Source organism: Myotis nattereri, assembly GCF_964212035.1.
Source record: "Myotis nattereri genome assembly, chromosome: 12".
In the NCBI taxonomy this organism is placed as follows: domain Eukaryota; kingdom Metazoa; phylum Chordata; class Mammalia; order Chiroptera; family Vespertilionidae; genus Myotis; species Myotis nattereri.
The window spans coordinates 55,391,299-55,453,519 of NC_138087.1; the positions used below are offsets into that span (position 1 = coordinate 55,391,299).

At 47.4% G+C, this 62,221-nt stretch overlaps 3 protein-coding genes across 4 annotated transcripts in view; 1 reads left to right on the forward strand and 2 right to left on the reverse strand.

Annotated features, from left to right (window-relative positions):
- Nucleotides 1–981: 981 nt before the first annotated feature.
- Nucleotides 982–16,515, forward strand: POLR1E (RNA polymerase I subunit E). Its single transcript, XM_081103434.1, has 12 exons — nt 982–1,124; nt 1,739–1,842; nt 3,310–3,386; nt 4,501–4,586; nt 5,468–5,526; nt 6,581–6,725; nt 8,426–8,533; nt 9,156–9,252; nt 9,681–9,814; nt 10,682–10,763; nt 11,500–11,631; nt 16,130–16,515. The coding sequence occupies exons 1-12, from the start codon at nt 1,049–1,051 to the stop codon at nt 16,287–16,289; spliced, it is 1,260 nt and encodes a 419-aa protein (XP_080959560.1). The 5' UTR covers nt 982–1,048; the 3' UTR covers nt 16,290–16,515.
- A 3,360-nt stretch (nt 16,516–19,875) lies between these two features.
- Nucleotides 19,876–36,240, reverse strand: FBXO10 (F-box protein 10; the record flags this gene model as incomplete). 2 transcript variants are annotated; one of them, XM_081103433.1, is made up of 11 exons in its annotated part: nt 19,876–21,782; nt 22,781–22,962; nt 24,221–24,534; nt 26,480–26,749; nt 27,743–27,895; nt 29,279–29,349; nt 30,459–30,595; nt 32,528–32,677; nt 33,659–34,535; nt 34,946–34,977; nt 35,650–36,240. In XM_081103433.1, 11 exons carry the CDS (start codon nt 36,232–36,234, stop codon nt 21,608–21,610), a joined length of 2,946 nt encoding a protein of 981 aa, XP_080959559.1. In that variant the 3' UTR covers nt 19,876–21,607. The 2 variants fall into 2 exon arrangements, with proteins under 2 accessions (XP_080959559.1, XP_080959558.1); XM_081103432.1 differs by lacking the exon at nt 34,946–34,977 and having other exon boundaries at nt 19,879–21,782; nt 33,659–34,492; nt 35,650–36,234.
- Nucleotides 36,241–60,795: 24,555 nt separating this feature from the next.
- Nucleotides 60,796–62,221, reverse strand: part of TOMM5 (translocase of outer mitochondrial membrane 5) — a 5,200-nt gene continuing 3,774 nt past the window's right edge. The window contains exon 2 of the mRNA XM_081103805.1: nt 60,796–61,743. Within this exon, the coding sequence (XP_080959931.1) occupies nt 61,709–61,743 (35 nt within the window). The 3' untranslated portion in view covers nt 60,796–61,708. The remainder of the gene's footprint in view (nt 61,744–62,221) is intronic.

A 62,221-nucleotide genomic window follows, 5' to 3' on the forward strand; every position in this document is an offset into this window, starting at 1 on the left:
GAGCATTGGCCTGCAGACCAAAGGATCCTAGGTTCGATTCCTGTCAAGGGCACGATATTTCCCTCACATTGATATTTCTCTCTGTCTTTCCCTCTCTCTTCCACTCTCTCTAAAAACTTTGAGCCTGCTAGGCCCCTCCCTGGGTCCATCCTTGAAGGGTTGATTGGGCCACAGATGTATGCATGCCTAGGCCTGAGGAATGACCTTGACTGGGAGCTGTTTGCACCGTTGTGGACGAAGCTTGGATTTAAGGACGGATGTCCACAGGTGTGCGTGGAGGCCCTAGAGCAGGGGTGGGCAAACTTTTTGACTCGAGGGCCACAATGGGTTCTTAAACTGAACCGGAGGGCCAGAACAAAAGCATGGATGGAGTGTTTGTGTGAACTAATATAAATTCAAAGTAAATATCATTACATAAAAGGGTACAGTCTTTTTTTTTTTTTAGTTTTATTCATTTCAAACGGGCCGGATCCGGCCCGCGGGCCGTAGTTTGCCCACGGCTGCCCCTGAGCAACTGCTGTCTGCCAGCTGCCACATTTAGTTGGGGCTCAAGGTGTGCCTGTCAGAGAATTCGAAATTTGAACTTGGCCTTTCAGGTTTTGGTAAGACATACTTGTCACCGTAGTAGAGGCAGATCATACCCTATCTAGTCCGTGCTGAGCAAGAAGAAACCCCACATGATTATTGGGTAGAAACTGCAAGACTTTAGGAGTGTCGGACCCTTGTCCCCCACAACTCTTAAAGGCGCAGGCGGATGTTGGGTCCATCAGGTGTAGCGCCTCGGAGAGGCAGGCCAAGGCTAGGGCGATGCACTAAGAGGACACCACGCCACTTCGCGCTGAGGGGCGGGGCGAGTGATGGGCGGGGCGGGATTGGCGCACCTCCCCGTTCAGAGCCGAGTGCGGAGGGGCGGGGCCTTGTGGGGGGCGGGGCCACGCGGCCGGCGACGTCCCGCCTCTTCCGGCCCACCGCGCTGCCTCCGCGTGTGACAGACGCGCTAGTGGCTGAGACTGTTTTAACTCCTGGGCTTGGTGACGGGAGAGGGGCCATGGCGGCGGAGGTGTTGCCGAGCGCGAAGTGGCTGTACTGTGGGGAGCCCGACGAAAGCCAGAGAGCTGTCCTGGGTAAAGACTGCGGAGCTGGAGCAGAGCCCCCATGACTCCCCTTTCCGTCTCGGTACCTTCAGAGCCCTCCCGCCGGCCCCTATCCCAGCTGGGCCAAGACTCTTCCCCCAAACCCCCATCTCCTACCCCCATCCCCTGCCCCCCGTCCCCTGCCTTAGTGCCCACCGCTACTTGGGTGTCGGCCAGAGCCCCTCCGTCATCCCACCATCTTTCTGTTTCCACCTTATACCTGGATGAGGACATCCCAGTCAACGCCCTCCCCAAGGGATTTACCCAGGATTTTGCCATGCCCTCATTCACCAGGTCTTAGAACTGCTCCATTTCCTCATCTCCACCGGGCAGGGATACCCCCCGTTTCTCTAGGCCTGGACGAGGCCGCCTCAGTCGGCCCCTTCCCCTAGTTATTCCCTCATGTCGCAGCCCCTCCACACTCCCCTCCCCTCCGCGTCCCCGCTCCCCCGTGGACCAGGGGCTCCTTCAGCCCCACTTCCGGTCGGGACCTTGCCATCCTCACCCTCCCATCACTCCTTCCCACTCCCAGCCCAGTTCCTCCTCCCCATTCTGCAGCGTGATTCTTTCTGATCGCATCTCATTCTTGGGCTGTGACCTTACAGTTCAGTTCTCCAATGGGAAGCTGCAGAATCCAGATAACATGCGCTTTAGCTTGTACAAGAACAAGGACTCCACCAATCCCAGGAAGAAGAGCCAGCGGATCCTGGTGAGTGCTGCAGTGCCCAATTGCCTCCACTCTGCAGGCCTCCTTAGGCCTCCTGGGTGTGGTGGATGTGGGAGTGAGTGAGAGGAGAAAGGGGGGAGATAGCAAAGGTGCCTTTAAAGAACTCTTCTGAGCCTCAGCAGGTTGGGGTGTGGGGCAGGCTCCATTCAGTTTCGTACTTTTGGTGAACTGATGGCCTTTCATTCATAAGTTCATTCAGCAGCATTTATTGAGCACCTTCTGTGGGCCTGTGCCCTAAGCTGCTAGGGAAACAGCTAAATCAGACCTGGCCCCACTCTGTGGGTTTCCCAACCCTGGTGATATTGACATGTTGACCCAGGTAATTCTTTTTTTTTTTTTTTTTTTTTAAATATATTTTATTGATTTTTTACAGAGAGGAAGGGAGAGAGATAGATAGTCAGAAACATCGATGAGAGAGAAACATCGATCAGCTGCCTCCTGCACATCTCCCACTGGGGATGTGCCCGCAACCCAGGTACATGCCCTTGACCGGAATCGAACCCGGGACCCTTCGGTCCGCAGGCCGACGCTCTATACACTGAGCCAAACCGGTTTCGGCCCAGGTAATTCTTTGTTGTGGGGGCAGCCCTGTGCATCATAGGATGTTTAGTAACTTCCCTGGCCTCTACCCACTGTATGTCAATAGCACCTCCTAGTTGTGACAACCAGAATGTCGGACATTCCCAGATGCCCCTGGAAGGGGGATTTCCTTGGGTTGAGAACCACTGCTCTAGAGAGTTCTTTGAGATTTTACTACGGATGGTATAGAGAACTCTAGAGAGGTGAGAACTGGATGCGAGGGGCACTCATGCAAGTAGACAAAGCTCAGGGCCCGAGGGAGGGAAGGTACAAGGCGAGTCTAAGTCTCTGCCTGCCAGAATGTCTTCCTGGGAGGGTCCATGGAGCTGAGCTCTGAAGGATGGAGGAGGGTTTGACAGCCGAGGCTTAGTATCCCAGGTGAAGCGGATAACAAGGACGAACATAGAGAAACAGCAAAGCTTGGCTGTATTTGAGGAGTGAATCGGCCATTGCCGTGGTCCTACTAGTAAGACCATAAAAGGAGCAATCGTGGGAGAGGTGGGCAAATAGGTGTAAGAAGGGCTTGGACTTCCAACCCTGGAGGTTGCCTGCAGGATCATTTGATTGCATGTCTGTGAGTGAGGGGAGCCCAAGGCCTCTCTCCCAAGTCCTGTGGTGCAGATTCCCCAAGAACTTTCCAGACCAACTGGAAACCAGCACTGTCTGGGGCTTCCTTTCCTAAAGTCCTCTTGTCTTTCCCGCACGGGCACCCAGATTTACTGAGCGATGGTGGGGCCCGATCGTCTCTCAGAGCGTCTCTAGTTCTAATCCACTGTTTGGACTCTAAAGCTTTTGGCAAATGTGGGAAAGAGGTAAGATGCTTAATACCTTTCAACATTGGTTGTAATGGAGCTTCTCTCTGCATTTTAGGCAGCTGAAACAGACAGACTTTCCTACGTGGGAACCAATTTTGGGACTGGAGCACTCAAATGCAACACTCTGTGCAGGTAGGGACAGGGGACGGGGCAGCTAGAAGGGGAGAGGAGGGGAGTGGCAGTGGCTCTGGCACTGTGGTTCTCAGCCTTTAAGGGCAGTGGGAGGCCTAGAGAGGTTTACCAAGTTTCTGTGTTCCCAGGCCCAGGAGCCCTCACACCAGCATGTAGATGTTCTTTACTTATTTATTTATTTTTATGTAGACGTTCTTGAAAAGAAAGTTGACTTGCATTTGTTGAATTTCCTAAAAACCTCATTTATTTGTAGTATTCTTAAATTTTTTTTTTAAAAAAAATTATGATATAATTGACATATTAGTTTCAGGTATACAACATAGTGATTAGATATATATATAATGAAATGGTCACTTAAATAAGTCTAGTTAACATCCATTCACCACACATAGTTACAATTTTTTTTTCTTGTGATGAGAACTTTTAAGATTTATTCTCTTAACTTTCAAATGTACAATACAGTATGAACTACAGTCACCATACTGTACATTACTTCCCCAGGACGTATTTATAATCTTGTTTCCAAAAGGCAGCTGTCTTAGCTAATATAAAATATATGATAATTATTGCCAAAAATTTGCTTTAGGACTAACTATGGGAAAAGGATTTGGTAGTGTCAAAGGCTCTGGGGTTTCTGTCTAGCACTGCCTGCTGCTGATTGGCTGCCTTTGGGCAAGTTTGCCCTTCATTGATTCCAATTCTCTCCCTTCCCCATGCCCCCCACTCCCCTACAATGACGATTGCCCAGCCTGAACATTCTATAACTGGCTGGGGCTGGCATAATGCAGACAGTGTCCCTGTGACGGTACACAGCAGTAAATCACAAACAAGGCCCTTTCAGAGCCCCATTGAACCACCCTGTAGAAGTCAGGTTAATGAGTATATGCTTAAAACTGTTAACACTGCATCATATCTTTACAAAGATTCTCCAGTTTAGACTGGCCTGCTTCCCACAATCACCAAGGCTTTACTTGTCTTTGCCTCCATAAAATTTATGTGTGCTGTAAATTCTAGTGCAATTCTGCATTCTTACGTCCCAAAAGGGCTTGCCACTGCAGCAGTGAGCCCAGATGTGATCAGCTACCAGAATCACCTGTCGCTTTCCCCCCCCCAGACACTTTGTGGGAATTTTGAACAAGACCTCTGGCCAAATGGAAGTATATGATGCTGAATTATTCAACATGCAGCCGCTGTTTTCAGGTAGGTCCCAGTCAGGGCTCAGAGAAATGCGGCATGCTTTAGGTTTGCTGGATGCATTGGTTTGAGTTTTTTATTTTAAAACACATTTTATAGTTATTTTTTAAAGGGTGCCTTTCTGTTCGTTTTGTTTTTTATTTGAACAAGTTTTTGGTTATCCTCACTGGAGGATATTTTTTCCATTGATTTTTAGAGAGAATGGAAGGGAAAGAGGGAAGGGAGCAAGGGGGAGGGAGGGAGACATTGATGTGAGAGAGATACATTGATTGGTTGCCAAACACACGTGCCCCAATTGGGGATTGAACCTGCAATCTAGGTATGTGTCCTGACCAGAATTGAGCTGGCAACTTTTTGGATGATGCTCTTGAGTTCCAAAGCCCATCTGTGAGTTTCCTAGGGGACCATAGTCTCTAGGTTAAGAATTCCTTGCTTTGCAAACAACTGTAACTATATTTAAAATATCCAAATGCTCTTCTTTTAAAGACACAAAGAAAGTTATTCATTAACTTGTTGATTAAACAAATCTTTATTTTGTAAGTAAGAAATTGTAAATATTGGTTTATTATATCCAGCATATTGACCTGGGGCAAGCCATTTAATTTGGAGGCCTAATTTTTCCTTCTTGAAGAGGCTGGACCAAATGGCCCCTTCATTTGACTCCTTAATTCTCCAGATTTCCTAAGTGTATACTGAAGCTATATACTAAATGTTCCGTATACACTCATGCTAAGCTCTGGGAAGTCCTGGAGTAAAGAAATCTGTTTTTCTTAGATGAACTGTTAAACAAATGAATACCAAGCACTATTGCTATCTGTAGGCCTTTCAGATAGCAAATCTTTCAGTTTGCTTTTCCCCCCGTTTTTGTTTGTTTTGTGTTTTGATAGATGAATCAGTGGAGAGTGAATTGACACCAGAGAGTGAGAGCAAAACTTTTAGAGATAAGGTAAGTGTGATGGAACTGAGACGTGGGACGTTAAGCAAGTTAGGCCCTGGGTAAGGATTTCTCCATCCGTAAAATGAGCTGGTTGAACACAGTGTTCCTCGCTGCTCCCAGCTCATTCATTCTGGGGTTGTCTGGACAATTTTATACCTGCACAAGCCTCATCAGCCTCAGAGGGAGCAGTCCACCCATATGGGGCAGCTATACATGGCTCTGTACCAATCAATGTTTTGAACTGGTTCTCTGAGCTGATAGAGGTGTAGCATAACACATGTTTAAAATTTAATACAAGTTTCAGAGAATATTGATTGTAGCCTGGATATTTTCATATTAAAACAAAGTAAACCTTAGGATTTTCAATGTAGAATGTTCTTAAAAGCTCATCTCACCTCAAGATGGCAAATTGATTGCATTTGCAGTGCTGCCTGGAGCACTGTATTACTGTATTGAGAAGGGGTGTGAGGCTATCTTCTGGCTCAGAGGGAAAGAGTGAGTGCTCTGTTAGCAATAGCTGTTATGGGTGTAGGATTGGGAAAATGTTAAACTGCGTGCCACAGATTTATCAACCCTAATTCTAGTCAAATCTTTACATTAAAATATATACATATATATATATATATATATATATATATTATTGAATTTTAGAGAGGAAAGGAGAGAAAGAAAGAGAAACATTGATGTGAAAGAGAAACATCAATTGGCTGCCTTCAGTATAAAGCCCAACTAGGAATAGAACCCACAACCTGAATATGTGCCCTGACTGGGCATCAAACCAGTGACCTTTCAGTGCATGGGGCGGTGCTCAACCAACTGAGCCACTCTGGCCAGGGCAAGTCTTTACATTTTACAGATGAAGGCTGTTGATTTGTATATGGCCCATTCCTATTTACTAGTACAAAGCAAGCTCTTCAGATCTGTTGCTATCATTTGATTCTTGTAACAGCTATAATTCAGCCTAATTTATAGGCTCAGAGAGGCTGACAGTTTCCGATAGTCACATAGCTAGGAGGAGCAGTGCCTAGCCTGACGCCAGTGATCAAATTTGTCTCTTGCACAGATGGACTCTTGCATTGAAGCCTTCGGTACCACCAAACAGAAGCGGGCTTTGAACTCCAGGAGAATGAACAGAGTTGGCAATGAATCTTTGAATCGTGCAGTAGCTAAAGCCGCAGAGAGTATTATTGATACAAAGGGTGTGACCGGTAAGCATCTGGAACTTGGGGTAAGAATCTGCTCATAGAGACTGTTTTCTCTTCTCTTGAGATCTTTTACCCGCCCCAGTAGATGGAAATGATGGGGGTTAGGGCTGGATTTCTTCCTGTCTCTCGCTGAGGGCCATTGCGGGAACCAACTCAGGAGGTACTAAGAAACATCTGATGTGGTCTGCTCTCAGTGAGCTCACAGTCCTGGAGAGGAGACAGGCCAGGGAATGGGCATGTGCACACTGTTCCTTGGTACCGGGGTTACAGCCTGCAGGGCACAGAGGAGAGAGAGGGCTTCAAGTCTGTATTGGTCAGTAAGGCTGGTGTGATGGTGAACTGAGCCTCTGGAGACAGTGTTTCACTTTGGGGTCAGTGGGTTTTTTTCTACTAAATTCCTTAGAAGCTTGAATATTTCATTGTATTATTTAAAATATATATTTATTGTTCAAATACATTATACGAACATAAGAGAAAGTTTACATAAGAACAGTTTTTCTATTAAAGTGGAATTTCAGTAATTTTTGGAAAATCTTTCCATACCCTATAATAATAGAAATATTTTCCATGTTTTTGTTCATACTTTCATAATTTTATTTTTGCGTCTAAAGCTTAATGAAGAATACTTTTTTGGGCATATGGTACAGACCTAATTTTATGTTTTCCAAATGATTAGCTAGTCCCCAACTCCATCCTTTCTTTGCAAAAGAGAATTTAAGGCTGTTCGCCTGCAACGCTCCCTGAGCTGTGGAAGCATCGAGCTCGCTGTTGCCAGCCTGCCGCCTGCCGCCACCATGCCCTAAATTAAAAGTCAAGTTTATCATTTGCCACATTTTGAGTTGTGTTTTGTCCCAGCATTCCAGTGGGCACTCGATTATAGTGGCCTCCTCATCAGTTTATTGTCTGACAGGGCAGATTCATCCTCCCCAACCTCCTTATTTTTCACAAACGTCTTAGTTGCTGGAGCAGGCTTTTTCTTCCAGGCAATCTTAAAGATTCTTTTGTCAAGTTCCTTCAAAATACAGTTGGGATTAATATGGGGAGAATCAACATCTTTACAATATTGTATTTTCTCATCCAGGAATACAGAAATATGTCCCTCTGTTCATTCAAAGACATATTTTAACGTCTAAGTAAATTTTTGAATATTTTTGTTCAGTTTACTTTCAGCTATTTAAGGACATTTAAAAAGAAAAATAATTCACCTATTTTCTCGTCATTCTACCAGAATAACTTACAATTTTCCTCTCTGTCTTTGTCTATATACATAATTTTTACATGGTTATTTCTGTGTGGTAGTTACCGTTTTAGAATTTGATTTTTTTTTCATAGTATGTAGAGAAATTTTCTGGAAGTTAAGCCATTAAAGGCTATTTTTTTTATTTTTTTACTATCCCTCACTTTTAGTTTCTCATGTTGTATTGTAAATATTAGCCCACCTCTCTCCTGACTGTCCTGCAAGTTACTTGAGGGGATACCACGTGGATGCACCTTCTCTAGGGCCCAGTTCAGTTTGTGTCATGAGTGGACATCGTGGTGCTGGAGCTGTCAGCCTGATGGGAGACCTGGCCTCATTGGCAGGAGCATTCAGATTAGAGGTTTCTGGGCTGGTTATGATCCTGTGTGCACAGGTTGCAGAGCGTGTTGGGGAATCTGATGCTTAACAGGGTGATACTCACAATGACTCTTCCTTTACTGAAAAGCTCTGGTCAATGATGCCCTCCACGATAACTTGCAAGACGACTCCCTCTGCCTTCCTCCCTGCCACGCGGATGCAGCCAAGCCTGAAGACGTGTACAAATTTGAAGACCGTATCCTTCTTCTGGTGGAAATGCTACCTTATTTCACAAGTTAGCGTGTGCGCATGTGATGGCACAGCCAGGCTCTCTGAGGGGTCAGTGGTCCCATGTCACTCACAGAAGCTACATCCTGACCTTTGCAGTTGCCCAGTGCTGTTGCTGGGAAGTCAGCTATGCTTCCTGACTAGCTGAGGGTCCTGCTCCAAGCCAACTTCTCAGCCCCTGGGATCCAGACCCATTCCTCAGCAAAATGCCGAACATCCACAGCTCAGCCCTGTGGGGATCACTCTGAATAGTCCAAATATGACTTTAAGTCAGCCAAGGCCCAAAGTCTAGGGCAGACTGGTTTTGTAAAAGGAAGGATTGAAATGTAAAATTCCCCTACTTGTGGGTCCAATGAGATGGAAAATGCTTACAGTGGCTTTGTGATGAGAAGGCAGGAAAGCCCAGACAGGGATTGAGGTCTGGGCTGGGAGCGTGGAGAGCTGAGTCCCTGAGCTCTGCCCTGAGTGCTGTATGATCTTCCCCTCTCTGAGCCTCAGCTTTCCCACCTCTAAAATGAGGCCTCTAGAAGATGATCTAGCTCGTCAGATGTTTCCATCTTGGTCAGATTGTGCTCTTGACCAGTAACTGGTTCTTTCCCCTGCGGAGTATGAAGCTCTTCGGAGCCCATCTGAAGCTTTCAGGAATGTCACATCAGAAGAAATACTGAAGATGATCGAAGAGAACAGGTACGCTGACTTGGGCGGATGGAGTGTCTGAGGGAGTAATGTTGGGACACAGCAGTAGTCAGACATGAAGCAGCCCTTTGGGTATCAGTCGTTGAGGATCACTGTGTGTTCAGCATTTGAACATGAACGAGCCAGTGTTTTCAAGAATGTTGGGGCTTCTAGACCGGTAGTCCCAAGGCTGTGGATGGCATTCAAGGGAGAGAGTTGCCTTCTGAGTGCATGGAACCTGTGGTTGCGCAGAGGGTGGCGAAGCCTTATCGTTGGGCTGGGAGCTCGAGATGGACTGTATCCCCCAATGTTATGCTTGGCATTGATTGCCTCTGGGGAGCCCAAGTGCTGGCCTGAGAGTATATGTGAGGGTACCAGGTGTGAGGGGTGACAGAGCCGGTCTTACAGCACACATTCTCCCCTCCCCTCCCTTGTTTTAGCCACTGCTCCTTTGTCATAGAAGCGTTGAAGTCCTTGCCATCAAGTGACGAGAGCCGAGACCGCCAGGCCCGGTGCATATGGTTTCTGGACACGCTCATCAAGTTCCGAGCACAGAAAGTGATTAAGCGGAAAAGTGAGTCCGCGTTAGACGTTTGGTTTTAGCTATTTCCAGTTTGTTATTTGCCTATAATTCTTAGGCCAGAAGAAAATGGGAATGTGGGTCGGGTGTTTATTTTTAACGGTGTCAGTGAGATTCCTATTGGTACGACTGACATGCTGAGAGGACTCTGCAGGCTCTTCATCTCCACATGGGGCAGGAGAGGTTATGTGATTGTTCAGAACTGACATTCACCTCTGTTCTGCATGAGGCAAAATATACTATAATATCAAGTGAAATTATAAGGGACTGTTAGACAAACATCAGTCAAAGAGGGTGAAATTGGCCTTGCTCATGAAGGCTTATGACTGGTTTGTGTTGTGTCAGCTTATTTCTGACTGGGAGAGGAGAGAAATGTACCTGTAACCCCAGGGTCCCCTACAGCTAGAGCCATGGCTGCCACATCCATCCATCCAGAGTAGGAAAGGCAGTGGGGTTTTAGGTACAAGGTGTGTGCAGTTTTATTTCTGTGATTGGGCATCGGAGAGTCTGTCTGTTTTTCGGTACTCGGTTAATTCTTATGTTCACATTCCAATTTCCCCTGCTTTCCCTCTCCCTGGGCTTTCCCTACCATCTACTTTGTTTACATTTTATGAATTCTGTGTCTTTAGGCTTCATTTTTCTTTCTTGTTGTTGCCCCTTCACAAAGGTCGCTCGGGCAGTTTCATTTGACAGGAGCATATTTTCATTGGAAAGTGGCCGTTTTGTTTTGGGGGCCCTGCTTCTCTTGCCACATGGCTTTGTTAATAACACTGGCGAATTGTTGGCTTCTTCTCCCAGCTCATGGAGGACATGTGGCCTGAAGGTCCTGACGGAAAATGATCCAACTTCTTTGTGTTGTAGGTGCCCTGGGACCTGGAATTCCACACATCATCACCACCAAACTGCTGAAGCACTTCACCTGCGTGACCTACAACAATGGCAGGTCAGGGTGGTGACCTATTTGGCTTCTGCCAGTAAAGGAGAGAGCGGATTAGGGGGTGGGGAGTAGGAGCTTGGGTGAAGGCCACATCCACAGAGCTACTTGCTGAGGAGAGCACTGCCATTTGGGGTGGTCCTGGGGTCAAGTAGGTTTAGTAAATACTATACAGCATGTGCCCTCCTCCCCTCGGAGAAGTTCACGTCCTCGGGGGATGCCCAGCAACAAAGACTGGCTTCACTTGACACACTCCTTTCAGGGAACCCTTCTTACTGTCCCAAGAACTGGTGTTCTTGGACAGGCAGTGTTGCAGGAGAGGATAGGCCTATGTGGTGATTTTGGGAAGAATCCCCAAGCAATGCACCTGGGTTTCCTCCCGGCAGTTTGCTTGGAACGTGTTTCCTGCTCTGAGTGTGCTTGGAAGAATCATCAGCAACTGAGTGTGGGTGACTACTTTCCTGGCAGCTCTGCCGAGCAGGCAGGCAGACGTGAGGGTCTCTCACTGTGCTTGGGGTGGTAGGTGTGGCCTTCTCTGTCCCCCTTGGAGGGAGCACTGGGATTGGCTCACTGTTCTCTTGGGCACCTTGAAGGACAAGGAGTCGCTTGAATTCACTTCTTCTCCCCAAGATGGGGAAGACATTAAGTACCTATGGGAACGGGTCTGGATGGTTTTATTTTTGCTTTTGGAGAAATCATCTTCGAGTTTAATTTTTGGTCTCTCTTATTATCACTGATTTTGCAGTTTACGCAACTTAATTTCCGATTCCATGAAGGCAAAGATCATTGCGTATGTGATCGTACTCGCCTTGCATATAAACGACTTCCAGATTGACCTGACGTTGTTACAGAGGGACCTGAAGCTCAGTGAGAAAAGGTGAGCACACAGAACAGAAAGCTCGTTAGGGTGCCTTGCTGTATTCCTAGTACTGCTGGAAAGCACGGGGCTCCAGCAGGAGAAGTGGAGACTTTAGTAGGGAAAAGACCTGGGACTAGAGTGCGGTGACCCGCACCTTGGAGAGGGTCCGACGGGTAGAGGCGGAGTGGGATGAAATACAAGAGTCCGGGGTTGGGAGGACTGGCACAAGGCACCAGCACCAGCACCAGTACCAGCAACTTTATTCTTTACACACACTGCTTTATATCTAAGTTGTGGCTGGTCATGCTTCATAGATCACTGCTAGGACTTGGCCCATTATAGGGAAGTAGCAGATTGTTACAGGCTGGGCAAGACTGGGCAAGCTTTGTCTAGATCCATCTATTGTTTGACAGTTACTATGACAATCAGGTTATGTTTTAGTAACTGCACTTTTAGCCACCGAGGTCGTGCCTCGGTCAAGCCTTGTCTAGTTCCACTTTGCTGCAAACTCTAATAAGGCCTAAAACCTTTCCTGAGCTTTGACCTTAAAACCTTCCAGGATTGACATAGGGTAGAGTCCAGGGCTTTGCCATGTCCTCTGGTCAGCTTAGACTTTGCCAGCAGCATGACGGTCCCCAACATCTCCCCCTTCTTTGTTTTTTAGTCGAAGCTCATGGATGGAGGTCTGGATAGCTCGTAAGCTGGCTCCGAGGATTCGGATGCCGACTGGCAAGAAACAAAGAATAATTAATATCACGCCAATTGTCATTGCAGCACTCCATAATATAGACAAACCATGAAAATGAGAAAACCACCCTTCGAGGGTGTCAAAGATTTGCTTGGCCACCTTTGAGGGTGGAAGCAAAGGAGACTCAGAATTAGATATAACCATAATTTTCTCATGTAATTTTAAAGTTATACAATCAATCATTGTTACTAAGTGCAGTTATTAAAACATGAGTGAATTATATAAAACTATAATTAATCAATAATGTTTCATTACCAAGGTACTTATTAATTAATTTTGCTTTGTTGCTCTAGCTATTAATATAAACTTGCCCCATTTCCTAGTTCAAATCCTGATGTTATAGCAGAAGAGATGATTACCATAGTAGACATAATAAAAGCTATTAAGGAATATACAGAGGAATAGTAGGTATATTCAAGGTGAGGGTCTGGTTAAACAATGCTTGAAAACGAGAGTCCCCCAAATGTCCATTGGGCCTCACCCAAGTCTCTTGAGTATAGTCCAAGTTGTTGGTAGTTAAAGGAGGATCAGGATTAGTCCAAGTTTGCAGAGTGAAGGTTGGTGGATCAATCATATGAGTCCACTGAACCTCAGCCAAAGTTACTGGCAAGAGTCCCGTCAAGGCGATCAAAGCCAAAATTAACTCCTAGGAAGAGTTCTGAGTGAATGCTTTGAGCTTCCATATCCAGCTTCTTCAAAGAGCCCCAGGTGAGGAGGGGCCATCTCCATCTGAAGGGTCTGCCAAGGACGCCTCCACTGGAGCGTGTTCTGCCTCTTCCTCAGAGATCCGATTGCAAACTCAGTCACTGGGGTCTGCATCTGGAACTTAAGCACAAGTATACCCTCTTCCCCAAGTTAGCAACTCCATACTGTTAGAATCTTTCTATGTTACTAAGGCAGCCCGATGGGCTCCCATGGTCCATTGTCGATCTGCAGCAGACAAACCCTGCGCATCCAGATTTAAAAAATTTAAAGTAAATAGTGAATGTTGTAATATTTGGTGAGTAGAGTACGGACCCCCTAGCTCCCCCTTCTTTGTTTTTTAGATCTGATTTTTCAGGGAACGATGTGCCCTTTTAACTATGCTTTGTCCTTGGGGATTATAGGGGGTTTTAGTAATATGAGTGAAGAATTTACTTTATTAGGATTTAATTGTTTATAAAGATACTGGCTTTTTATGGTAAGCATTTTTATTAATAAAGTTAGTAAATTTAGTAAAGTTTTATGTCTGATTTATGAGGTGTAAATACTGCCTATCTCTAGCCTAGTTTAAAATGTAGTAGCAAGGAGCTTTTGTTATTTTAAATTATATCTCAAAGTTTATTGCTGTATTTTAAGAAATTTTTAAATAAAATTACTTGTTTTGCCCTTTCTTAGGGGCAAAAACTTAAAATATATATTTATTAATTTTTATTTTAATAAAGCTTTTTATGTGATTTTAAGTATATTAAATTGGCTTTATTAAAAAATTCTTTAAGAGAATAGACTTTTGAAAACATTTCAGGGCCCTTGAAATGTCCCAAAGTCATTCCTTGGTTATAGTTTTTAAATCTAACTTGAAAGACTATTAAATATATATGTGTATATATGATTTAAAGATTATATATTTTTATAATTATTAAGAGATATTAATTATTACACTTGGCTTACTGGCCTGTACTATTTGATTAATTTTCTTTTAATATTTCTCTTCTTCTTCTTATAATTCCTTATTTTTAGAAACTTCAATCCTTTACAGCTAGTATTTCTTAGATTATTAAGAGTAGGTGCTTCCTTCCTTTTACCCTTTCGTAGTTTTCTCTGAATCTTATCCAACACTGTTTTCATCTGCTCAATACTATCTTCTGTTAAGGCTATGAGGGTCTCTTCCTCATCACCCTTCTCCGGGAAGTCATACAAATGATCTTCCTTAAGAGTGGGGGACTGCTCATTATCTTCCCTGGGCCGCTGAGGTCTCCTGTGAGAAGGCCCCATCAGTGAATTCAGCGACCGAGAAAGACACATGGACTCAGGCACAGACCCCAAGCTGTCCCTTACCAAACCCCAGATGGAAAATGCATCCAACGGAGTATGGGTCGGATTTCCAGCATGAAAGTCCTTAAGCCCTTGCCCTACTCGCTCCCAGGTCTCCGGGCTGACAGTACCCTCCTCAGGGAACCAGGGACACTGCTCATGAACAAATTTTAAAAACCTCTCTACTTGAGCAGCTGAGACTTTCACTCCTCTACTAACTAGCATAGACTTTAACATCTGAGCATAAAGCAGCCTTTCTCTGGACTCAGATTGCCCCATTTTTACTCCCAATGAATAAGAATCAAATTCCCCCAGGAAAACTCACTTAACACTGAGACTTCTGACTTTGCCGGCAACTCTGGGGTCCTCACGAAGCCAACCTTCAAGTCCCTGTTCAGGCGCCAATCTGCGGTGACCCGCACCTTGGAGAGGGTCCGACGGGTAGAGGCGGAGTGGGATGAAATACAAGAGTCCGGGGTTGGGAGGACTGGCACAAGGCACCAGCACCAGCACCAGTACCAGCAACTTTATTCTTTACACACACTGCTTTATATCTAAGTTGTGGCTGGTCATGCTTCATAGATCACTGCTAGGACTTGGCCCATTATAGGGAAGTAGCAGATTGTTACAGGCTGGGCAAGACTGGGCAAGCTTTGTCTAGATCCATCTATTGTTTGACAGTTACTATGACAATCAGGTTATGTTTTAGTAACTGCACTTTTAGCCACCGAGGTCGTGCCTCGGTCAAGCCTTGTCTAGTTCCACTTTGCTGCAAACTCTAATAAGGCCTAAAACCTTTCCTGAGCTTTGACCTTAAAACCTTCCAGGATTGACATAGGGTAGAGTCCAGGGCTTTGCCATGTCCTCTGGTCAGCTTAGACTTTGCCAGCAGCATGACGGTCCCCAACACTAGAGGACAGTTGTCAGTGAATGAGTGACTGTAATAGATGAGGTCACACAACCCGGAAGGGGAATTGTTGGGCTTCAGACCTGGGCCTACCCACGGCATTCTGTCCCTGTGTAACCAGGCAGCCTCCGGTCTCCAAATACCTTTCTCTGGAAGATTCTGTATGGTCCTGAGGGTGGAACCCAGGGGTGGAAGTTACAAGAACCCAATTTCATCTTAGCAAAAAGACCTTTCTCAGAGTCAGATGGAGGGGCTGCCAGGTGGTGGGGCTGCTGTTTGGCAGAATGTCACACTGGGGCTGCTCTTACTGGACTGGGAGAATTGGCAGAGATGACCTTTCAGAAGGGATTCAGACCGAGTAGGAGCAGAATTCCCAGGATTCCGAATGATGGAACCTGTAGGGGCATCTGACCCCCAAGGACCCTGATGTTCAGGAGAGCCTGTGAACACCTGCCTGGGCCTAGCAGTCCACAGGGGGATTATTCTGAGGGCTGTCCACTGGTGTTGCATTCTCACCCGCAGCGATGGTGCAAATCAGAAGGTACTTAGGGGCTGTTTCAGCACACTTCTAGCAAGTGTTCAATCCTGGTTGTAGGCAGTAAACCAAGTTTATTAACAGGAGCAAGGTAGAGAACCTGGGTTGTAATCACCTATAAGGTATTTTCTAAGGGCCACACATGAAAATGAAATTGTCCGTTTGAAGACTCTCAGGGGATCTCATCTGCCTCTCGTGGGGGTCACTTTGGGGATCTGTCTTCATAGCCTGGAGCACCAATCTGCCGCTCCCTGCCCGCCTCCCTGAGCAGTGACGTTGAGGAGACTCCATTTGTTTTGTGTGTGTTCCTCAGGATGCTCGAGATAGCAAAGGCCATGAGGCTGAAGATCTCTAAGCGAAAGGTGTCTCTGGCAGCCGGCGGGGAGGAGGAGCACAGACTGGGTACTCTGTGCATCCCGCTGCCTCCAGCGCAGACCTTGGACCGCCAGTCAAAGCGGAGGAGACTCACGTAGAGGTGTGCTTTCCAGACAGAAGCTTGGCCACACAACAGCCACTTCCTCTGTTCATTTCCATTTTCATTTTTTAAAAGGGGGAAAAGAAGCCTTGCTCTGGCATGGGTATGAAGCCACAAGCCAGCCTCTCAGTCATGCTTGTCTTAAGCAAAAACATAAAGTGACCACCATATTGGACTTTGTCTCCCTCCTTCAGTGCTGCTGTGATTATAAATGGCAGATGGTTCTTGTGTTGTTTCACATGTGGCGATGTGGGAGGTGGGGCTTGGGAAGCCAGAGCCAAAAGATCTCCCAGAAAACAAATTGTACCACATGATCTTAAGAAGAAAGGAGCTGAATACATGGGTAAGCTGTAAAGTTGTTAAAGGGGTGCAGGAGTGGGAATCAGGAGGTTGCCATCAGAAGTGCTCAGTTCAGAACACACTGCTGGGTTGCCATCCGGGCATCAAGAAACCACTCCACCCCACAACTGCTTGAATCCATGAAGCTGTGACTGGACACCGAGTTCAGCCACCCATGCTTTTAATACCCACATTCCCACCCCCTTGCTGGTCAGCACAAGTAACCAAAAGATCAAGAAGCTGCTTTCCATGTTGCTTCCTTCTGTGAGTGCTTATGTAGGAACCTAATTTGCATCCAGAATCCTAACAGCAAGGGAGTCTTGGAAATAGGTTTCAGCTCTCCAGCTTCTAGTTACAGAAAGGCATACTTGAAGGAGATGGGAATGGATTCTGACTGCCAACAGCCTGTGTGCCCCAGGGGAGATGGAGAAGTCAGTGTCCTGAGGGGTGCTGTGAGGAATGGGAATGTGATATGGAGGCTTGGGTACGTGGCTAACATGCAGACTCAGATCTTCAAGGCTTTTCTGGGAGCAGCTAAGGTTTGTGGTGCTCAGTGCTGGGGAGCGAGGAGCAGTGAAGGAAGGAAGACAGAATTCATCTCTGAAAATGAGAAAGGGGGAAGTCTATGCAGCAGCTGGGCCATCCATCAGGGAAGAGGGTGGAAATGAGTCCTAGATGACTCGCTTGACAGGCGGTCCTTGTATTTCTTCGAGCTCTGGGATGGCTATGAGAGCCTCTTCTGGAGCGAGGCCACGCCCTCAGTGTGTATTTTTCATGCTCTTCTCCGGTTTGTCTCACTCGTGTCTGATCCTAGGTAGTGGGCATTTGTAGCATATGTTGTCTCCTACAGAGGTGTGAGCAGGCAATCTAAATGCCTCTTGTGTTTCCTGATCTAACCTGTTGTGAAAATCAAGTATGTGACTGCATTCCTGATCTGCCTCTGAGAAAAGAACTGATGTGCTTATAGGGTAGAATGTGTTTTCATGCATGTTTTTTAGATTCTGAGGGGCTGTCACTTGGAATTTCCAGGAATGATTGGGTCACAGCATGTGACCAGGCAGGCCTCTGAACAACCTCTGTCCCAGAGGAAGCAGCCTGTCTTCAGTGACTCACAGAGCAGTGGTATTGATAGGGAAGAGTTTAGGATGGCAGGTACTCGTCCTGGGTGACAACAGGTGTAACCTCACTAAATGTAGCGGTGCATTCGCCGAGGCTGAAAAGCACATTTCTGTATATAAGGGGCTGGTGGGTTGAAAGGCTCAAGAGAGTCCTTGTTCCACTTGAACTAGTCTCCTGAAAGCAGCTAGCACAGTGCCTGACGCAGGCAGTGTATGTAGAATGAGTCATAGTTCATGAACTGCACCTTCTTTCCTTGGCAGGGCTATTCGGGGTAAACACTTGCAGAATAATGGAATCGTATTTATTTTTTTATAGTTCTAAAAAACCATTTGTTTACTAATACATTCACAGTGGATACCTTGATCTCACCAAGTGTCCTGCCATAAGGTCTCCTGCTGTCCTCTTTGAAGAAAGGGAGGCTGTGGGCTAGAATCGTACCCTTAATAAGACTTGCAGTTTGTGGCATAATCTTAACCTACGGGTGTTGGCTAACTGTAGACGTCCTGGAGGAAGGTCTCTGCCTGTGGCCCTGACTTATTGTACATTGTTAACAGGGATGAGATCAAAGAGGATATATATTCAACACACTGGCAGAGGACCCCTTTAGTGTCTTTTAAAAACTTTATTTTGATGTCATACTTAGAAAACAGTTGCAAGAGTAGTACAAAGATGCCCTAACCGGTTTGGCTCAGCCTGTGGACTGAAGGGTCCCAGGTTCGATTCCGGTCAAGGGCATGTACCTTGGTTATGGGCACATCCCCAGTAGGGAGTGTGCAGGAGGCAGCTGATCGATGTTTCTAACTCTCCTTCTCCCTTCCTCTCTGTAAAAAAAACAATAAAAAAAAAATATATATATATATATATTTAAAAAATAGTACAAAGAACTTCTATATATCTTTTACCCAGATTCTCTAGCTGTTACTTGTGGTGTCCAGCTGTGTGGGAGAGCAGGCCCTGCCCAATGAACCAATGAGGCTACTGCAGAGCATTCTCAACTTCCCCGTTATTCCCCAACCACAGAAGAGCTGGGATGGGTGCTCTGGTTCACTACTGCCTCCAGGTGACTTGGAGGACCTGGTGTGTCTCAGCTGCTCCTTTTTCTGCTACCAAAGCCCTAGGTAACACCTGTCCTACCTACAGGCTCTTAACCTTTGATGTAGTGAACTGTCACCGCCTGGGTCTTAACCAGCACCACCACTCAGGGCCTCAATCCCTTCTGTTAAAAAATGGGTCAATAACTTCCCCAAGTCGGTGTGTAATGTACTGCAGGTGGAACAGGAGGTGGTTTTAGTGGCACAGGGATATATCAAAACACAGGTTTACGCTGGTTAGACTAAAGGGCGGTAACAGATTCCCCCAAATGTCACGTTTCAACAAAAGGTTTACTTGCTTGGGGTATTGTGAATATCTTAATAGTCTGTTTTAGTATGAATTAGAAAACACTAGCTTTTCATTTATAAGTAGTGATGCAAACATTTCTTTTTAGTTCGGCAAAGTTAAGTGTCCTGGATAGGATCCTGGAATGGAGAAAGGACGTTAGGGAACAACTAAGAAAATCAGAGAAAACCATAGACTTTGGTAAATAATAATGTGTTCAGTATTGGTTAATTTGACAAATGTACCACACTAATGTAAGATGTTAGGAAACTTGGGGAGAAGGGTAATATGGGAACTCTGTACTACCTTATCTGCTCACTTTTTCTGTAAATTTAAAACTTCTTAAAAAAAGTCTTTAAAAAGAGGGTTTAAAGAAGAATATTAAGTATTAACTTTCTCCTCTGGTGACATGTGGATATAGCAAAAACTAAGATGCTGAGTAACTGAAGTTGGGAGAATGTGTTCCTGGGTCTGCCCACACCTGGGACTGCTACTGTTGATCTTCACAAAGCCCAAGGGCGGGAGGCAGGGCTGCAACACCCGCCCCCTACCCTCCGCCCCCCGCCCCCCCCCCCCCTGCCCCCAGCGATGCACCAGGAAACAGACCTTGAAACCTGGAAGGACAGGGTGGGCCTGGGATTCCATTCCATCCCCTTCAGAGGAAGCCTCAGGAAGGCGAGCGGTGCAGTCTGCATCCAGCTGCCTGGGAACTCCAGCATATATCCAACCAAGGAAAGTCCCCCAAAATTCCCTCTTTTAAAATATAGAACTTTATTTTAGTTGCTGAGATTTTCATAAGCGCTTGGTTCACAGAAAAGTCATTTCTTACAAAATAATAAAGGCAGCATTTTGTACAGCGACTCACATTGGGGCCACCAGAGAAGTGCAAAGGACAGTGGGGAGGGAAGAGGCCAGCGCTCTTGTGCCCAAAGTCCTCAAGGAGCCCACGCTCCTGGCTCCCTCCAGCCCCTCCCACCCTACCTGGGACCTGGGAGAGCAGCACCAGAGGGCCTGGCAGAAGTAGCCTGGGAAGCCACTGGTGAGGTGCACGACAGCGACCCCAACAGGCTGGTGAAGGCCTGGCAGGAAAGGCCGAGGGGGAGGGGATTGTTCAGGTACAGAGGCTCCTGCATCCAACCCTGTTTCTCAAGCAACCAGGGCAGGGTCTGAGCCCGCCTAGAACCTTGACACTCACAGTACAGCGCAGTGAAGGCCTTTGGGAACTGGCCTTCCTCTGCCCACTCGGGCTACAGACCCTACCCCAGACCTAGGCTGGGTCCTGGGAACAGAGACAGTGAGATGGGTCTATGCAGGTGAGTGGGACGGGGACGGGCCTGGAGACCAGACCACCAGGCGGAAAGTGCTCCGTATGGAGGGGCTGGGAAAGGAGGTGGCTCAGCAGGAAGTGCACTGCCACCTGGGGGAGGGAGCGCTCGGTGGAGATGGCAGTGTCTGAGCTCATGTGAATGGTGGGACCTGGACAGAGGGAGGGAAGGGCATGCTGGGAAGGGGAGAGCATGAGCCAAGGCACATAAGGGCCAGCAAAGGCAGTTGGTTGTCCGTGAGAACGCGGACACAGACGAGGGGCCCTAGGCAGCTGCACCTCTCCCAGGCTGGTGCCCAGGAGGGGGCGGCTGGTGTGGCTGTGCTTGTGGGATGGGAATCCTTGTGCAGCAGGCACCAAGCTAACGTCCTCCCGAGTTTGGGAGCTCCTGGCGGGTAGAGGGGAGTTGTGTGTCCCTGCACTGCCCAGCCTGGCACCTGAGCCACTGCAAGGAAGTCCCTCCTGTTCTCCACATGTCCCCTGTCATCCCTAGGTCAGCCTTTTAAGCGGGGCTCCCTGTCCTAAGCCCCTCCTCCATCACAGGCATCACATGTTTAAGTATAAAACAATATCCTTAAGGAAACCAAACTCAACTCCTCCAGCCCCTGCAGGCAGCTGGGAGGGGGTGTGGTGTCCTGGAGGGACAGAGGGAGTCAGGAAGGGGAAGTCCTGGGGCAGCTGTCTCCACCTCCCTAGAATTTCTCCCCTCACTCAGGAGTGAGCCTCTTCCCTGAGAGCCTGCTTGGTGTGTGTAAGATGCAGTTAGCTCCCTGTAACTCAAACAGAAAACCTGACCGCAGCTTCAGTACTGACTTTCCTCAACTCTTCATAATCTACAGGAGCTGGAGGGACTGGAAACCCAAGGTCTGTTCCTTTTTCCTTTGAGAAGCACTCAAATGTCTTCCTACTGAGGGTGGTGGAGCTGAAGGGTTTTGGAGGTACCTGGTCCTTAGTCCCCAGGAGGCCTAGGAGCCTGCTTCCCAGGGGCGTGGTGAAAGGGATCCGGAGCCTCCTCAGACTTGAAGGCTCTGCCATCCCGAAGGCCTCACCTCTTAGCTCAGCTGCACTGTCCGCCTGAGCCCGAGAATGGTGTGTGGTTGTTGCTCCCAGAGACTCTGGACAGTGCTCTAGTTGCCCCGCCCTGTGGCTCTCCATCCTCACAGGATAGTGCAGAAGATGCTGCGGTTGCTGTGGTACCCACCTTCCACACGGGCCGTGATCCTGGTCGCCATGGCCGTCACCTTCTGCCCACTGTGGGCTGCAGAAGGGCCTCGGAGAGAGTTTTCAAGGTGAGGGCGTGCTGGTGGGTTCATGAGCCGCCATGTATCAGACCTGGAGATGCAAAATGATACTGAATGCTTGAAATCTGACCTTTCGCTCAAGCTCACTGGATGCAGGTGTTTACATCTGGATGTAGTTTCTGTCTCCCAAGCTGGTGACGCTAAAGGGCAGAAGTCCTGCATTCTAGTTCCACGTGTGCCTTCAATTCTGCATGTGATCTTGGACAAGTTCCCTTTAGCAGCCCTAATCTCCCCTCTTTATAAGGATCTGGATAAGATCAGTGGCTTTTTTTCTTTTTCATTTTCCCTTCTCTCCACTCCAGCTGTATAACCATGAAAATTGACAGAATCTTTATTTACAATCACCACAAACTAGAAACTACAGCTGATGAATGGATAGCCAGTATGTGTTATACCCATACAATACATCACAACTGAGCAAGAAAAAGAAGGAACGACAGATGCGACACCATTGGCAAATCTCAGGACATTCGGCTGAGGAGACTCAAAAGGCTACATTCTGTATGATATCTATATCTGTTTTAAATCCTCATCCAAAGGTATGTTTTTATTGATTTTTACAGAGGAAGGGGGAGAGAGAAAAACACATTGATGTGAGAAAGAAACATCCATCCGTTACTGCTGTACACGCCCCAACCAGGGATCGAACCTGCAAGCTGGGTATATGCCCTGACCGAGAACCAAACCCACAACCTTTTTTTTTTTTGGGGGGGGTGTACAGGATGATGCTCCAACCAACTGAGCCACCTGGTCAGGGCTAACTAGATTTTACTAAGGCTCAGAGATATTGAGAACTTGCCCGAGGTCACATAGCCAGTAATTGGCAGAGCTGAGATTGGAAATTATATACCCCTTGCTCTGACAGCTTGTTTCCTCCCAGGCAGTCAAGTGCAGCTCCTCAGCCCAGGCCTTGATCTGGCCAGAGCCGAAAGCTGGCAGGACTGCAGGGAGCAAGGGCAGCCAGAATCACTGGGCCTGGCTTCTCTAGTGACCTCACTGGGGTTCTAGAAAATTGGTTTAGGCCCTTACTTTTTCTTGAAGACCAAGAACTTGTTGTTTTGCATGATGCATTCTCGATTGTTTGAGATCTGCTGAAAGATGGTCTTGTTGGTCTTTCCCTGGAAGAAAATGTTCTCCTGCACCAGAGCCTTGGTGCGGCCCCGCACTGCAATGCCGTAGGCCCGAAATGAATGGATTCGGTTCTTTATTACCTGGAAGAGGCAGACAGCTTGTTACACTGGTAGGAGAGCCAGGTAAGTGTTTCACCAGTTATAAAACGGAGGTAAGAGCATGCTGGGTCGGTGAGCAGTGAGCCATGGGAGCTCAGGGAAGGGATATCGAAGCAAACGGGGCGGGGGGAGAGGGGAGCAGGGAAGGCTTCCTGGAAGAGGTGATGGGTAAGCTATAGGAGTTTATCAGGTGCAGAGCAAGGTAGGGATGTTCCAGGAAGAAGAAAAAATGTGCAAAGGCCTGGCAGAGAGGCGGGGTGGTGCCAGAGGCCAAGGCCCACGGTAACCCAACTGAGGCAACAGCTTCCACAGCTCAGACTCAAAGCCAAGGACTTCTTTACTGCTTCCCTAAGTCACTAGTCATGAAGCCACACAGCTAAAGAGGCCTTGGGATCATGATTCACACGGGCAGGAACGGGCTCAACTTCGAAAGCCTAGCACCCAGCACAGTGCTTTGCATAAAAAGTAAGCTCAGCCGAAACCGGTTTGGCTCAGTGGATAGAGCGTCGGCCTGCAGACTGAAAGGTCCCAGGTTCGATTCCGGTCAAGGGCATGTACCTGGGTTGCGGGCACATCCCCAGTAGGAGATGTGCAGGAGGCAGCTGATCGATGTTTCTCTTTCATCGATGTTTCTAACTCTCTATCTCTCTCCCTTCCTCTCTGTAAAAAATCAATAAAATATATTTTTTTAAAAAAAAAAGTAAGCTCAGAGCTCACTGTCCCATTGGGAGACAGATGAGCAAAGGAACATTTACAAAGAACAGTGGGAAGTGCTCTGTGAGGTAGGGGTGGGCATAAGCACCTTTGAGTCCAGAAAAGGGGTGCCTCAATAGTCTGGGGACTCAGGGAAGGCTTCCTGAAAAAAGCCATAGCCAAGCTGTAGGACTGAGAGAAAAAGGGGGGGAAGTGTCCTGGGTCTACAGGGAATAGTGTGTGCAAAGGCCCCGAGGCAAGACTTCTTTCCTCATTAAGCACCTACCACATACCGGGTCCTGTGTGAGATTATTCTGTGAGCAGAAATCTACAACAGCCCTGACCTTGGCCTGGAGACCCAGAAGATACCCCAGGGGGCACCCCCACCCTAGCTTCCTGCTGGTAACTCTGATTCATCCTTCAGGGTCCAGTTATATGTCCCCTCTTATGTGAAGTCCCATTTTTGTCTTCCAGGCTGAGAAGGCAAGAAAGCTCTCCCAGGGCTGTGCCATGGGATACACACACACACACACACACACACACTCACCTTAGTGTCAGACCTGGGCAGCAGCTGCAGCCCGCTGCCCCGATTGCCAATGATGTCATTTTCGATGACGACGGTGCTGTCACCCTTGGTGATGATGCCGTGGCCTCTGTTGTCATAGATCCCATTGCCCCGGAGCTCTACCTTGCACTGGGCCTCGACCTTGACCCCACTCTGGCGGTTGCAGGAGATGCTGTTGTTAGCCACACGGGTGAGCTGGCTGCTCTGGGCTACAGTGATGCCTCTGTCCCCATTAGCGTGGATCACATTGGTGATGACGTGCAGCGCCTCACTGCTCTGGATGTAGAGTCCTGAGGCTGCAGGTGGAGGGGTGGGGAGCAGAGAAAGCACAGGGTGGTCCCAGGGTCAGCCCTGACAGCACCAGTCGGAAAAGCCTTCCTGGAGCTGTGCCCCCAGGAGAGAGGCAGGGAAGAGAGAGCAACACTCAGAACCAGCCCTTGGGAGCTGCAGCTTCCAAGCGGGCTGACACCCAGAGCAGGAGGAAACCTGGGAACATCAAGAAAATGCTGTTCCTCCTGAAATGAGTCCTCATTAAAGGTGCCAGGGAAACAGGATGCAAGATTCCACAGGCTCAGCTGGTCGTCTGGCCCAGGCTCCCATCCTGTACTGAACGCCACCTATGTCACAGTTCTACCGCCACGTGCACCTCTTGTGATGGAGCCCTCACCACCCCTTCCAACTCCAGACAGGCCTACCTGCTGGAACGTTGTTGTTTTGTTTTCTTTCCCATACTGACCTAGAATCTGCCTCCCTCCTGTTTGGAGAAATTTGTTTATATGGGAAATTCTATAATTTTTGAATTAAAAAATTGACTAAAGTAATATGTGTCTAAAATGTGTTAGAAATTTTGGAAAGAGAAAGCTGTTCGGGATATTCGTAGAAAAAAAGCACAAATGAGCGGGCTCAGAGCTGCCAACGTGGTCGGGAAGGGACAGCACGGCAGATGGACCCGGTGAGAGGGAGGACTCCCAGGGGCATCCAGCCACCACCAGAGCAAGCTGGTCCAGGGCAGTGCGGGAGGAGTGCGGGGAGGCCGACGATGGGGTCACATGGGAGCAATCTGCGCTGCGAGTTCAAATCTCTTGGTGGTACCTGCCTGTTGCTTCTCCTGCTTGGTTGAGAACAGCAAATATAAATGAAGAATCTGTGGATACATGCAGCTTTTCCTGTCCTGCACAGGTGGCCACACATTTCCCTGACTCTGCCACCCAGAGGAATGAGCTTACCAGGCCTGGTAACCTCTTTTTTTTTTTCCTTTATTGTTTAAAGTATTACATATGTCCCCTTTTTCCCCCACTGACCTCTCCCTGACCATTCCCACCCCTAGCACATGCCCTGACTCCCCTACTGTGTCCATGGGTTATGCTTACATGCAGGCATATAAGGCCTTTAAGTTGCTCTCTTACCACCACCCCCCCTCCTGCCTTCCTTCTGAGGTTGGATGGTCTGTTCGATGCTTCTATGTGGTAACTTCTTTTTAAGCCTCTTTTTAACAAGCCTTCCTCCATTAGCCGCTCAACAGTGCTTCTGATAATCAGCCCAGTTAGGAGTCCTGGAGTTAGATAACTCCACAGTAAGTTTCGTTTTTGTTTTTTTTTGTTTTTAATTCAATAAACATGAAATACCTACTATCATCGTTTTTTGTTAAATGAAAGATAACAGATTTAAAACACACTTGTTTTTCTATACAGCTAAGAAAAATCATTGCCAATTAAACCATGATATGCCATCAATTGGAAGACACATCTCATCAAAGATGTTAAAATGTGAAAAATGTGTCTCAGAATTGGTTAGCAATGTGCCCGCCAGGTGTGGGTTTAGCACTGCAGGGGAGAGGGCACCAACATGGGTGGGATTCCGTCTTTGCCTCAAGTTCACAGCCTATCAGAGTTGATGAAACAACTCCAGACACAAGTCCCCCTAACACGTGCCACTGGGGTGGGGAGGGCACGGTGCAGAGGAGGAGAGGGTGCTGGTGCGTCGCCAGTGGCTCTGAGGTTCGTGCTGTCCGGGCTGTGTGAACGGGAGGAAGGGAATTTCAAGCAAGAGAAGCAGCATGAGCAAAGTCGGGGGCTGGGGGACAAGAAAGGGTGGATTCAAGTCTGGGGACTGGGGTATCGGGTGAGTGGACAAAAGAAGTGGCCAGTGAGGCCGGAGGGCTGGAAGGGGAGCCCGTGAAGGGCCATTAAGGCGTGAGACCTCGACGGCTCTGGAGCAGGGGCGGAGGGCGAGGGGACTCACCTCCGTTGTGATTAATACTGTTGGACTCCACAAGCGCTATGGTGACGGGCTGGCGCAGCGGGTCGTCGTCCTTCTCCAGCTCGGGCTCCCAGAGGATGGCATCCCCATCCTCGCTGAAGTTCTCCTGGGCCCCATGGCCTCCAGGGAGCTCCCTGGAGCCCTCCTTCTGGCTAAACACCGCCACCCCGTACAGGCCATTGTAGCTGACGTGGTTGCTTGTGACGTGGGGCAGGCTGGACGACATCATCCACACACCACAGCCCTTATTAGCTGGGAGAGTGAGAGCAGCTGGTCACCGACACAGCAAAGGGTGACAGCCTCCAGCGTCTCCCCCCGAGGGGAAGCAAAAAACGCACTGGCCCGGGCCACAGAGTCCCTGACTTGCTAAAGGCCTGGGACAAGTCACTGTATGGCTCTGGCTGCAGGCTCCTTCATACGAGAGGGCAAGTAACAGTCAGGATCATCTTTCAACTAGGATCATTCTGTCGGTGTACAAGTGTTCTGAGAAACGTCAAGGCCACACTCCAGATCAGAAGCACAGAAGCCCATAGTGACAGGGCCAAAGGGGTCACGGAGTTCATCTAGCCCCACCCCTCCCTGAAGAGACAGAGGCAGCTTCAGTTTGAACCTCAGCCCCACCACTTCCGAGTTATATGACTTTGAGTCGTTAATGGAACCTCTCCATGCCTCAGTTTCCTCGCCTTTAAAATGGGGTTAACTGTCTCAGAAGGCAGACATGAGGATTAAATGCAATAATGCATAGAAAGGGCCGTGCAGCGTTGGGTCGGAACAAGTTAGCTGCTATCATGCTCACCATCCTCAAATACACAGTTCAGAAAGACGAAGGCTTTAACCCAAAGTCTGAGTTAGTGAGAACAGCTTGCTTTCTATGATTGTCCTGTTTCTCCCCTATTATTTTCAGTTCTCTGGGTCACAAGAAATGATGCTCATGTATCCAAGCCTAAGTGGCCCTGTCCTTACACAACACCCGACTCCCGCCTTCTGCTGTTTTAAATGGAGACAAAGCTCTCTGCTTTGCTGACCCCACGGGATCGCTCTGATTACATGGCGATTTGCCGGAGGCTCCTGAATGCTGAGAGGGGCTGTGTAACTGTGGCCCGAGATCAGTGCTATCATTCAGACGGGTCTCTGAAGCCCAGGGAAAGGCTACAACTTTATCAGACCCACAAAGGAGGGTCCTGGGCTTCCTGCCTCCCAGGCAGGACTGGACCCCAGACCCCTCCCCCAGAAGGTGCTCCTCACCATAGATGGTGTTTCCTTCTATCAGCCCTTTGCCTTCATCTCCCACGACCACGCCGTCTGAATAGCCAAAGCAGATGAGGTTGCTCCTGAGGACGGGGACCCCTCCGCGGCGGATGTCCACACCTCCCCACTGATTCTCACGGATGACGTTTTCTAGGGAGAAGCAAGTAAGAGGGTCAAGACCAAGGCCACCTGCAACGCTAGCAGCGAGGACTTGGGCAGTTGAGAGGAACGACAATCTGGACCAGGAAGCTCGGGGCTGACCCAGTCAGCACCCTAAACCTTCTTTGGCATTTCAGGGACTTGTTTGCTATCTGCTTTCCCCAAGGCAAGCTCTGTGTCTGTCTGTGCTCTCCTACATTCCCAGTTCCCAGTGGCCTTGGGAACTGATGACTAAGAATAATGGGCACTGGAGTCCCTGAGCCAGGGCCACGCAGGGGATGTCTGCCCTGGGCGGGTGTGTGTGTGTGTGTGGGGGGGGGGGGGGGCTGTTTCCAGAAGGGCTGAGGCAGAACCCAGCCATTCCCCCAACAGCCTGAGGAGGCGCTAGCTTGTCCTCAGCCTCAGCTCTGGCTGACCTCTCCCGCCCCTTCGCCTGCTCAGTAGTGGGCTGGAGAGTCCCAGCCAGAGCATGGTCCTGGACCATCTGCGCCAGCACTGAGGCAGGGCAGACGCTCAGACTGCTGGGACTAGAGGGCAATGGCTCATGAGACCCTGTGTGACTGGCCCTGTCCTGCCTCTGTGACCCCATCTCAAACCCTCACACCTCGTCCACCACACTCCAGTCACACACGTGACCTCCCGGCGCCTCGGGCACGCCAGGTCTGTTCCCACAGGTGGCCCTGCATGGAACCCAGTCCTTTTCCCAGGGTCCTTCTCATCATCCAGGTTCTGGCTTACAAGCCACCTTCTCAGAAAGGGCTGCCTGACCACACAATCTAAATGCCACAAAGTCCCTCTAGCTCCTTATTCTAACTATCTGTAGAGCACGAATCATCCTCCAACAGGCCTTCGCCTGCTTGCATATGTATGCTTTTATTTATTTACTTGCTTCCTCCTCCTAAAATGTCAGTTCCTGGAACAGGGATGGTGTCTGTGTCGTTCAGTGCTGTGTCCCCGACTCCTGGTCCCGGAGAGCAGGGCTCCTGGGTACAGTGAGTGTATACTAGTATGTGTATAAGGGGAGGTCTGGGCAGGCTTCCCCGAGGAAGCGACACCCAGGCTGAGACCTGCAGGGGGAGCAGGAGTTGGCCAGGCAGAGGGGAAGGGAAATGGGGATGGGTTTCCAGAGCAGGCAGGAGCCCGTACAAAAGCCAAGAGGAGTTCAGACATTCTGTGTGGCATCAATGTTCCTGACAGCATGATGCCAACCACCCAGTGAGATCCTGTGAGCACTGGGCCAGCATCCCCGAGTTAGCCACTACTAGCAGGAGGCCAGTCTGTCCAGGTGAAGGACTGGGGGCGGGATGCGGGGGGTGGGTGCGGGTGAGGCAGAGCCCACTACCTGACTGGCCAGGCTCCAGCATCCCCACCTACCTGTGATGAGGCCTTTGCCATTCTCATTCACAGCTATGCCGGCTGCACGGCCCTTGAAAATGTGGTTCCCACTAAAATGTAAGGAGAATAAGACAGGTGAGACCAGACCAATGTCATGCGTCGAAGACGATGCCGACTCAAGGTGACTGACTTCTTTTGTGGGCTTCCCCAGATGGCTCAAGTCCACAGCAGCATACAGCGCTTCCTGAAGTCCTAGAAGCCGGCATTTAGCAATCTTCGGTTATCACCGACCAAAAACTAAGCCTATAGCTATGCCATAGAAGCACAAGGCTCCGTGGCCTCTCTTGACTGGCATCCACATACAAACAACATTTTATTTATTTATGTATTAAAATATATTTTTATTGATTTCAGAAAGGAAGGAAAGGGAGAGAGAAATATAAACATCAATGATGAGAGAGAATCACTGACTGGCTGCCTCATGCACGCCCCCTACTGGGAAATGAGCCCGCAACCCGGGCATGTCCTCTGACTGGGAATCGAACCATGACCTCCTGATTCATGGGCCAATGCTCAACCACTGAGCAACACCGGCCGGGGCCCAATGCCACCTTTTTAATAAGGCCTTCCCACACATCCCCTCTCTGGGAGCTGTGCATTCATATACTTGTTGCTATGGCACAAACAGCAGAATGGCTCACGCCCTCTCCTGATACTTTGATAGATTTATCCCAGTCTGTCCCGTACAATGGCTGGGAGGGCAGATCCATGGTCCCAGTAGTGCCACCGGCCCTTCCACCTACAGCTCACACCGTGACAGATTTCGATGTGCTTTCATGCTGAGGTCAGAAGGAGCCTCCAAATCTTAGCACAGCATCCCTGTGGCCACTATCAACTGACTGGAGTTAAAATCTCTTCTGGGCACATATGTCCCCCAGACGAGAGTAAGCTCCGGGTCTGGCCCTTGCTACCTCTGTTATCATTGTTAGAAGTGTTCAGTAATACTTGCTGAATAGAATGGCCACATGGTTAACTGGAAGGGAACACAGAAACACAAAAGTGGTTGCGCTATTGTGGGATTGTGGGTGCAGTCTATTCTGTGCTTGGTCTGCACAGTTGCTTTAGCAAACAAGAATATTTTCAAATGGGGGGAAGCTGGGAGTAGGGAAACAGATGAGAACCACGGTGAGCAGGACGGTCTGGGGACAGCAGCGCATACCTCACCACTGGGTTTCCATGGTACAGGATATAAATGCCAGCCTCCTTATTGGAAAAGATTTGATTGTTCCGGATGATGCCTTTCCCATTGCCAAGGACGACGATGCCTGAGCGAAGGCCGTGGTGGATCTGGTTACACTGCAAGTGACATGAGATGCCACAAAGGACAGATCAGATAGGCCAGCCAGAAGCAGAGTGCTCGCGCTGCCCCACAGCAGGCCGGGACGAATACAGTGGGGAAAGCACTGTCCCTGGAAGAGCCCTAGCACACGACCAAGGGCACAAGCCCCGCTGCCCTGCACAGGTGCACACACGGAACCCATCAGGGAGACCCTGAAGACAGGAGCCTTCATGGCCTCGCCTTTGAGACGCCGTGGTGCTGGCCCTACCGCTGGGGGCTCTTGCTTGTCACTGGCAGGCAGGCTACTGGAACTTTCTGAGCTCCCACACGCAATCATCTGGCCATGCCACACTTCCCAGGGTCAGGGGAGCCTACCTTCAGGAAAGGGCAGCACCCCAGTACACGAGAATGTTGGCTAACCCAAGGGGGCCACATCCGGGGAAGGGTGAGAGCCAGGTGGCTTCTAGTCCACAGTTCTTGTTCAGGGGAACGCTGGAGCAAGGTACGGCTCTGGGGAGCTTAGCTATCCCATGGGGCATGAGGTCATAGGTGTGTGAGCTACAAGGAACCTTGGAGATATCATTCTAATTCCTCGTACAAAAGGGCAACAGGCCCAAGGTCATATGTTTGTGGCAGAGCTTGATTTGAAATCTAGTTTTTTCTGTTTCCCAGTCAGTTAGTTGCTTTTGCCCAGTGACAAAATTTTTAGATTATAATAAATTACAATAACATTTTTTCACTCTAATTGTTAATTTACAGCCCCAAATACAATCCCATACTTACACCAGGAAGTTAACTATTTCTCTTTCACAGAAGGTTCCAGTTTGCCCAAAGTGTCCCATGTTGCAAACTCTCCTATTCTTACTTTTCAGACTTTCTCCTGACGGGTTGGGCCAACTCACCAGGGCAACCACGGCCTAACAAAAGTCCCCCAGGGTTGAAAGCTCTGTGAGAGGGGTGTATGCGATGACATTTCCATCCACATCCTTTCACAAAGCCAGGACTGACATGCAACACCCCCTTCCCACTTCCACCTGATAACTGGCCCGCCCCCTCTGTCCCCGGAAATAACTTTCTAAGCCATGGTCATGCGTCAAACACCAGCTGCATGGCAAAAACAGTGAGAGGAAGAGTTTGAAAGAAGACACGCTAGGCCTGTCTCTTTAAACACAGTTAGGATTTTCCTTTCTCTGCATTTCAAGGGCAACTTAGATATAATGGGTTGAGCTCATCGACCCTGAAAAGACTGCCTAGGTTCAAACCTCAGCTCTGTCACTGGTTTGGAAAGATCCTCAGACTCTGTGTCGCAATGTCTTATCTATAAAAAGGTGATAATAATTCTACCCCACAGGGTTGTGTAAGGATGAAACCATAATTAAGTACATATATATATACAACGTTCTTAGAATGACCTGGCATATAATGAGCACTCACAGAAGGGTGGGTATTATTTTTCCAGGTCCGTAAAAGTCCATCACATTCCCAGTTTCTCGGAAGCCTGTCTCTCGGGAAGGCCGGGGCGGAAAAGGGGCTGGTCTCTCAAGTCGCTAGTCTCATGGGCTAGGATTTTAAGTGGCTTTCACACTGGTGCAAAACCACACTCACCATATCCATGAAACAAATAACCTTCAGAACTAAATATCCTTTTTATAGCAAAGAATGAACTAACTTGGTGTTTTATTTCTGATCCACGTGATTTTTAGGGCAGACATCGTCATCTTTAATTCTTACCAAAGTCACAAACCAACGAGAGCCTATCAGGGCCCTGTGAGTGTTCCCTGTGACTGGACCTCTTCTTACTGACGGGGAAACTGCAGGGAAAAGGACAGGGAACCCTTGTACACAGAAAGCACTATTTTTAAGATGGCAACACTGATGTAAATATCCCCAGAAATGGTTTCTGAGAAGCAAGAGCCACCCTGAGAAGGCGTGAAGACAGACAGGAGTACCAGAACGAGCGGGTTGGACTTCTTCCGGATGTCCACGCCAGCCTCCGCGTTGTGGTAAATGTTGTTGCCGGCGATCAAGCCTCCACCCTCCAAGCGAAGAAAGATGCCTGACGCTTTGCAGCGGTGAATGTCGTTCCTGAGCATGACGATCTAAGCAGGGAAGAGAAAGCCATTTGTTTTCCTGTCACAAAGGATTAAAAGAAAAAAATCACTCAGGGACACCGATTCTCTTCCTTAGAGTCTGGTCTGTGCTGTGCGCCTGCAGGCGAGAGGCGCGCCTTGAGGTCACACGGCCGGCCGCTCTCCAACTGTGTGTGCCCAGGGCAGAGCCATCTCCGTGCCCTTCCTGGCTGCCCCGGCACCAACCTCACACCGGTTCTTTAATGAAACCTGATCGGAGCTTGGCCCTGGGCTCCATAGTCACACCTTTTGAGCAGAATAACTGGGTGATGGGATGACAAAGACCCTTAGAGAAGATGGGATTCAGTGGTCCTCACACTCAACATGCATTGGGGTCACACAAAGATTCCCCAGAGGTCCAAGGGCACAGCTACGAATGGAATCAAGTTCCAGATCTACCACTTCCTACCGGCCTTCGCAAACGGCCCCCTGCCTGAGAAAGCTGAGAGTAAGGTTCTTTTCTGGATCAGGCCTTGCTCCTGGGCACAGGGACCAGCTCAGTAAGCCCTGCATGCCTGCCCACAGCCCCCTGCTTGAATTAATGCCACTTAGCATATAAGTATGCTCAGGATACACCATGGATATATATATATTTTTAGTCAAAAACTCTGACTATCTATTTTTCAGGTTCCTGTCCAGAGACTCACTAGCTGCATAATTGATTCAATGGCAGCACAATTCCTGCAAAAAGTCCTGAGGCCACAGTTTAACAGGGCTACAACTAAGGCTCTATAATGGTGTAAAATGATAAAAATAGCTACTGCCTTCCCCAAATCAGATGATGGAGATAAGGCAAGTGTGTTATCAGTTTAAGAAAAAGATGATTAAAAATATATATGCAAAATAGCCCCATCAAAGCCTTCCTCTGCATATAGCCACAAGAGACTTCTCATCAATCAATCATGTCCTGGTGACTCGTGAGGCCGCATGGCATTGTGGCTATGACAGCACCTTGCTATTGTGTATACACCGCACTGCGTAAGTCAGGTTCCGGAAGATGTTTCCTTCCATCTTGGCTCGGCCATAGGAGCAAACGAAGACGCCTCCCTTGCCGTCCCGGAAGAGGCACTTGCGGATAAGGCAGCCCTGCACGGAGCTGGCCAAGGCCATGGCCTCCTTGTCCTTCTGCAGCTCCTGCTGCAGTGAGTTCAGCACGAGGCAGCTGGGCAGCTGAATGGAAGCTCCTGGCAGAGGTGGGCCCAGGAAGGAGCCCCCCAGGACAGGGCGTGGGCCCTGCACTTGGTAGGATAGTCTGTACGTGAGCTGCTCCTCATCCTCATCCTCACCGCTGGGACTCAGACCTCCATCGCTGCTGTCTGGGGTCTGGGCCAGCCTTTCCCCATCGCTGCCCACCTCTGCCTCCTGTGAGCTAGCCTTGGAGCCTGGCTTTGGGGAGCTAGAGACTGGGCTGGTAGGGCTCTGGCTGCCCTCAATAACAATGTCACAGGTCCTTGGGCTCCAGGCCTGGTCCCTGCTCTCCAGGTCCAGGGACATTAAAAAGTCAGAGTCCTCTGTGGGGAGCACACTGGGAGAGGACTTAATGAGCCCCAGTAGATACTTGTAGGCCCAGTTCTTGTCTGCAGACGGGTGGCCCTCAACTGTCACCGAGTTGTTTTCGCTGCCCACAAATTCACAGTTTTCCAGGACACACAGGGGCACATTGTGCAGGAAGACATGGGTGTTTTTGAAGGTGCAAAACTTCACTTGGCAGGTGCCTGGGCCATGGACCTGGATGTGCCCATTTTCAAAGTTGCAGTTGTCAAACTGGACATGACCTGATGTTGTCTGGGGAATGAAAAAGAGAAAATGAAGACAACAGGGATAAGATCTGTATAGCTGGTCAGTACTCTAGCTGCTCGTTAAGGAGGGTGGAGCATGGAGAGCCATTTGCCCTGCTAATCATGCCCCCTTCCCCACGAGGGCATGGGCCAGCTGATGCCAAGAGGGACCTGGGAGCTGCTCTGCATCAGAAGGAAGACAGATAATTTGGAGTTGCCTGCCCTTCCCTCCATCCAATCCCAAAAGGTCAGGGAACAGAATGGAAACGGATAATAGCAGAAAAGCTCACCTAGATTATGAACATAGACTCTGGATTCTATCTCTGTCCCTTAATAAATCTGAGATCTGGGTATGTCACTGAATCTTGTTGAGCCTCTGTCTGCTCGTCTATAAACCAGATAATACAACCCATCTTAACAATGGCTAAAAAACATGCCCAGCACACAGCGAGCGCATCACAAATGATTGTTGGTATGATGATCATTACAAATCTGAGAGACAATTTAGCGGACATGGGTGGTAAAGTGGCAATATACTTTTTATTGATTAAGTACATAATCCAGGGATTGCAATTCGTTCCTAGGCAATGGAAAACTGCAGGCTCTCTGCCAGGAGCCACCTCGGTACATGCTTTGCTATGAACACAACTTCTCTCAGTGTTCCTGGGGGGAATGTTTTGGGACTGGTATTTCCTGACCCTCTCTCCAGTCGCCCTTGGTAAAAACCTGGTCTTCCTTGACCCTCCACAGGGTGGGGCTGATGCACTGGGGGCCGCTGGCCTCCCCTCTGGCTCCCTCTGGGCATGCTGCCACAAAGTGTTCTCCGCTTTCCGTCACCATGTGGCACGCTCCAGAACCTGGATTTCCTACCTACTTGCTGCAGCTTGGCTTCAGCTGACCCAGTTTGGAAGGGAAGAAATGCACAGCCACTTCAGACTCAGGTCCAAGGCTCACTTTTAATACAGCTTTGCCAGGAACAAAGCAGAATGTTAATCTCTATTGATCCAGTGCCTACTTCTCAACTGGAGCAGAACTCAGGGGAGTGTGTTAGAGCAATAACGAATAAACTCTCAATTCCAACAAAAGGGGGGTTACAAGCCCACTGAGAAGAGGCCAAACGCAGGGTCAGGGTGGAAGAGGCCATCCTCTGAGGGGGGTACCCACCTTGAACATGAAGGGCGAGAACCAGGCTGGCATGAAGACGAGGTTGCACAGGCGTGTGGTTGAGCAGTGCTGATCGATGCTGGCGAGCAGGGCCACCTCCCCCAGCTTGCCGTGGCCGACGATCTCCACGGGCACCTTCAGGACGACTTCGCCCTGCTCCTCGTGCACTCCAGGGAACAGCACAATGCGGTCATACAGGCTGGCCACGGCCAAGGCGCTGCCCAGGCTGTCGAACTCACGGCCTGGCCCGACGCTCAGGGTACGGCGCTCCCGCCTCCGGCGAAAGAGAGAAAAGCAGACGGAGGACTCCAAGTCCAGGGCATTCTTGGTCCACGTCTTGGAGGCAAGGTAATGCTGCTTGAAGGCCTCCCTCCAGGACTCGGGCTCCACGTCAGGCTGGTTGGGCCAGTTGGGGTGGCGGCACTCGGTGCAGCCCAGACACAGCTGCCGCCAGCGGGTGCTGTCGAGGCTGAGGACCAGTTCATACCAGGCCCTGCACACCAGGCTGCAGCGGCCCAGGTCGGGGAGGTGCAGGTAGGCTAAGATCATGCGCCACAGCTCCAGGGGGAGCCCGCCAGTCTCCATGGTCACCTGGGGAGACAAACACAGAACAAAAGAGGCTTTTGCTGACCCTGCTTGAAGTCCCCTTCCTTTTTTTAAAAAACATATTTTATTGATTTTTTTACAGAGAGGAAGGGAGAGGGATAGAGAGTTAGAAACATCGATGAGAGAACATTGATCAGTTGCCTCCTGCACCCCCCACCCCCCCCCGGGGATGTGCCCGCAACCAAGGTACATGCCCTTGACCGGAATCGAACCTGGGACCCTTCAGTCCTCAAGCCGATGCTCTGTCCGCTGAGCCAAACTGGTTAGGGCTCCTTTTTTTTTTTTTTTAATAATCCTCACCTGAGGAGTGAGGATATTTTTCCATTGATTCCTCAGAGAGAGTGGGAGGGGGAAGGTCTCCCTTCTTAAAATACCCCCTGCCTTCTCCAGATCCAAGGGGTGAGCAAGGGAACAAGGCCCAGCCAATCGTAGGACTCCATCCCCTCAATACTTCTCTGGGATTTTTCTACCTGAAGACTCTTCTCTTTGGTCAGACAGGGGTCTGGGTATGATCCCGGGACTGCTGGCAGCCACACGCCCCAGAGTACAGAGGACACCTTGTGGTCCCAGAGCCAAGCAGAAATCAGAGATGAGAGATACAAATTGAAAAAGGGAAAGAAAAGAAGTGAGCACACGTGTACGTGTCCTGGAGGCACGGATTCCAGACTCCTGCAGGTGCCCTGGGATCTTCGGTTCTCCCGTCAGTCCTGTGAGGACCTCAGTGGCCTTCCAATGCACTCTGTGCTCGGGCTGGTTTGAGCTGGTTTCTGAGACGGGTGACTAAGAGTTTGGACTAATACAGAGGAACCTGCCTTTGGCTGAGCCGGCTCCAGAGCTCAGGATCCCTGCACTCCCAGGCAGGGCCTCTATTTCTTCACACCGATAGGGAGGAGAACTGAGGCAGTGAGCGTCCATGTGACTGTCTCTCCTCATAATTATCACTGCTCCCCAAGTGAGGCAGCCTCAGGAAAGGCTGCGGCCGGAGCAGAGGCTGTGGGTCTCGGTCCTGGCTCTGCCACTGGTAACATACTGATGGAACCCTCGCGTCCTAAACATCTACTGGGCTGGCTGCACAGCCATCTGCCCCCTTGCTTTTTCCTGGAAAATATTCTTCCTTCCTCCAGCAATTTATACCCATGGATACAGAGGTAGGGCTCCCGCAGCTGTGTGTGTACAACTATGCCGACCCAGTCCCTTGGCTGCAACGGACTGGACCCTGGATGGCTCCAATTTGTCCACCGAGACCTTCTCCAAAGGAACATGAGTTGTGATTCTTCTAGAATCAGGTTGACTTCCTGAGTGGAGGGGAATGGATCACTTCTTTCCTAAGCTATAAACTCAGGAATGGTGAACATTTTCTTGATGGGGGCAGGGTGGGGGGGAGGGAATGGTGCACAAGAAGCTGGTCTAAAATGAGAGAAGAACGAATCAGAGACAGAAAAAAGCAGAGAGGGTGGACACAAAGGGCATTCCAGTCATGGCTCCAGGCTATTCTCAAAGCTCAGCTTTATCCTTGCCTTTTGAATTCCATCAGCTATCTTACTACCCTTATGATAAATGTTCCTTTTTGCTTAAGCTGGCTTCGTTGACTTTTTGTTGTTTATCTCGACTGAAAGCCCTCTCACTGATGAGTGTCAGTTCTCCACCTGAAAACACGGGGTTGTGTTAGTGCAACTTTCAAGTCTGAAACCCTATAAAGTCTCTAGACAACCAGGAGCTGAAACTTAGAAACAGGGCCGACTCCACAGCCGACTTTAATGTCTTTATTAACCTCCAGGGCCTCCTCTCAGCTTTATGAAAATGATGATCATACTTGCCAGCTATTTAAGCCCCAGGAAGGCTAGAAGCACAAATGTATGATTATGTCTGGAAGGAATTCTGAGCTTCCTCAGGACAGATGTGGCTTTAATGCTAAAGACTGGAATTGGAGCCTACGTATGTGGGTTTCTCTTTAATGATCACCCGGTGAAACTTTACAAAGTCTCAGGGGCACTGGAGAAAGCCGGTCTCTGGGTTGGTAAGCATTACAGATACGGAGAAAATAGGCTCCTGGCAGCTGTCCCCCCCCAGGTGAGCCATTTATTCAAGGTGGTTTCTGTGACAGTGATGGCTCCTGTTCCTCACCTACTTCTCTAGCTATGTCTGCTCAGGTTTTTTTAAAGAGGAAAATGTTCTTCTACTCCTTCTCTAACCGTTCTGTAGCTAAGTGAGCACATTCATTCTCTTGGCTTTAACTCCCACCGAATTTGTGACTACAGAATCTGAAATCTCCAGTCCCGACTGTCTCCGTACGTGAACACCCCATGGCCTGCCTGTCTGGCCATTCTACTCGGATGTCCCACAGATACTAACACCTCAGCAGCGTGTCCCAAACTGAACCTCCACTTCCACGTCAGGCCTTGACAGAAAAACTGGAACTGGATTCACTCTTCTGCCATTAAACAAGTATAAAGCTGAACAAAATATGCTTTCAGGCTTTGAACAGCCAGCTGCACAGGACTGTGATCTTAGAGAGAAGGGAAACATGGGGGGTGAGCACATGACCGCCCCACCTGGAGTCCTGAGGCACCTGCTTACTGGGGGGGGGGGGGGGTGGCGGGGGCAATGGAGCCCAGGCAGAGTGGAGAGTGGTCGTCTCAGAAGAGAGTGAGCAGCAGATCTGAGTTCTGCGCTGCCGAGGTGGCTGGAATCTCTGAGGCAGGGTGCCAGGATGGAGCGAGCAGAAGAGAGTGGTGGGCAGTTTCCTGGCTGAAAGCTGAACTGCACTTGCACAGGGCAAGACTTCATCGGGCCTGTAGGGATTGCCTGCTACGGGGTAAACAGTGATACCAGAGATCACACAGAACCGGGAGGCAATGGCATTCCAGCCCAGAATATGACCGCTCATGATGAGACTCAGAGGATATGCCATGAAGAATAAATTCAAATTGGAAGAATAAAAGCAAGTCTGATGGGACCCACCAGTATCTTAACTGCCTGCTAGAATAAAACTTAATACTCTTAAAAAAAAAAAAAAAAAAGACAGCATATTCTAAACTCCCTCAATAAGTCAGCCACAAGACAGTGTGGTGTTGGCATAAGAAAAATAGAGTTCGGACCCCGTCTGAGCTGAGGAGGGTTTCCTTTTATTCAAACATCATATCCCCGCTTGTTCCATTTGGCTTTATTTACTACAGCTTTACACTAATCCACTGGGACCCAGGCGGCTGCAGGGACTTCTATAACCAAGTAACACTTTTTAAAAAATGTGTTCAAGCTTTGTCCTTCCTTTTTGCCATTGGGGCCTCTGAGCTATGGAATTAACAGTAACGAATGTCCCCTAGGGCCTGTGCACCTGGCGTGTGAGCCCTGCGAAGGGCTGGAGAAACAACAGTGCCTTGTGTGAGACGGGAGAAGGCAGGTCCTGAGGTAGGCCTGGCGCTGTTCCTTTGTGCACAGGTTCCCGGGAGTGTGGGAACTCGGGGTTTCCGCGTGGCACCTCCTAACAGCCCCGTGGAGGTGTCCACGTGCTTCCAGATCCCCTAGTGTCCCCAGCCTCAGTAGGCGAGGCCGAGGCTACCCTCTGGGGAGGTGAGTCCCACAAGACTTGGCTCTCAACAAGCGGCTCTACTGCATCCCAGCCCTGTGACTTCAGGCAAAGCCTTTAACCCCTCTGAGCCAATTTCCTCATCTGTAAACAGGCTAATGGCGGCTGTCCTGCTACACCTCATGAGGATTTTGAGAATTTCCAAAGGAAAAAAAAAATCATTTATTCAACGAATATTTGTTGACTGTCAACTGTTACCATTGTTCCAAGTACTGACAAGCAGTAAACAGGACAAAGTCCCTACCTTCAGAGACAGACAATAACTTTTAAAAATAACATAGCTATAAAGAGAAATAAAGCAGGCTGAGTGTGCGTCTGTGTGCATGCACACGTGTGCTATTTTAGAGAGGGCTGTTAAGGAACGTCTCTAAGGAAGTGACACGTAAAGCCTTGGGATGGGTTGAGATCACTAGAGAGAGTGGAGAGAGAGGAGTCTGCTGACTAAGTCCTCGCCAGCCTGCCATGTAAAAGGCGTGAACTGAAAAGGACTTGCTAAGAAGAACCTGGGAGTGAATACGCTCAGTACAGAAGTCTCATCAACATAAACAAGGGCTTCGGAAGTAAAGCTTGGCTCTGTTTTGTCTCCAGACTCCCACTGCTTCCGAGAAGGTGGGTTCTGTGGGCCATTTAGTTTGCTGAGCATCACAATGGGTAGGCAAGTCAGGAATAAAATCTCTAGTGACATCTATCTAGCTCACCAATGCTTTTGTTTGAGTGGATTTGTGGGTTAGTGAAGGGGACACGAGGAAGTACCATGTCACACCATAGGGACTGTCCATGTGAAAAGTGAGAGCATACACAGCTGCAGAGTGGCCAGGTGACACTGTGCCTGGACACCTAACATGAGGAAACACTATGATGAGTCAGACACATCCTCTGCCCTCAAGGAGCTTATCATTTTATATGTAACTAGTGGCCCGGTGCACGGATTCATGCACATTGAAAGGAAAATTAATTAGAAGAAATATTTTAATATCGCTATTCACCCTTTCTCTATAATAGAAATGTCAGGGATGAAAGAAAATTAGTAAAATGTATATGAAAATAATATATAAATTGATTAATAAACAATAACAACATAAAATAACAACAAAGACATGATATAAAAACAACATTGATACAATGACTGATAAATTGATTAAACTTATTCTAATATCTTCCTGTATACCACATTAAGAGTAAAAACACTTTCAGAGTACTTGACTAATTTCCCTTGTGATGAAGTATTTACAACTTAAACTTGAACATCACTTGTTCTTCGAACTCGAGAGAAAGCAACATATAACTGACCATGTCCAAAAATGGGTTCAGATAGGAATATTCCTACTCTGTCTAGAGTTTGTCCTTGTAATTTATTAATAATCATCGCAAACGCTGGCATTACAGGAAACTGTCTTCAATTTAAATGGGAGGCCAGTGTCAGATGGGACAGATCAATTCTTGGAATCAGAACAACCATGTTTGACAATGACAGATTGAAACACACGCATGCGATTGGTGCCAGCGAGTGCTTTACATGTATCGCACATGTGTGAGTCAGCGTTTATTTTTAAATTGCCAGTGCGTGTCATATAAACTGGCCGGTTGGTTGGTCAGACGGTCGGACAGACGTACAGTCCGTCACTTAACCTTTTATATATATAGATTCACTTTATTATCTGTCTCCCCTAAGTATGATGTAAGCTTCTAATGGCAGAAACTTTGTATCATGCTTTGTATTATGTCAAGAACTATGCCTGGCCCGTTGTAGGTGCTCGACAAACATTTACTGCATGAATAAATAATCCCCATCATCGTTATCTTGGGCATTAGTAGAGCTGAGACTATTCAAACCATTAGCTATAGAATCCCTACTGTTACACAGATCTCCATGGAATAAAAAAAAGAAGAAGAAGAAGAAAATAAAACCCAAGTATGTAGTCAACACTTGCTATGTACAAGGCCATGTAAGCACTGTTAGGGAGTCAGGAAACAGATAAAGACTCCACCCTTAAGTCTGGTAGGAGACAAAGATATCTTTATCAAAAAAAGCTCCCCTAAATAAAAAAGAAAGAAAGAAAAAACAAAAAAAAATCCCAACCCATAGTGTAAAGGAAAAAGTCTTAGTGCCATAAAAGAGGGAAAGCCCTTGTTTAAAGAATAAAGATGTGCCCTCCAGCTGGAGAAATGAGCCATTAAATAATAATAAAAGGCAACAAAACCAGCCGCAGCTGTCATTCGCTAGGCAAGACTATTTGAAGGGCACAGATAGTAAGCACTTTCCTGCCTCATTTCACTTCATCCTCCCAACATCTCTCCCAAGCCTTGCACTCCGAATGCTGTTCCCAGGACCTAGGAGTTGGTTAGAAATGCCGACTCTTGGGCACCTGCTGGATCAGCACTGGCATTTCTGCAAGATGACCGGGAACTCATGTGCTGTGCGTTAGAGAAGCACTGATTCGAAATAGTACTGTCTTCATGTTGCAGATGAAGAAACTAAGCCTGAGGGAACTTACCCCAAACCACTCCGCTAGAGACCGGTTTTTAACCACTGGGGGTTTAGCCAAGCTTCTTGAAGAGCTGGCACCTGAGTTAGACTCTGAGGGATGGCTGAGAATGGGGCCAGAGACGGGAGGACAGGGGAAGGCAGACCGAGGAATGAGTGCCAGCAAAAGCCCCGAGGTAGGAAACATCCAGCCGGGGCTTAGGACAGGGTAAGAGACGCCGTCTGGCTGCAGCTCCCAGCGTCTGACGGTCAGGGAGAAAGGCCAGCTGGATCAGTTCACAGAGCTTCATTAATTTGGGGGGCAGTGGGGAGCTGCACCAAAGGCCCTACCCCATGCTGAAATGACTCAGACAAAGGGACCAACAGGCTTCTAGTGTGGGCTCTGCCTCTCCCTCAGGGGCAATCTTGAGGGCAGGAGCCTTAATTCTGTTCTCATATCCCATGTTTGTGTAATGACGAAAATGCACTTACTTCCTACCTAGGGAGGCCATGTCAGTGTCAAATTGGCGGGAATTTTGCTTTTTTTTTTTTTTCTTTATTGATTTTTTACAGAGAGGAAGAGAGAGGAAGAGAGAGTGAGAAATATTGATGAGAGAGAAACATCCATCAGCTGCCTCCTGCACACCCCCCACTGGGGATGTGCCCGCAACCAAGGTACATGCCCTTGACTGGAATCGAACCTAGGATCCTTCAGTCCACAGGCCGACGCTCTATCCACTGAGCCAAACCGGTTAGGGCGGGAATTTTGCTTTTAATAAAAAAGTAAGCAAGACATAAAAAGTATCCAGGGCAGCTCAGAACTCTACTTAGTCCCAACAAAGGGATAAAAAGATATTTTCTCCCCAATTACTGGGTGTACAAAGCTCCATGGCAAATAACTACAAACTGTATTAACTAAGCAACTGTAATGGGTTAATGATTTTAGATCTTTCTTCAAATCAAAATAAATCTCCCTAAAGTTTTGTGCATCTTCGCTTCAAAATACACAGAGTACAAGACTGTGAGCCACGAAAGAGCCCTGTATACATACATACCTACACACATACACACACTATTGGAAACGAGACAACTTAAAACTCTGAAGATGACAAAAATCTCAGCTGGGCTTTTCATCATTTCTTCAAGCCTTAGCTCCCTTCAGCTGTTTCTTATTTTCAGCTTTGAGACCTGAAGACATAGACCAGAACACGGTTGCACATATGGTGCTTTCCGAGTGTGGCTGGAGCCATAAGGGCCCTCTCTCTCTCTCCCTCCTTCAATGCACTGCTCGTTCCCTGGGGTTCACCTAGGAGAGCACAGTGGGTTGGGAATCCCAAGACCTGGGGTTTCGTCCTGACTTAACGCTGCCCCTCGAGGGGCAGTGACTGTGTGCTGTGGACTCAGTAAGTACCAGGTACTTTTCGTGTCATCTCAGTGAGCACATAAACGACAACCCCAGTGGCCGTGGTCTTATCCCCAATTCCAGGAGTAAACAGTTCCTCCCATTTTTTGTTCCATTAGTTAGCAGCACAGCGGAGTGAGCCCACAGCCCCTGCACAAGTCCCTGGAGAGCCTAGGAACTGCCTGTTGTTGGGTCTGATGTCCATCTCTGGTCCAGTAAGTTCTGACTACTAGCCGGTAGGGATAGAGCAAGATTTCATGTAGAAAACATGACCGTCTGGGGCTTTCCCCGGCATGAACAGGAGTTGTGGATGTAGAAGTTTCTCTTAAAAAGGACTATGGGACTAGCAAGCGCCATGGCTGTTATGCTGAGTAAACCTCCACATGCTAGAGAGCCCCTCCACTCGCTCCCTCATCTCTGCTGCTGTGAACCACCCCCATGTCCTCAGCCAACAAGCCAAAGTGCCCAGTAGCTGGTGGGCAAAGGAACTGTTCAAACAGACCCTTCCTTCCCTTTCGGTGGGCTCATGAACATGTGATGTCCTCCTCTGTTTTTCTTGTACCTGATTAACTAAGTTCATTCCAGTGACGACCTCTCCAGCCCTCTTCTTCCTTTGCCTCACTCTTCCAATCATTACTGCAGTGGACTGTGGGAGCTTTAACTTTTGTCTGCCCAGAACCACTTCCCTCTCTGGTTCCTTAGAGGACCTCCGCCCCCATTCCATTTAGTCCTGACGGGACTGTCATTCATAGGGCCTCAGGCCTCTAGCACACAGGATGGATACTTGACCCAAAGTAGACAATCAGAACATCCCATTCTCTTTGCCAGGATGGGAGCAACTCAGAAGAGTTCATTTGAGGAATGAAGCCAATTAAGACAAGCAAGGTTGGGCAACTGGGAGAGATGGAGACGCACACACACAGAGCCCTAAAAATATTTTTTGAGCCCCTGGATTTAGCTCTGCAGTTCAATAAGCCAACAGACTTTCTTTTTAAAGTTAAGAGTCCGAGCTCATTACCTGCAACCAAGAGTCCTGACAAATGTACATAGTTTTCTCAAGTAAATTCTTTGCTCTCTGACTTTTTCCTCCCTCATCACATTTGTTCCATCTTTTGGTCCTTAAATGACTGTAATCAAAGCTGACGCAGGACATTACAACTAGTCTACCACTAAGTGGGAAGCGGACAAATGGGATTCAAGTGGCCTAAGGTCCCTGTACAGTCAAAAGAAGAGTGGGGCTATTTATCACTTCTACTTTTATCAACTTTGGTTAAAATAAAATTTCAGGGGAAACCATTAAGAGATAGTGCATAACACCCAAACTAGTAAAAAGGAAAACACCTGAATGATTAACCACCCCCGCCCCCCAAGGAAAGAAAGCTAAAATGAAATGAAGAACTGGCAGGATAAACACATTGAAAGCATAAAATATGAAGGCATTTAAACCTAAATACATCAGTGGTTATATTAACTAAACAGGGACTAAATGGTCCAGTTAAGAGACAACGACAGGCTATAAAAAACAAAAATCAAATTATATGCTGTTTATAAAAGACATGTCTGAAACATAGCCACAGAGAGGATGAAACTAAAAAGGTGGAAAAAGATATAACGTGCATAGATTAACAACAACAGAAAGATGGGATAGTTATATCAGATAAAATAGAGTTTAAGGCAAAAAAAAATTATTTTACTAGGGATATAAAGGGCAGCTTCAAAATGATAAAAGGTTAATTCACCAGGAAAGTATAACAACTTTAAAATAGTATGCACTTGATAATAGGGCCAAAGATATAAAGCAAAAAATAAAAGGTGAAATAGACAAATTCATAGTCATAGTTAAATATTTTAACACAGTTCCCTCTATAGTAGCTAAAATAAGCCAAAAAACAATCACTAAAGGATAAAGATTTGAATATAATTAATAAACTTAATCTAATGGCATTATATACAACACTGAACCTAATAACTGTAGAATACATATCACTTTTGAGCACATATCCTATATAATAAAAGGCTAATATGCAAATTGTCCCCACGGGCAGAAGTTTGACCGACCAAGAGTTAGACGTGCGCTGACCACAAGGGGGCAGCAGTGGCAGGCACCCAAGGAGAAGGGAGGCCCCAGCCAGCAGCTGGTAGCCACTAGGGACCCTGCCCACGCACAATTTTCGTGCACTGGGCCCCTAGTTAACCAATAAAAAAGTGCATCAGTAGTAACCAAGGAAAGAAAATTAAAACCACAAGAGATATCGTTACACACCAAGAATAGTTAAAAAATGTAAAATTGACAATACCAACTATTTGCAAGGAGGTGAAGCAACTGAAACTCTCATATACTACTGGCCAGAAAGTAAATTGGTACAATCACTTAGAAAACTGGCATTACCTGGCAAAGCAATTGCACTCTGACATAATAACCTAAAGAAATCTGTTCACATACACAACAGAAAATGTCTAAGGATGTTGTTGTTGGCACTGTTCTTGATAGTCAGAAGCAACACAGGTGTCCATCAACTACAGGATACATTGTGACATATTCATGTCATGAAACACTGTTGGCAATAAAAATAAATGTGGTCATCAAATGGATGCAACTCACACACAAGCTGAGCAAAAGAAGCAAACCCAAAATGCACACAATATGATTCTATGTGTACAAACTTTGAAAAGTAGTGAAAATAAACTATATCGTTTAGGGGTGTAAAGAGAGGTGACAAAAATACAAAGAAAAGTCAAGATGGTTGTTTCTTCTGGAGAGGACGTTATGACTTAGAAGGGAGTGCTACTGAGTATTGGCAATATTCCATTTCTTGACATGGGCGGTGGTTACAGGTATATTTTCCTTAGAATTGTTAAACTACACATTTGTGGGGGTTTTCCTGCAGGCATTCTTGTTATATCTCATATTTTTATTTTTTTAAAAATATTTTTATTGATTTCAGAGAGGAAACATCAATGATGAAAGAGAATCATTGATCAGCTGCCTCCTGCACACCCCACACTGGGGATCGAGCTCGCAACCTGGGCATGTGCCCTGACTGGGAATCGAACCATGACCTCCTTGATCGTAGGTCGATGCTCAACCACTAAGTCACACCATATTTTTAAAAGTTTAAAACAAAGACAATGAAATAAACATACGATTTATTGTTTGATTCTTATAAAAGTTGAAGGAACTGAAAATCCTTCATTTTTAAGTTAAAACCTTGTCCCCCAAATATCTAACAGGGTGTGTGCAAACAAAGCAAGTAAATTTTCAAGAATGCCTACTTCTCTTAGGACTATAGGAGGAGACACAGTCTCTTGGGAGCAGATCTATGCTTTGCCAAGTCATAAGAGGATCCTTCTTACATATGAAAAGCAAGGTGAGTAGGCACCCAAAGTACTAGGGGAGTTGTCTTGTTGAAGGCTGCCTGCCATTCCTGAGAATCCTTCGTAGGCAGAATTCAGGAGAGGAAATAGAACCCACTTGCCAAAAAATGTCTTGGATTAGGCTTAGGAAGAAAAAGGATTAAGCCTCCAAACCCTGATACAAGGTTTGAAAATGGTGTGACCCTGAGGGCACCTCTATGCCTCCAAAGAGAACTCCCCAGGCGACTGGGAGCCCAGCCTGGTAACAGGCTCAACGCACAGCCCAGAGTGCAGTGTTTTGGGGAGAATGGCTAAGCACATGAGCATAAGCTGAAAAAGCTCTAACCTTGGAATCCAAGCCTGGGATCAAGCTGGCAGGAACCTGGTCCAACAAGGGTGTTGAACAGCAGTGACCACACATCCCTGGACCGTGCAGGACAGCTCTTCCAGAGTGATACCATGCAGCTGTGTCAGAAATAACAAGGTGGGTGGGCTGCTCAAGACTCTGCAGCTCTCCCTCCTTTGCGGAATGGAAGTAAGATTGACTTCTTTGCACTGCTTAAGTCCCCAGGGGGCTTGGAAATGGGAGACACTGGGATTACTAATCAGGGCGTTACAGTAATCATGGAAGATTACTTGGAAAAATTAAGAAACCCAGTGACTGCATTAGAACACAACTGGTGAAATGGGGCACACAGATAATGAGAGAAATTAGCAGTCTTTTCAAACAAAGCCTGTGATAGATGACTTAAGAGAAGGTTCATTCATTAAGACAAAGCGAAAGAACAAAATGCTTCTTGTGGTACCATCCATTATCACTATGCAACTGAGACAAGGAAAAGGAACTTGTTTATTTTACATCTTCCTTGAAAAGCCTCTCAGTATGTGATGTCCAGGACACTATTCTCTACACCTATCAGAGTCCCATTGATTTGCCCCTTGCATTCCCCCAAAGGCTCTGAGGTCCCTAAGCCAGGATAGATAGATATAGTTTTAATCTTCACCCGAGGACATGTTCATTGATTTTTAGAGAGGGGAAGGAGAGAGAAACATTGATGTGAGAGAGTAACATAGATCAGTTGCCTCCTGCATTTGCCCCGACCGGGACTGAGGATCGAACCCGCAACCTAGGTATGTGCCCTGACGGAGAACTGAACCCGACATTTCGGTGTATGGGACCACATTCCAACCAACTGCTACACCAGCCAGGATGGGTCTATGTATTTTTTTAAATCTTTATTTGTACTTATTCCCACTCCTCATGATCCTGCCACCCATGCATGTTAAAGAAGGAAGGAAGGAGGGATACAGGAATGGATAGTTTTGCAACTGAAAATAAAAATACAGATCTACCACCAGAAAACAGAAACCCACAGTGAACAGGGGACTGCTTGACCACGTTATTGGTTAACAGCTACCTGTGCTATCATAAAAATACAATTCATCCAATAACCATGGAAACCAAATGAAGGCACTATGGTGAGGGTGGCAGCGAATTTCAGAAGTCTAAAAACAATTAGACGCCTGAAACCAGAAAGACAAAGAAATCCAACTACTCCAAGCCAGAAAGAAATCCTTTCCTAAAAGCCCTGAAAAAGCAGCCTTTTCTCCAGTGTCTAACATCTCACCAGGCTTCAACAAGGGCTCTGGGCTGCTAGGACGGATCATGAAGTAATTTAGGCCTCTCTCTATGTGCTTCTGTCCCTTGGGGCCAGCTGCTATGAGGCAAGCTCACTGGGAGCTGAAACTTACTGTTATTATAAAATGTACTGCGCCCTAACCAGTTTGGCTCAGTGGATAGAGCGTCAGGACTCAAGGCTCCCAGGTTCGATTCCGGTCAAGGGCATGTACCTTGGTTGTGGGCACATCCCCAGTGGGGGGTGTGCAGGAGGCAACTGATAGATGTTTCTCTCTCATCAATGTTTCTAACTCTCTATCCCTCTCCCTTCCTCTCTGTAAAAAAAATCTATAAAATATATTTTAAAAAAATATAAAATGTACTGAGAACCAGCAGAGAAATAGTACATATATATTATATTCTCCTGCTCCTAGGTGTACAAGCACACAGGAGGTGCTCCAAAAATACTTACTGAATAAATGAAAAAATTGGTTAGAACTCAGGGAAAGCACAGTTTCTGGTAAACTGTATGTTCTTTCCACCATGCAATGCCAACATTCTGTCGGTTCCTGAGAGAATCAAAGTCCCATTCTCTTTGTGGGTCCGGCCTCTGCATTTGCAAAAGGGGACAGCTGGATTTGATGGTTTCCTAGGCACCTTCCAGCTCTGACAGTCAATCACTGGACTGTGTGCTTTTTTTGGTGGTAGCACAGGCCTGGCACTTCTCTCCCCCCTCAGAGGGAATCTGATACCCATCTGCTCCAGCACATTCATGTTCCCATCCTGCCTGACTCATTTGATAGGAACAACAGGTTCACATGCCAATCGTTTTAAATGAGAACCACAGGGGCCCAGAAAGAGAAAAGGGGAAAGGATCTCACTCCGATCCTTCCTTAGGAAAACAAAACAGCACTCTTTTAAGGACTAAACATATAGAGACTGACACGTGAGTATTCTAAACACCCCTCACGTGAAGCTTAGTTACTGAAAAAACTTGTGTTAATAGCACTTTCTTTGAGCACTTCTGTGCCTGACACTTCGCTAAGCTCTTTGAAACTTAATCCTTATAGCAACCTTTAAACTAAGTATTATTATTATCTGCTTTGAACAAAGGGGGGTTCTCTATGGCTCAAGGTCACACAGCTAGGAAGTGGCAGAACTAGAACTTGAACCCGGGTCTAACTACCTCCGGAGTTCTGACTCTTCAAATGGTTTTTCCTTCTTCACTGCAGTCCTGTGAGGGAGGCCGAGCAGAGATCATCACCTTTGCTTTAAAGGTGGAGAAACCGAGCCTCAGAGAGGCTTGCGATTTGCACAAAATACAGGAGACCCTGAGTACGGTGCTCGGCCCAGACTCTCGCTCCTGCAGTCCCAGGTGTGGGCTCTTCCCGTCCTGAGAGTCTGCTTCGCCCTCTTCCACTGCACTTACACACTCGCAACACTGCGGGCTGACGGCAACCGCGGAGATCGATGCCTTCCCGGCGCGGTCGCTTACGGGAGGGGAAACCAAGGCACAGCTCTACCTCCGCGCGCGGAGCCTGCGGAGCGCAGGAGCAAGGGCACCCACCCCGGTCCCGCCAGATGCTCAGCCTCCGCCGGGACCCAGCGGCGCCTCCTAAGCCGGCCGCCTCCCGGGCGCCCAGGTCCCCGCGAGCAGCCTTCAGGCGCCCGAGCCCCTCCCCCTGCTCGGGCGGCCCCGGCCTGGGGCTTCCCGGGGATGCGGATGCAGTAAGTCCGCCCGCAGCCTCCGCGGGCCGCTCGCCTCTTACCTCGCCGCGAGCTCCCGCGGGCGCTCGCCCGCGCAGTCGGGGCCGCGGGCGCTGGAGCTGCAGCGGAGCCGCGAGGCGTGGGGCGGCCCGACGCGCCGGGAGCCCCGCCCGGGGGCGGACAGCGGCTGGGCCGGTGGGGGGCGGGCGCCGTCACGTGACGCGCGAGGCCGGGGATGCTGGGAGCGGCCGCGGGGCCGGGCGGCGGGGGCCCGGCTCCTGGACCACCGCGGCGGAAGAGGGACGTGGAGGCGTCTGTGCGGGAGGGGCTGGGAGGGAAGAGGAGGGGAGACGCACGGGGCTTCGGTTCCGCGGTGGAGCTGGTGGGAAGACAATGAAGGCTTGTACTGCTTGGCCCCAAAAGGGGCAGAAATAGAATCGGTGGGTGGAGATCGCAGGCAGGCAGCTGGGGTCAGTCTGGAGAAGGCTCTTCCAATCACCAGATGCTCTCTAGTTGGGCTGTTGCAGATGGTGGTAAGCAACTTGTAGGTGTGCTCCTAGGGGCTGGGTTCATTCATTCAGCAGACTGACCACTGGCTATGCGGCGTGTATATAAACGTATTACAGATACAGCGCTGAGCACAGTACCTGCCACGTAGTAAAATGGTAGTTGTTGCTGCCGCTGCTGCTGTTGGGGGCATAAAAGTGAACAAAGCAGATAGGTTCCTGTCCTCGAAGTTAATTCTCAAGTGGAGAAGGTAGTTGTTAATCAGATATAGTTTAAATGTGTATTTTAAGTTATAGTAAGTGCACTGGAGGAACTCTGCTTTAAAATCGGGGGACAAGGGAAGGTGGTCAGGGACCTCTCAGAGAAAGGTAAGGAGTTGACCAGATGTCAGGAGGGGAAGCCGGTGTGAAGACTCAGGTGGGGTGGCGCAGGGCGGAGGAAAGAAGATTGCTCTTTGGGTGAATGGAAGATGTCCAGTTTGTCAGAGCTTATTGGGTTAAGGAGAGAACAGGATAAATTAAGTTAGAGAGGTAGGAGCTAGAGCTAGACCATGCAGCACGTAGTAGGCCATGATGAGGATGTAAAAATTTTATGTGAAAGGAAGCCACTGAAGGTGTAGAGAATGTCGATGAGTTGATACCTTTTTAAAAGAGAGTATGCCAGCTACTAAGTGGAGGATAGACAAAGCTAAGAGTGGAAGCAGAGACCTTGGTTAAGACTTGGACTGGAGTAACGGTGGTGAAGATGGAAATGGATTAGAGACACGTTTTAGGGGGTAGAGTCAAACTTGGCTCGATATGGGAAATTAGGGGGATTCTCAGAATTCTAGCCCATGGAAGTGCTGTTTATTGAAATGGTAACTATTGTAGGGGAACATATTTGGAGGTGGAGGGAGATCAAGAGCACAGTTTTGCACCTGCTAAATTTAAGATGCTTCTGTGTCATCCAAATGAAGCAATAAAAAAGCCAGTTGGATATAGACTTCTAGATTTTAGGACAGAATGTCAGCTACAGAAATCTAACTTGAGATTGCTGTAAAAAAGAAATTATCACACCGGGCTGAGGTTTGTAATAGCTGACCCCTGTGGTCCCATTGACCTGCCAGTCCCTGATTCTATAGAATGTATTCTATAAAAATGTATTTCATCTATTATTATTCTGAGTGAAGTCCAAATTACCATGCAGCTGCTCTCTTTTTATACATGGGTGGGGAGTGTTCGTGGGGGAGGAACCACCCTAAGCCTAAAGCCAACAGTGTATTTTAAGCAGACACAAAGCTGTGCACAGTAGCTTGATACAGTAGAAACACCTCTCTGACTTAGGTCAGGTCAGATCAGAACAGGTTATGATTTATACTGCAATGAGTTTGATGATTTACTGATGACTGGAAAAGCTATAACATTTAACCCTTTGAAAAGTACCCCATTGTGTGAAACTGGCAGTCTAGATGTCTGTCAGTAATCAAAAGCCTGAATTTCTGGATTTGTGCCAGCCAACATTATCGTTTTGGCATTTCTATAAAACAGCTAAGCCTTTTATATTTATTTATTTATTTATTTATTTATTTATTATTATTACTAGGAGCCCAGTGCACAAATTCATGCACCTTGAAAGGTGACTGTGGGTCTCAACCCATCTTCCGTGCCCCTGCCCGGTCCCTCCCGCTGTGGCCCCGGATCCCCTGTCTGCTGGCAGCCCTGCTCCTGCCTCCACCACTCCCACGCGCTGAAGGCGCCGGCCCTGCTCGTACCACTGACTGCGCAGAGCAATTGGGGCCAGAGCCAGTAGTGGGTACAAGCAGGGCCAGCGCTGTCAGTGGATGCGAGAGGTGGCTGCCAGCCCCAATTGCCCCTCAGGAGCAGGGGGAGGTGGAGAAGCCCTGAGGGGCAATCGGGGCCAGCAACTGCTCCTGGCATCCATGACAGTGCTGAGTGATCGAGGCCAGCGCCAGGTGCCAGCAGTGGGTGCGAGCGCTGGGCGGGACCACGGTGCATGGGAGCAAAGAATTTTCAGTAACCACCAGAGGCTCACCCCGATGACAGCGACCAGCACCCTGCCTTGGTCTGGTGCCCCTGCTCACCTGCTCCACCATCCCGCTGTGGCCAACGCCCATCACATTCTGTGCTCTGCCGCCTGCTGCTGACGCCCGCCATGTTCCACATGTGCCCCCTGGTGATCAGCACACATCATAGCGACCAGTTGTTCAGTTGTTCTGCTATTTGGGGTATTTGCATATTAGCCTTTTATTATATAAGATTGTTTTTTAATCCTCACCTGAGGATTTTTTTCCATTGATTTTGAGAGTTGAAAGGAGAGGAAGAGACAGAGAAACATCAATTGGTTGCCTCCTGCACACACCCGGACTGGGGCCGGAGATGAGCCTGCAACTGAGATACATGCCCTTGACCAGAATTGAACCCAGGACCCTTCAGTCTGAGGGCAGACACTCTATCCACTGAGTTAAACTGGCTATGACCAGCTAAGCATTTTAAAGGAGTTTCTACAAGAGTATGCTGTCTGCCCTAGCCTGCTTGGCTCAGCGGGTAGAGTGTCGACCAGCAGACTTAAGGGTCCCAGGTTCGATTCCGGACAAGGGCACATGCCCAGGTTATGGGCTTGACCCTATTGGGGAGCGTGCAGGAGGCAGCTAATCAATGATTCTCTCTCATCATTGATGTTTCTATCTCTCTGAAAATTAATAAAAAATATGTTTAAAAAAAAGAGTATGCTGTCTTCCTTAGTGGTGCAAGCATCACTTGTTGGATGGAAAATGTGATTTTACATATCAGTAGTTGGACATAAAAACATTTGCAAACTGCAGTTGAGCCCTCTTCTCCCTACCCTCATCCCTCCTGCGCATGCCTCTATCCTGCCACTTGCTGTGGATTTTTATCTGCCATTACACAGAGCCAACTTGCTCAACTTTGCATCCTGGCACATTGTTGATACTTATTGTGGGATGAGAGTAAACATACATAACAGCCATGTGAACTTCATTTACTTCGCTTCATAGAAAAGTGAGAAAGTGATTTTTTCATGGTAAACACAATTGACTTCCGTCATCCTTTTTTGTCTGCCCAGGATCTAAACTCTCTTCCTAATATGGAAGTTCATCATCTTATAAGCTTGTTGGGAATCGGGGCATGCCTTCCCTATAGATGCTGAAATCCAGATATTTTCTCCACTTCTCCACGTGACACGACAAATTAAATGTTCTCTGGATTTTGAGTTGGGAGCCAGAGATACAGCAAAGTAGCGTCATGGAATAATTACTTGGTGACCATGCAAATGCGGCAAGATGAAGTTCTTAGACCAACACTGGCTGCCATAATAGCCCAGGGTTCTGTGCCTGTGGCCTTGGTAGCAAATGGTGGCATCTAATCCTCAGCAGAGATAGTGTCTTCACTGTACCAGGTTGTGTGGAGTGACCATGTGACAATGGGTGACGTTCCAGTTGCCTAGTCTCCAAGCCTGATTCCCTAGGCCTCCTGGTGATGCTAAACTACCTATAATTTTTTGAATAAGTTACTTTTATCCTTAAATCTACCAAGGCTGGATTCTGGTGTTTGCAAGTGAAAAATCTGACTCATATAGTCACATAGTAGCAGAGCTGAAGCTGTAACCCAGGACTTTGAACTACTAATTCTAGTGCTCCTTCCTAGCATATAGATTCTAACAACCCATTTTTCATATTGCATATATCTCTAAATCACCTTTTGTTCACCAAACTTACATTTTTTTAAAAAAATATGTTTTATTGATTTTTTACAGAGAGGAAGGGAGAGAGATAGTTAGAAACATCGATGGGAGAGAAACATCGATCAGCCGCCTCCTGCACATCTCCCACCGGGGATGTGCCCGCAACCCAGGTACATGCCCTTGACCGGAATCGAACCCCGGACCCCTCAGTCCGCAGGCCGACGCTCTATCCACTGAGCCAAACCGGTTTCGGCGAAACTTACATTTTTAATGTCAGCTGATTAATGAATATTTCAAGTAACTGCATCGTGTGGCAGTTGCCAGTGGAACATTGTTTCAAATGCAGCAGTATTATTGTCGATAGCTGTTTATGTAATATTAAATTTTGTGCATGTCTTTTATAGACATTGGAATATGAAAATACTAATGTGACTGAGAAAGAGGAAAATTATCAGACATGCTTTAAAGCAGATTTTTCACATTACTACAATGCTTATTGGACTAAAGCCAGCTGTTTTATTTACAAAGGAATAATTTAAGAGCATTTCATAACTGAAAACGTTTCATCAGATATTATTTAAAACACAGAGTAAGTGATTTTGTAATGTTTTACATCTCAGTAAAAAGTCTGTTCAACTTTTATAGATATGATTTCTATATAAGCTTTTCTGAACTTGTACAAAAGTAGGCAAATGGCACCACAGGCATGTATCTGTAATATTGAGTGCATGCAAATAGCATGTAAATAACAACTGTTCACAGTCTCCGTGTGACAGACATATAGAGTAAGGAAAAGATCTGGTGTTTTATTTCTAATTTATCATTGTAGCTTTCAAAAAAATAGGTTATGAAGATTGCTCTTGTGTAATGAAATTTAGAATTGCAGTATATTCACTAACCAGCAGATGTCAGAATGGGATCTTCTTTAAGACTAAAGTTTGAAATACAACAGGAATTTCTAGGACTGAAGGTTTTTTCTCTTCTGGGCTCAACACACTAGTCACACTGGCATTTATTCCTTAAACACATCTACTTTAACACTTTTTCAAAGGTTCCTTGCTCTTTTATTGGGCAAATTCCTAGTTATCCAAATCTTACTTTAATATGACTTTCACAGGGAGCACTCTCGGCTTCCTTCCCAACCCAATAGGTCAAGGGCTCCCCTATGCCTTGTTTTCGGTTGCCTATACTTCACACTCCTAGCAATTTATATAATACTAGAGGCCCAGTGCACAAATTCGTGGGGTCCTTCAGCCTGGCCTGCTCCCTCTCACAATCTTGGACCTCTCGGGGGATGTAGTAGTGGGGCCTGGCGCCATGCTGCTCCCACTCATCTCAGCCCCACTGCACCTGCCACCTCCGCACTCGGGCACGCAAGGGGAGTGTCTGCGAGAGAGGCTTGGGCCGCCACCGCAGCTGCACTTGCCAGCCCTGAGTCCTGCATCTGGCACCTGTCAGTTGAGCAGTGCTCCCACTGTGGGAGCGCACTGACCACCAGGGGGCAGTTTCTGCATTGAGTATCTGCCCCCCTGGGGGTCAGTGCACATCATAGCGACCGGTCAACTGGTCGTTTGGTCGCTTAGGCTTTTTTTTTTTTTTTTGAAAATATATTTTATTGATTTTTTACAAAGAGGAAGGGAGAGGGATAGAGAGTTAGAAACATCGATGAGAGAGAAACGTTGATCAGCTGCCTCCTGCACACCCCTCACTGGGGATGTGCCCGCAACCAAGGTACATGCCCTTGACCGGAATCAAACCTGGGACCCTTGAGTCCACAGGCTGACGCTCTATTCACTGAGCCAAACCGGTCAGGGCTGGTCGCTTAGGCTTTTATATATATAACTAGTAGCCCGATGCACAAAGATTCGTGCAAGAATGGGCCTTCCCCTGGCTGCTGATACCGCCTTTGCTCCAGGCCAGAGCTGCCTTCCCACCTTTGCTCTGGGCTGGAGCCACCTTTCCACCTTCCCATGCTGCCCAGAGGCCCGGAGCAGCTGGGGCTGTGCGGAATGCCTGCATTGTCACCATGGTGCCTGCATATGCAAATCAACCCACCATCTTTGTTGGGTTAATTTGCATACTCATTCCTGATTGGCTGTTGGGCATCATGAAGGTACAGCCAATTTGCATCTTTCTCTTTTATTAGTGTAGATGATTAGTGATGAAATTATGTAATTCTGACTCCCCTACTAGATTGTAAGCCTCTTAAAGATAGGTACCATAAATGAATTCTGCTCTGCTGTATCCTTCACCTACCTCAGTACCTGGCCCTGTGTAGGTAATAAATGTTTGTGAAAGCGAACACCTCTATCAGAGAGGTTGGGAATATTTTTCTGAGGCCTAGAATGACGGGTAGTATCTGAAAAGTTAGCATTTTTTCACCTTCAACTCAGCAGTCAATGTATTTAGCCCCTTCTTTGTAAGGATATTATGTGGGACAGAAAAATGGTGAGATAGTACTTCAAGTAGTTTTCTGTAACAGGGAAAAGAAATGACAAACTTTCCCCATAGTGGCAAGCCCTACTACAGAAAATCCATGTTCAGATTCTGTTTGCAAACCTCCTCCAGTGAAGAGTCCCTTCCACAACCCAGTCCACGTTGGCCACAGGAGTTGAGCTTTCCAAACACTAATCCTACCTGCCTTCTGGGGCAATTGTTCTTCCTTTGACACAACAACCCTTTTAGTTATTACAAACAGCTCTCAGACTCCTACTATAGGTCTTCTCAAGGCTAAGTACCTTTACTTTATTTTTTTTTAAATTTTATTCATTTCAGAGAGGAAGGGAGTGGTAGAAACATCAATGATGAGAATCACTGATCGGCTGCCTCCTGCATGCCCCCTACTGGAGATCAAGCCCGCAACCTGGGCATGTGGCCTTGACCAGAATCAAACCTGGGACCCTCCAGTCTATAGGCTGACCCTCTATCCACTGGGCCAAACCAGCGAGGGATAAGCACCTTTAATTTTAAAAAATTATTTCTGAGAAGCATGATTTCCAGACTTTCATTTTCCAGGAACTTAAGTACCTGACAGGTGGGTTACTTTTTTTTAATCCTGATCCGAGGATAAGTTTTTAAAATTTATTCTAAAGAGGAAAAGAAAGGGAGAGAAACATCGATTGCCTCCCGTACATGCTCAAACCAGGGATTGAGCCTGCAACCTGGATATGCGCCCTGACCGGGAATTGAACCTCTGACCCTACGGTATAGGGGACAAGGCTCTAACGAACTGAGCCACATGGACTAGAGCAGGCTGGCTATTCTTGAAGCATCTGTCAGACCTTAATGTAATTTTATTATTTTTTTATTTTTAAAAATGTATTTTTTTATTGATTTCAGAGGGATAGAAACATTGATGAGAGAATAACTGATTGGCTGCATCCTGCACGCACCCCCCCGCCGGAGATCCAGCCTGCAACCTGGGCATGTACCCTAACTAGAAATCCAACCAGCAACCTCCTGGTTCATAGGCTGAGGCTCAACCACTGAGCCACATCGGCTGGGCTAAAGTAATTTTATTAATACAACCTAAAATTGCTTTCATTTTAATTCTTTTTTTAAAATATTGATTTTAACTGATATCCAATGACTATCTAATGCCTTGATTCAGGATTTCTCTGAAAAGCCACCCTAGCATCAAAGATACCTTTGGAATTGACGAAAGCTGCTATTGCAACTAGGGTGACCAACCCTCCCAGTTTACCCAGGACTGAGAGGTTTCCCAGAACACAGGCGTTTCAGGGCTAAAACTGGGACAGTCTGGAGGGCTCGTCACCCTAGTTGCAGCTGCATGATAGTTCAACTTCTCCTCCTGACCAGACTGTTTCACTTGCTCTCTTATTTGTTTTCCCTCAAGATACTCCTCCCAACACCCCTGCACAAAATCTCAGCATCTTCTCCAGGGAACAAACTGGCAACAGGGCTTTTTAACAAAATTTTTTTAAGGAGAAGAAATCATAGTTCTTTGTATGCTATTGGAAGCGATCCAACAACAAAAAGAAAATTTGACAAAGGGAGAATTGCAGGCAAGATCCATGGGTAATTAATGGGGTGGAGGAGTTGAGTGCACCCGAGACGGGACTGACCTTAAATAGGAGCATTTCGAACAGGAGGGAGGGTACAAATGCTGGTGTGTGGGCAGATATCACGGGGTAAGTTTACGAAAGCTTTCTTCTGGATGCTTCTATGTTCTCAGGGAAATATGAAGCACATCATCAGCTGAGCTTAAAGATTAGAGGAGATATGGGAATTCTGAGGCAAGAGAAGCTATGAAATGTGTAGAGAATAACCTGTGGAAAATGTGTGGTCCTGCAGGACCCACATGAAGAGGCATCATTTTCCAAGTGGCTTCTGTCAGCATGTCTGTTTTTCCCCAGCCACTTTCAACTGCACAGGGCAGGCACAGAGCAGGCAAACAGTTGGATTTAGGAGGGTTGAGTTTTACCAGGGAAGTACAATGAAGTTAGAGAGAGGGAAGGAGGGTTGAAGGTGTATGTTAATCGTGGCTAATGGAATCTAAGCTGAGACATGAGGCAGGTGAAGAACAGCAACTAGTTGGTAGAGTGAATAGACTATGATGCCAGGTGGGACTAAATTATCAGTACTGGAGAAAGGCACTTAAAGATAGGGTACAATAAATAAACATTAAAATTCCCGCCCTGGCTGGTTTGGCTAAGTGGATAGAGCATCAGACTGTGGACTAGAGGGTCCCAGGTTTGATTCCGGCTGAGTGCACATGCCCAGGTTGCGGGCTCAATCCCCCCCCAGTAGGGGGCGTGCAGGAGCCAGCCAATCAATGATTCTGTCTCATCATTGAAGTTTCTCTCTCCCTTCCTCTCTGAAAGCAATAAAAAATATTGTTTAAAAATTCCCAAGCTTTGGCCAGCTACTATTTATTAGCCACTGAAACTCCTAGAGTCTCAAACTCCCTATCTGTAAAATGGCATTAACATCGATTGGTTAAGGCTGTTTTATGTAATGAATTTAAATATCCAGTAATTTTGAAGTCTGTGTACAATTAGAAGATAAGCATGCTATCTCATAGCACCTGGAAACATGAACAAATGTGTGAATGCCAGCACAGATCACTTCTAAGCACCTTATACCAAAGACTAACCATTAATAACTACCATTTACCAAATGCTAGGCACTGTGCTACCTGCTCTACTTGCATTCTCTCACTTCACCCTTATAACACTTTGAAATAGAGATGTTTCTATATGCTAAATTTACACATAAAGAAAATGAGATTTAAAGGTTCAGTTGCTACAAGTCCTGCAACTCGTAAATGTTGGAGCCAGAACTCAAAATCAAGTCTGCCTGTCTTCATAACCAGTGTCTGTGACCATGGTACTACATCATGCACCTCTTTAAGTCAGGAATGGACATAAATCACCAACGTGGAACACAGCACAAGAGGGTTAAAAATATACACTCTCTGGCTCAGTGGATAGAGCGTCGGCCTGCAAACTGAAAAATATACACTCTCTGGGTAAAAATGGTGGATTGAGAACACACATCTACTCCCACTCTCTCCTGAAATTCTATTAAATGACAGCAAAGATTTTTATTTGTTTTAGGGTATAAACCTAAGAGGGAAGAAGAGAAGAGACAACAGCAACAAAGTTAGAAGTTGGAAAGCAGATGGACAAGTAGTAAATAACATAGCAGACCCAAGAAAACTGAATCCTGAGTTAACAGTAAGAAAAGCAAAACAACCCAATTTACATTACAGAATCCCTAAAAGGCTCAGGAACTGGTGGCTTCATATGCTTGTGGAAGTAGGAGGTGAAGGGGTAGACACGAAAATAAGAATTGGTTGAAGGTTTAAATAGGCAGATGCTCTCTGCAACTCAACATCGCTAAGAAGGCTCCTTGCCAAATTAGATGTTCATTTTCTGAAAAGGGTAAAATAGCAGATGTTCTGGATTTGGGGATGCTAGGCAGTTATGGACAGGGTACTGTACTCAATACAAAGATTCAGTGAAAAATGAACACTGGACATGAGATACAGAAAACAAGAGCTCCAACATGGGAGAAGAGGAAAAGGAATTCCCAGGATGATGGTGAAGAGAGATCCCAGAGTACAGTCATACATCAGATATAGAAAGCTGTGAGTCTGAGGCAGGTCAGAAGGCTCCTGGAAAAAAATCAGCAAGATGAAATAGCATATCTAATGAAACTGAACACAGGGAGCAATGGTGAAAAGTTTAGTTGGTTTAGTGGTAAATTCATAGAAAACGAAGCCTAGGAAAAACAAAAAGATGTGCAGGAAACGAAAACAACAAACAGCACCTGGAATTCTACCAATATAATGAACTAAGAAGAGGTGAATGCAGTTGCATTGCCTCTGGAAGGTTAAAGACCGTCCCCTTCCCCAACAAACTTGGAGAACTATCTGACTTTACAAATACACGGTTTTTTCCTTGGGTGGTATTACATATCTTCAGCACCAAGCAGCAATGATGCCTTCCACAAAGATTGCTTAATAAAACAATGTTGCTTCATCAGGATTAGCAAATTCTCCATTCCTAAACAAGAGGGACTCAATTTCATGCAGTTGTAATAATCACAATATTACAGTAGTCTCATCAGTGATTGATTTGCAGCAAAAAGCAGGTTTAGAAGAAAAAACACACAATTTTTCTTAATTGGTACATTTATTAAAAATATAGACTAATGGTCCTGTGCTTAAATGTTGTTGTGGATGTGTGCTGGCTTCCATAAAACATAACTAGGCTTAAGGAGCTCCTCAGCACACTCCTGACAGAAGTAAAGAGGTCACTAGAAATGACTGACAAGGCAGGGCCACTGCAGACATAACTCCCTTATAGAATTAATAATTGCTAGAAAATGGAGTTTGACATTATTTACAATTATACCAGCATTCACGGAGGCTGAGTATCGCAGGCACAGGCAACGTGTTTCCATGTTCCCCAAGTAGTTTTCTGTTTTAGCTACGAAGGTCAGTTACCACAACCAAGCTTGTTCTTAACAAGTAGAAATTTTATGTCCATTCAAGCAGAGTCTCTTCCATCTTTCTGGGCCTATTCATTTGCAGAGCAGAAACTGTAACCAGGTTCTTCATACCATGCATTCACATGTACTGTCCAATCTTTATATGCTGTCCAATTTCTTTAAGATAAAAGGAGCTGAAAGAAAAATAAAACAAACTGAGAATTTGTTTTCATTAGCCCAAGTGACATTATGAAATCAGAAGATTGGGAACAAATCTATAGGATTAGATCAACACATTTTTGAAAACAACTGCAAGTGATGGCCAAGCCTGACTGTACAACCCATCAAAAGGGACTCACTGTCTCTCAAGGTGGCCCATTCCAGTGCCAGGCAGCTATGACCGACTAGAGTAAATCCAAACCTCTTTCAAATGACAATCCTTTACTCCTCGGATTTCACTGTCAAGGGCACAAAACTCTAGAAGAAACAGACTGGCATTTATTTTACCTTTAAAAACGCATTTGAAAGAAGGCAGTGGGTGAGAGTAGAGACACAACAATCAACTAGGACAACCAGAAAAGCCAATCACACATTTTTTGTTGTTGTTAATCCTCACCTATTTTTTTCATTGATTTTTTTAGAGAGTGGAAGGAAGGGTGGGAAGGAGAGAGA

Bases quoted from the DNA above. Each gene is read 5' to 3' on its own strand.
- POLR1E (XM_081103434.1), top strand. From the start codon at position 1,049: ATGGCGGCGGAGGTGTTGCCGAGCGCGAAGTGGCTGTACTGTGGGGAG. The intron at 1,125-1,738 runs GTAAAGACTGCG...GTGACCTTACAG, and splicing joins AAGCCAGAGAGCTGTCCTGG to TTCAGTTCTCCAATGGGAAG. The intron at 4,587-5,467 runs GTAGGTCCCAGT...GTGTTTTGATAG, and splicing joins CATGCAGCCGCTGTTTTCAG to ATGAATCAGTGGAGAGTGAA.